The sequence below is a fragment of the Lepidochelys kempii genome, chromosome 1 (genome assembly GCF_965140285.1).
Source record: "Lepidochelys kempii isolate rLepKem1 chromosome 1, rLepKem1.hap1, whole genome shotgun sequence".
Lineage (NCBI taxonomy): Eukaryota > Metazoa > Chordata > Testudines > Cheloniidae > Lepidochelys > Lepidochelys kempii.
In genome coordinates this window covers 288,017,529-288,078,476 of record NC_136380.1, presented here as the reverse complement: position 1 = coordinate 288,078,476, position 60,948 = coordinate 288,017,529, and the positions used below count along the sequence as shown (strand labels likewise).

The 60,948-nt window shown below is 42.6% G+C and overlaps 1 protein-coding gene across 4 annotated transcripts; it reads left to right on the top strand.

Moving 5' to 3' along the window:
* Positions 1-9,669: 9,669 nt before the first annotated feature.
* Positions 9,670-58,458, top strand: NUP107 (nucleoporin 107). 4 transcript variants are annotated; one of them, XM_073327831.2, is made up of 28 exons: positions 9,670-9,887; positions 14,611-14,696; positions 16,454-16,543; positions 16,935-17,050; positions 19,088-19,223; positions 19,906-20,009; positions 23,619-23,746; positions 24,062-24,110; positions 26,347-26,418; positions 26,969-27,057; positions 28,247-28,325; positions 31,674-31,787; positions 35,460-35,550; positions 41,481-41,557; positions 42,130-42,189; positions 45,181-45,326; positions 45,435-45,483; positions 46,704-46,773; positions 47,286-47,404; positions 51,141-51,179; positions 51,877-52,027; positions 53,296-53,402; positions 54,378-54,480; positions 54,739-54,899; positions 55,226-55,351; positions 56,176-56,289; positions 57,026-57,193; positions 58,098-58,458. In XM_073327831.2, exons 1-28 carry the CDS (start codon positions 9,880-9,882, stop codon positions 58,203-58,205), a joined length of 2,760 nt encoding a protein of 919 aa, XP_073183932.1. In that variant the 5' UTR covers positions 9,670-9,879; the 3' UTR covers positions 58,206-58,458. The 4 variants fall into 4 exon arrangements, with proteins under 4 accessions (XP_073183932.1, XP_073183933.1, XP_073183934.1 ...); XM_073327832.2 differs by lacking the exons at positions 9,670-9,887; positions 14,611-14,696; positions 16,454-16,543 and adding an exon at positions 14,771-16,206; XM_073327833.2 differs by lacking the exons at positions 9,670-9,887; positions 14,611-14,696; positions 16,454-16,543 and having other exon boundaries at positions 17,024-17,110; positions 58,098-58,457.
* The last annotated feature ends 2,490 nt before the right edge of the window (positions 58,459-60,948 follow it).

Here is a 60,948-nt window from a genome sequence, read left to right as displayed (position 1 = left end):
TCGCTCCCTCCACTTCTCCCTAAATGGCCCTTTGTTAGGTGTCTTCCCTCTAATAGCTGAATGCAGTTTCCTTCTACAGTCTGCCAAGCAATTACTTGAAGAAGCTCCTCTGTAGGAGGAATGTGCGACACCTCCCTGCTAGCACCGTGGCAAAAGATAAACACCCTGAACACCTTCCTGATCCCCCGCATCTCGTTCATCCTGAGGGGCTCCGCCGTGGCAAAGGTACCCCTCAACAAGGCGGACAAGGTCATCCAGCAGCTGGTAAAGAAGTGGTTATTCCTTCCCCAGAGAGCCAGCAACGAGCTGGTCTATATCACCTACAGGCATGGCGGTGCCAATGTCCCCCGCATGGGTGACCTGGGTGACATCGCAGTGATCACCCACGCCTTCCGCCTGCTGACGTGCCCCGACGCCACGGTAAAGAGCATCGCAGCGAAAGCCCTCCACGACGTAACGCAAAAGCGGATCGGTAGAGCCCCGTCCAGCCAAGACACCGCCAGCTTCCTGAGCGGTTCCCTGGACGGCGAATTCGGCCGAGATGGGGGCGACATCGCTTCGCTGTGGTCCCGCGCCCGCAATGCCACGCGCCGCCTGGGGAAACGCATCGGCTGCCGCTGGGAGTGGTGTGAGGAGCGCCAGGAGCTGGGTGTCCTGGTGCCACAGATCGGGTCCGAGGGCAACACCATAGTCACCCCGAGCGCCAGGGGCCTGCTGGAAAGGACCCTGAAGGCAGCCACCCACTCACTGTACGTAGAAGCCCTGAAGCGCAAGCCGGACCAGGGAAAAGCCTTCGAACTGACCAGCAAGTGGGACGCCAGCAACCACTTCCTCGCCGGGGGCAGCTTCACCCGCTTCGCCGACTGGCGGTTCATCCACCGCGCCCGGCTCAACTGCGTCCCGCTCAACGGAGCCGTCCGCCACGGGAACCGAGACAAGCGTTGCAGGAAGTGCGGCTACTCCAACGAGACCCTGCCCCACGTCCTGTGCAGCTGCAAGCCCCACTCCAGAGCCTGGCAGCTGCGCCACAACGCCATCCAGAACCGCCTGGTGAAAGCCATCTCACCTAGCCTGGGGGAGGTTGCCGTGAACTGCGCCATCTCCGGTACCGACAGCCCGCTACGACCCGACGTGGTTGTCACCAACGAAACCCAGAAAAAGATCATCCTCGTCGACATTACGGTCCCTTTCGAGAACAGGACCCCGGCCTTCCGAGAAGCTCGAGCTCGGAAACTGGAAAAATACGCCCCTCTGGCCGACACCCTGAGAGCAAAGGGCTACGAGGTGCAGCTGGACGCCCTGATTGTCGGAGCCCTGGGCGCTTGGGACCCCTGCAACGAGCGTGTGCTGCGGACCTGCGGGATCGGTAGACGCTACGCACGGCTCATGCGGCGCCTCATGGTCTCGGACACCATCCGATGGTCCAGGGACATCTATATCGAGCACATCACCGGCCACCGACAGTACCAGGAGGAGTGAGCCGGTACGACACTGTGCACACACTGTGGGAAAGAGACTGAGAGGCCTTCCCCATCGGACCGTATGAACTGGAACCGCAAGCCCGCTGAACATTAAACCCCACCAAATGAGGGTAGACCCATCCCCACCCCCGTATTCACTCACTATACCCAGCATACCGAACGTAGCTGTTGTGTGGATAACTTACCCCATATCCCGATGTCTGTACTCTGACCGGTTAAACTTTTCCCCCAGTCGGGGAATTTGCAGATTATTATGTGATCCTTGCTCCACCAGCGCCTAAATCGAATTAGTGAGCTGTAGCTCACGAAAGCTCATGCTCAAATAAATTGGTTAGTCTCTAAGGTGCCACAAGTACTCCTTTTCTTTTTGCGAATACAGACTAACACGGCTGTTCCTCTGAAACCTGTACCTTATCCCCTGACGACCAGAAACTCCTATGCTTGAACTCTGTACCGTTCCTTATTTCAACATTACCTCACCTTCCCAGGCCCAGGACTTAAGCCTATAACATGGCAACTTGTCTACCAGGCCAACACCACGTTACCCATATTTACTGGCAATAAGATCAGCCTCAGAAAGGGATATGAAAGGCATTTTTAAATAAATAAATAAATAACGATCACAACTATTCCTCTTCCACTTTTTTGGGGCAGCCTCCATGCCTTTCTTGAAGCCATAAGTCGTTTCCTTTCCTATCCCAAGGATCCATCTGGGGTGGGGACAGTGGCTATAGTGAATACTGCTGACTGGGTTGGCAAGTGAGGTTTCTAGAGCACAATCAGCTCAGTTCCTTTTTTGGGCATTACCTAGTTACCAGCAAAGACCATCTTAATTCAGCCAATACAGCCCAGGTTTCTCCTTTAAAGCAATTACTAATGCCTAGCTATCAGTGAATCAGCTGGTAAGGATTAATAGACTCCTTTCCCTCCTCAAAACCAATCTGTGTGCTCCTCCTTGCCACATGATTGGAATTGTCAATTTGAAGGTTACTAGAAGCTCCCACAGGGCAATTCCAATAGCAACATTTTAACAATTAAAGTGTGAGTATCATCTCTGAAATAAATTAGCTACTATTGTTTGTGCATTTATCCACACTATATTGAACTCTTAGTGTGTCCTGGTTTGAACTGGAGCAGGCTCATCGCACAGGAATTTTGGTGCAAGGGTGGGGGAGAGAGGAGAAATTTATTTTGTGGCTTTTTTACAATCATAGAATATCCGGGTTGGAAGACACCTCAGGAGGTCATCTAGTCCAACCCTCTGCTCAAAGCAGGACCAACACCAACTAAATCATCTCAGCCAGGGCTTTGTCAAGCCAGACCTTAGAAACCTCTAAGGATGGAGATTCTACCACCTCCCTAGGTAACCCATTCCAGTGCTTCACCATCCCCTTAGTGAAACAGTGTTTCCTAATATCCAACCTAGACCTCCCCAACTGCAACTTGAGACCATTACTCCTTGTTCTGTCATCTGCCACCATTGAGAACAGGTAAGCTCCATCCTCTTTGGAAACCCCCTTCAGGTCATTGAAGGCTGCTATCAAAACCCCCCTCACTCTTCTCTTCTGCAGAATAAATAAGCCCAGTTTCCTCAGCCTCTCCTCGTAAGTCATGTGCCCCAGCCCCCTAATCATTTTCGTTGCCCCTCGCTGGACTCTCTCCAATTCGTCCACATCCCTTCTGTAGTGGGGGGGACCAAAACTGGACACAATACTCCAGGTGTGGCCTCACCAGTGCCAAATAGAGGGGAATAACCACTTCCCTTGATCTGCAGGCAATGCTCCTACTAATACAGCCCAATATGCCGTTGGCCTTCTTGGCAACAAAGGCACACTGCTGACTCATATCCAGCTTCTCATCCACTGTAATCCCCAGGTCCTTTTCTGCAGAACTGCTGCTTAGCCAGTCGGTCCCCAGCCTGTAGCGGTGCATGGGATTCTTCTTTCCTAAGTGCAGGACTCTGCACTTGTCCTTGTTGAACCTCATCAGATTTCTTTTGGCCCAATCCTCCAATTTGTCTAGGTCACTCTGGACCCTATCCCTACCCTACAGCATATCTACCTCTTCCCTGCAGTTTAGTGTCATCTGCGAACTTGCTGAGGGTGCAATTTATCCCATCATCCAGATCATTAATAAAGATGTTGAACAAAACCGGCCCCAGGACCGACCCCTGGGGCACTCCAATTGATAACGGCTGCCAACTGGACATCAAGCCATTGATCACTACCCATTGAGCCTGACAATCTAGCCAGCTTTCTATCCACTTTATAGTCCATTCATCCAATCCATACTTCTTTAACTTGCCGGCAAGAATACTGTGGGAGACCATAGCAAAAGTTTTGCTAAAGTCAAGATATATCACATCCACCACTTTCCCCATATCCACAGAGCCAATTGTCTTGTCATAGAAGGCAATCAGGTTGGTCAGGCATGACTTGCCCTTGGTGAATCCATGTTGACTGTTCCTGATCACCTTCCTCTCCTCCAAGTGCTTCAAAATGTATTCCTTGAGGACCTGCTCCATGATTTTGCCGGGGACTGACGTCTGTAGTTCCCTGAGTTCTCTTTCTTCCCTTTTTTAAATATGGGCACTATATTTGCCCTTTCCCAATCATCCGGGACCTCCCCCGGTCACCATGAGTTTTCAAAGATAATGGCCAATGGCTCTGCACTCACATCAGGCAACTCCCTCAGCACCCTGGGATGCATTAGATCCGGACCCATGGACTTGTGCATGTCCAGCTTTTCTAAATAGTCCTTAACCTGTTATTTCACCACTGAGGGCTGCTCACCTCCTCCCCACACTGTGTTGCCCAGTGCAGCAGACTGGGAGCAGACCTTGTCTGTGAAGACCAAGACAAAAAAAGCATTGAGTACTTCAGCTTTTTTCACATCATCTGTCACTATGTTGCTTCCCCCATTCAGTAAGGTCTATTGAGTTTAATTATAGGTGAAGCTGGAACTGTAGGGCTGCCTATTAAGACTGCCTGACACTTTACATTATAAAACCCTGTTTTCAGTTGCTTATAACTTTGCAAATTGTTTAGTCTGAAATGTTACATGCTGGATCTTTTCTTCTGGCTGAGTTTTTATTTTTGGAAAATTTCAATCAAACTGGGTCAGCAGTTTCTGAGAACTAGGCTAGGGGAAAGGGTTTTGTCCATATTAAAGATCTTTAACAACTTTTTCTTTAAAAAAAAAATTACTGTCCCCATGCTTTGGAGCAGGACCTTAACCAGGGATGGCCTTGTGGTCTGGGATGTGGCTTTTGCCATCCCCATTATAAACCCCAAGAGTTTGACTAAGCAATCCGCCTTAGCCCTGGTCTACACTGGGTGGGGGATCGATTTAAATTACGCAACTTCAGCTACGTGAATAACGTAGCTGAAGTCGACATACTTAGATCTACTCACCGCGGTGCCTTCACTATGGTGAGTCGACTGCTGCCACTCCACCATCAACTCTGCCTGCGCCTCTCGCGGTGGTGGAGTTCAGGAGTCAACGGGAGAGCGCTCGGGGATCAATTTATCGTGTCTAGACTAGACATGATAAATCAACCCCTGCTGGATCGATCGCTGCCCTCCGATCCGGCGGGTAGTGTAGACATACCCTTAGATGCTTATTAGAGGCTTTAACAGACAAAAATCTGTGAAGATTCTATCCTCACTGAGCATGCCTGAGCCTCTCACTACTCACACTGCTGGCCAGAGTGGGCCACAAAGCAAATGGAGCAGGCTCTATCTCCTCACAGCTCTGTCACCAGACTGTGCATATACTATCTCTGAGCAACTGAGAATGCGCCAGTCCTGGGCTACAATGGCAAAACTAGACTTTCCCTGTAGTGGCTGGGAAGGCACTAGAGCTGAAAGCAAGGAGCCTCTTTCCCCTGTGTTCTCAATAACCCCTATGCTGGCAGCTAGGGAGAGTGGAAGAGGACGCTGTTTGTTTTGAATGCAGAGGGGACAGAAGGCAGACCAGGGGAGGGAAAGGAGTAGATTGGGTCAAGAAGTCTGATGAGACTGGGACTGGTTGGGCAAGGAGACTGGGAGACAGAGGTGGATGGGAGAACATTTTCACTGCACAGAATGGACAATTCCCAGGGAATGCATCAGGGTTGTATAATGAAATAGGCTGTTGTCTCTAGAATCCCTGCCTCATTTTGTTGAAGAAGTTGGAGAGTGTGTACTATTTGAAGTGCTAAGGACAGGTGAGTCTAGGCCTGCCCAAAACTAAAGGCCTTTCCCTCAATTAAGGGTGAGGAACCACAGATCCCAGGCAACAAATGATGTCTAGAGACAACAAATGAAAAAAAAAGGAGTGGGAGTGGAGTCAAAAGGTTGAAAATCAGAGATCCAGAGTGGGAACACTGAGCAGAGAACCCCCAACAGCACCCACTGCTCCTCAAAGTGTCTAGGGAGTCAGTAGACACTGCCTAGAGGAACTCTGCCTGGAGGTGTGATTGTATAAAGGATCAGAAATAGATCCTGCACTCACAGAGCATCACTCTGTTCAGCTTCCTCCCCCTGGTGTGATGGATGGCCCATCTTGGCCAGTGCCAGGAGAAGGTTGAGGAAGAGGTCCTGTGCCATGGATGGGAGGTGAAAAGAAAAGTACAGTCAGAACCACAGTAAGAAGTTTTGGAGGAGTCAGAAGGGAGGCTGCAATTTGATGCACCCTAAATAGATGTGTGCCAGGGTCTCCCTCTCACTGCAGAAGGGACATGCGTCCATGGAGTTTGTGAACCATGCCAGGTACATCCCTGTGCTCACAGTTGGGCGGAGGAGCCACCAACTAATACCCCCAGAGGGTAGTGGGACCAGAGTGGAGTACAGGCTGGCCTACTGGGGTGTCTTGCCCTCCTTGGGAGGGAACAGGTCCCACCACTCAATCTCGGGAAAGGACATGAAGGTGAGGAAGTGGATGGGGTGAAGCATGAGCACATACAGATGTTCCCTGGGCACGGTTCAGAAACTGACTCTCTGGATATTGTGCAGCTGGCTCAGGTGACCTGTTGGGGGTAGGTGGGCAGGCCTGCAGGGCAATGGCCCCATAGCAAGTTCCAGAGGGTCAGGGGTGAGTGAGGAGCACCCTCCCATAGGATCCACTTGAAGAAAGCGAGAGAAGCAGGAGGCAAAGCTGCTCTCACCTCCTGGAGCACACAACAGGGGACATGCAGGGGGCACAGCCCCATGCACTGGTAGAGTGCTGTGGGGTCCACCCACTCTCTCTGACTGTAGTCCAAAAGATCTCCAAGGCTTGTTATACCAGCCCAGCCCCCTGCTGCCCCTTCTCTGTGGCCCTGCCCCCTACTCCCTCCAGCTCCCCTCCCTCCAGTGCTGGATGAAATGAAGCAGCGGGCCGAATCCAGGCTGTAGGTTTGCCTTAAACAGTTTGTAAAGCCAACAGTTTCACCTTATTTATTAGTATCATTCCAATTAAATGAAAGTGCAAAGGGTGCGTGGTTTCAGTCAAATTCTTAATGGACGCTTGGCTCTTACGTTCCTCCTCAGCAGTCTGATCAAAAAGGCAAGGGCTGAATACTCCTGAATGTTGACTTGCCTTGGGGTGTTGAGATACATTGGTGGAGCAGTTGGGGGCGGGGGGAGAAGATGGTACGGGTACTACCACTGCCCATACGCTACCTGTAAATTGGATTCCTAGACTGTAAAGCCAGAATGGACCACTGTGATCATCTCATCTGACCTCCTGCATAACACAGCCATACAATTTCCCAAAATAATTCCTGTTTGGGATAGAGCATATATCTTCGAAAAACATCCAATCTTTATAAATCGCCAGTGATGGACAGTCCTGGGTAAATTGTCCCAATGGTTAATTACTCTGTTAAAAATGTATGCCTTATTTTGTCTAGCTTCAATTTCCAGACACTGGATCTTGCTATACCATTATCTGCTAGATTCAAGAGCCCATTATCAAATATTTGTTTCCAATGTAGATACTTATAGATTGTAATTAAGTCACCCCTTAACCTACTCTTCAAGATAAAAAGATTGAGCTTCTTGAAAGCTTATGCTCTAATACATGTGTTAGTCTCTAAGGTGCCACAAATACTCCTGTTCTTCTTGATTCTATTATAAATCATGTTTTCCAATGAGGATGGAGGATTGTCTTAAGGGAATCAACAATTAGGACAATTAAAATAAACAAAGCAAGGTGTTTTCTACTGTTTATGTCTTTTTATAAACAAACTATAAGGAAGGAGATTGATGTCACTGAATTCTGAACAGGTCTGAGAAAATATAATATCTGGTAACTTTCATGAAATGGTCTGTAATGAATAGAGCTCCTCTATAAATATATAGACTGGTAAGTCTTTCTCCTAGCCCTCACTTATGGAATGAGAGGACAGAAATTAACTGCCGTGTGTTCCAGTGAAATGTCTGAAACCACAGTTATAGAATAAATATGAAATGAAAGAATTAAGTTAGCTTAAATTTGGGTAAGGAAATATGTGTGTTGTAAAGAAAGGCCCAGACTAGCAAGAAAAAGGAAGGCCTTGAAAGTAGAGTCATAAGGCCAGAAGGAATGACGTAGAGAAAATGTCTGGTTCAAAAAATAACTAATGAAATCATGGGAAATTTCTAAGAAGAAGGGTTCTGACCAGTAGGGGTGACTGCAGATGGTTTTAAATAAGACTTAGACTTTGTCTACACTGCACTTTCATCAATAAAACTTTTGTCATTCAGGGGTGTGAAAAAACACTTCCCCGAACAAGTTTATACAAGTTTTACGGATGAAAAGCGCGGGTGCGGACTGTGCTTTGTCGGCCCTCACTCTCTCCCACCGACAAAGAGTGGCTATATTGCACACCTTTTAGCGGCACGGCTGTAGCAGCACAGCTAAGGTGTGTAGTGTAGACATAGCCAGAGTATCTTGGAAGGAACCAACATGGCCCTTTCCACCCCACTTATCAGTGTTGCCTCAAAAATTAGGGCCTCTGTGAACCCTGGTGCAATGGAAAAACTGTTGGTCAGCAGGAAGGAGGGCAAAAGATAGGGAGGAATGCCCTTGAGGAGTAAAAGAAAAGGGGTTTTAATCTGGACAAGATTTATAACTGGACCGAAGGGTGAACTGTCTCAAATTGTTTTTTAACTGGTGTTGATAATTGGCAATGACATCACTTGTTTGTTAAAAGGCATTTAAAAGTAAACTCTTAAAGGATTCGTTGCTGATACCTGCCTGACCAAGCTGGAGCTGACCAATATGTGTCTAAGCATCACTGGGGTCAGCCCATTTTTAAGTATCTTGATCAAATGCTTATAACTGTTTTGTTACTGTTTGGATGTAGTAAATTGGTTATTATTAAAGCATGTTTAGCACATTTGGCCTCTGGGTTTAATAAAGGAATTTATGGTTAAATTAGTGTCATAGTAAGACCCCTATATACATTATAATTCCAGCACTAGTTCATGGTTTTTCCACTTCTTTGTCCTAGCTGTGGGCAGAACCTGTCAGCCAGAATTACCAATTAATTTCTCTTCAGCAGGGGAGTATTTTCCTTGAAGCAGCATTAATCTTCCATAAAGTAATCGAGGGCAAAGGCTGCTAACTCCCACTTGTGGGTGATGAGTAAGAGACTTTCCCTAACATAGGCTGGTGATAATTTTCTGAAACTTTTCTTTTTAATAGACGAAGTATTCCATGCCTTTAGGGTTGGAAAGAACCTTCCACCTGTGGAAAGGTAACGCCCTGCCGCCCTCGGCACGGCTCCAGCGCCTCTGCTCGCGCTCCCCCCAGGGTCAGGAAGCAGCAGCTGGGTGACATTAACGAGCCTCCGGTGGCTTTGGCGCCTGAAGCCGCCACTGCTGTCAGTCGCGCTCCGCAGGGAAGCGCCTAGCGGAGGGCAGGCGCCGGACAGCCTGGCGAGCGAGCAGCTTGGATGCTGCGAGGAGCGAAATGCCGGCAGGACGGAGAAGGCGGGCACACGCTTGTGCGCCAGCGGGCGAGCGGAGCTAACACCGGGCAGGGGCTGGGCTGGGCCGGGCGAGCAGGGGGCGCGCAGGCTGCTCCGAGGGGCGGAATCCCGCGGCAGAGCCCGGCGCTGGGCGGCGCCAGCCCCAGCATCGGCCGCGCGCACCCGGGAGGGTCTGTGTGCAGTCCCCGCGACCGCGACGCGGGCGATGGAGGGGGAGGGGCGGACCCCGACCCCACCCCCTCCTCAGCGTGAGCGCGCAAGGCCGGGACGCTCGCGCTGCCTTCCTTGCTTCAGCGCAAAAGCGAGCGCGCAGCCGCTACGCGCGTGCGCAATGCAGCCGCGACCTTTCCCTGACTAAACCCGGTCTGGTTCAACTTCCGGCTCAAAGAACCCACGCGCTTCCGGAAAGCGCCCGGGCCGGCTGGAGACTCCGGAGCGAAGCGGCGGCCGGGGCCCCCCGCCATGGAGAGGTGAGCGCGGCAGCCGAGCGGGGCCCGGGGCAAGGGAAGGCCCCAACCGGGCCGCGCTGCGCCCGCTGTCACGGGGGGCTCCGCGCCCTGGCGCTCGCCCCTCCCGCCTCCCCTGTGGGGTTGCAGCCCGTGAGAGCTGGCGAGCGGCAGGGAGCCCGGGGCGGGCGCGGCCCTTCCCCCTCGGCTGCTGGCTGGGAGCCGTCTGGGGAGCGGGGGGGTCTGTCCCTCGAAACGTTGCGGGAACCGGCTCTCGGGGCCTCTTCACAGTCCCGCCCCCTGCAACGCAGGTTTCCCCGGGAGGCTCTCTGGCGTGATGGCAAACGCTGGGGGAGCAGCAAATAACGGTGGGGGGCAGATCCGTTAAATTGACCCCGGGGTGTCATGTGAACAGAACAGATTATACAGCCGGGAAGGGCTGTTGTGCTCTCTGGTCTGACCTCCTGCGTCACCTGGGCCGGGCCACAGGACTTCTCCCAAATAAAACTTGCTGCCTCAAGTCCAGTGGCTCCGGTTGAACTAGAGCATATCTTTTTGGGAAAATATCCAGTCTTCATTTTTAAATCTTCCAGTGGAGCAGATTCCACTGTAACCCTTGGGAAATTGTTCTAATGGTCAGTTACTGCGCACGTTTTTAACAATGGGGATATTTTTAGTCTGAATTTGTCTAGTTTCAACTTCAAGCCATTGGATCCCGTTTTATGCAACACCATACATTTAGGACCAAGAATTGAGGTCTGTATTGTGCAAATCAGGGACTCTGAAAGGAGCTACTAGAATAATTTGAGGCCTGGAAAATCTGCCTTGCAGTGAGATGCTAAAGAAGTTAAATCTAGTTTATCTAGGAGAGGGTAAAGAGGTGACTTGATCATGGCCTACAAATATCTATATAGGAAAGAATCATCTGATGATAGATGGGTCTTTAATCTGTCAGAAAAAGGTACAGTATATCCAGGGGTTGGAAGTCTGAGTTTGTCTAGCTTCAGCAAAAAATAAGATAACTAATCAAAAGAACAATGTATCCATGGACATGCTGGATTCTGTATCTCTTGAAGTCTTTACATCAAAACTGGATATTTTTCTAAAATATATACCGTAGCTCAAATAGAAGTTATGGGATGAGGTTCTTGGGCCTATGTTGTACGAGACCTCAGACTAAATGAGAGGTGGGCAAACTATGGCCCGTGGGCCACATCCGGTCCACAAGACTGTCCTGCCTGGCCCTTGAGCTCCTGGCTGGGGAGGCTAGCTCCCACCCCCTGCCCTGCTGTCTCCCTTCCCCCCCCCACTCTCAACTCACTATGCCGGCAGCGCTCTGGGTGGCGTGGCCGGCTCTGGCTGGGCCACGCGGCTGTGAGCTCCTGCCACTCTGAGTGGCATGGTAAGAGGGTGGGGAGTGAGGGGGTTGAATATGGGGCAGGAGGTTCCAGGGGGCAGTTGGTTGGGGAGGAGGTTCTGGGGTGGGCGATCAGGGGATGGGGATCAGGGGGGTTGGATAGATGTGGGAATCCTGGGGGGCCTGTCAGGGGGCGGGGCTGTGGATAGGGTTTGGGGCAGTCAGGGGACAGGGAGCAGGGAGGTCAGATAGCGGGTGGGGTCCTGGGGGGGTGGTTAGGAGCGTGGGGTCCTGGGAGGGGGCAGTCAGGGGACAAGGAACAGGGGGTTGGATGGGTTGGGGGGTTTTGAGGGGGCAATTAGGGGGCGGGAAGTGCGAGGGGGCAGATTGGGGAGGCACAACCTTCCCTACCTGGTCCTCCATACAGTTTCACAATCCCGATGTGGCTCTCGGGCCAAAAAGTTTGCCCTCCCCTGGACTAGATGGTAGTCTGTTCTGGATGTAAAATCTGTTAAGCTCCATGCTACACAGTGTATGTAAATTGACTTCTGGGGCTCTGTAGCCTTGGCAGATTTCCACATAGATTAGGAACCCCATGGACATGAGATATTTTGGAGCCTATGTAGAGTTAAAAAGAAAACTTGGATTTAAACTTGGAGAGTGGTCAGTTTGGATGAGCTATTGCCAGCAGGAGAGTGAGTTTGTGTGTGTGTGTCCCGGGGGGGGGGGTGAGAGAGCCTGGATTTGTGCTGGTCATGGCCCACCTTGATTACCATGCACATTGTAGGGAGAGTGGTCAGTTTGGATGAGCTATTGCCAGCAGGAGAGTGAGTTTGTGTGTGTGTGTCCTGGGGGGGGAAGGGGGGGGGTGAGAGAGCCTGGATTTGTGCTAGACATGGCCCACCTTGATTACCATGCACATTGTAGGGAGAGTGGTCACTTTGGATGAGCTATTACCAGCAGGAGAGTGAGTTTGTGTGTGTGGTTTTTGGAGGGGGGTGAGGGGGTGAGAGAACCTGGATTTGTGCAGGAAATGGCCCACCTTGATTATCATGCACATTGTGAAGAGAGTTGTCACTTTGGATGGGCTATTACCAGCAGGAGAGTGAGTTTGTGTGTAGGGGGGTGGAGGGTGAGAAAACCTGGATTTGTGCTGGAAATGGCCCAACTTGATGATCACTTTAGATAAGCTATTACCAGCAGGACAGTGGGGTGGGAGGAGGTATTGTTTCATGATCTCTGTGTGTATATAATATCTGCTGCAGTTTCCACGGTATGCATCCGATGAAGTGAGCTGTAGCTCACGAAAGCTCATGCTCAAATAAATTGGTTAGTCTCTAAGGTTCCACAAGTACTCCTTTTCTTTTTGCGAATACAGACTAACACAGCTGTTACTCTGAAACCTGAAATATGTAGAGTTAAGCACTGTACAAGATTTCTACTGAAAGTGGAATCTAAATCATTCTCTCCCCAAAACACTGGTCAACTTCTTGGACGTATGCTGAACCAAAATATCTAGGAAAACATGCCAGAAGTCAGATCACTTCACTATTTTTTTATTTTAAACTTCCTAGTTCTTGAACACATTTGATTTGCTTAAACTGACCCAGAAAAAACTGCTGTACTGTAAGATCAGCAAGATTTGTAAGCTCAGGCAAATTTGTTCAGTTTTGCTGAGGATAGCCAGTCTAATTTTGACTATAAAAGAGACTAGCATCTGCCTATATTAGTATTAGAGAGAGGGTTCAGTGCAGCTTAGGGCAGGTCTACACTACAAATTTATAGCGACATGGCTGCTGCTCTCCGTTGGCTTAATAATTCCACCTCTTCGAGAGGTGGTAGTTATGTTGGTGTGAGAAGCTGTCCTGCTGACATAGTGCTGTGTACACCGGCCCTTAGGTTGATATAACTATGTTGCACAGCGGTGTAAATAATCCACACAAATAATTTCATAGTGCAGACCAGGTCTTAGTTTCAATTTCTGACTTGTAGAGTTTAAGAAAAAATTATATATTCATTTGAAGAGGAAACAGTCTAAAACAATTAAAGTTACTTTAGTATTCAATCTGTAGCTTCTCTATTATATAGAACATTTGCGTAAGAAATAGATTTTAAAAATTCTTTGCATAAATGTGCCATGTTAAAGCTTTTTGCACAACTTTCTCAAAGTACTCTGGCTAATGGCTTAAACCAGGAGTGGCCAAACTGTGGCTCGCAAGCCCTATGCTGATCTTTTACAGTTAAAGTGTGGCTTGTGGAACGCCCCCATTCTCTGCTTGCCAGACTGTGGGAGGGAGCTTGGGGCTTTTGTCCTACAGTGGAGTGGCAGGGCTAGGTGCTTGCCAGAGATGACTGGTGCCTGCTGAGAGTGGGGTATTGGCGGATTAAATACTGGGCCAATGGGGCCTGTGCTCAGGGGCCCTGGCTAATTGGGGGCCCCGTTTCCTGACCCGCTCCGCCACCTGCGCGGTGCTCCTGCCAGGGAACGGGGTCGGGGCCCAGGGGAGCTTGACCTGCTCTGCCCGCCTGCCTGGTGCTGTTGTTGGGGCATGGGGGCTTCCCCTGTTCCCCAGCAGGAATGCTGGGTGGGGCAAACCCCTGTGCCTTGACCCTATTTCCCTGACAGGAGTACTGGAGGGGAGAGGCGGGTGGACTGCAGGTGGAAGGGGTGGGGAAGGGCCCCCACTTGCTCTGGCCCAGAGCCCTGTGAAAACTTAATCTGCCTCTGAAGTGGAGGGGCACAATTTAAAGGGTCAGCCCCCCCTACAGCTCCAGTCATGCCCCTCCCCAGGCATGCCCACTTCTTATCCTCATTGGCCCCTCCCTTTAGCTCCCAGGTGTTAGCTGTGTATAGAGAGCTCCGGCAGGCACCTCCCAGAGCTCAAGCCCTGAGACCTCTGTCCCCACAGGGCGGAAGCCCCACCACCCCACCGCGGGGCTGAAATGTTGTGCCCAAACAGGCACCTCCCATCTGGCTGAAACCCCAAACCCTGACAAGCACCTCCTATGGGGCTGAAGCCCTGAGATCCCCTTGCCTGCAAGGCTGAACCCCTGAGCCCCAGCAGGTGTGCCTTGGCTCTCAGACTTATGAAGATTGTCCGAGCCGCATATGCCAGTCAGTAAGTTTGACCACCCTGGCTTTAACGCTGCAGCCTCCACAGCATTATGAGAACCAAGTGCTCCACTAGAATTTTTTAAGTAAAGTCTGTTGCTGGATAGATATCAGTATTTGGAATTCCAGTTTTTAAGTTTTTCTTTTTTTGATATTAGTTTTTCTTTTTAATTGGATTTTTGAGTTAGTGCCATACAGTTACTGGCTACTCTTCTCAACCTTTTGGGAAATGTAATCTGAATATGTTTGTTTATAGCAACTATATTCCTGTTTTGTAGGAATGAATTTGGAGAGATGTCATCCCCACAAGATGTAGATGTGATCAGGCCTACTCGGAAACAGAGCTCTAAAAAAAGAGTTTCTAGTATCCTTTTCCTGTCAAGGTTTTTTTCTGCCTGTTTTAAAGGGTATAAAAATTGTGATTGCTGAATGCAGCAGTTAACTTTTCATGGTTTTGACTATAGTAAATGAAGGCTTTCCAAAAATTGAATTCTTGTCAGTTGAAGAGTGCTGTAAAACATATTCCTTTAATTTTATACACATTTGAAGTCACAAGTTACATTGAAGTGTACGTTAAAAATCTGATTTCTGAGATCTTTATACCTACTGTTTTAAAAGTAACTTCTGTCTATAACTGAAAGAGTTTGGGGAAAACTTTTTTACTCTTTCAGTTAATTTGCTTGTGCACCTAACAGCAATTTGTGTTTCATTGTTTCCCCTATGTAGTCCTTCAGTTTTTCCTATTGTTCGCAGGAGGTTTTCATAGAGGAAGAAGGAGATATTTTAAAAAATATAAAAATGTGATTGTTTTACAAGTACCAAGATTGGTTGGGTGGCTTGGGGTGTTTGAAGCTCCTAAAACATCTTGACTCCACGTTTTGTTTTATTTTTAATTTGACTTGGTTCTCAGTTAAGTCTCCCTTTTAAGAATTCTTAGTGAAACTAGAAAATCCAGGTTAGTTTCATTTGGAAAATGAATATTATTGTGTATTTAGCAGCATACTATACCACCTTGCCTGTTTAGCAGAACTTTTCCAAGTGATTCTTTAGGACTAAATTGAAAGACAATTGTATATTTATTGGAGTACAGTTTTGCAATAAGTTGTGTTTTGTCTTGTAGAGTTCCCCTAGCTCCTCTGTTAAGTTTGTTTTAAACTTCAAAATATATTCTAGGTTATTTTCATAATATACTTAGATCAGTGATTGAATAATTAATTTATACATGATAGATGGGAAGCTTATGCAAGAGTGTATATGGGCATAAGATATCATTTTCTGAAGAATGTAAGGGTTTGCTTTCAAAAATAGTTTTTTATGGTTGAGAGCACAATTTTCTGTATGTGAATTAATGCAGTAATATTTTCCTGAAACTGAGAGCAAAGGAGTCCAGCATGTCTGCTGTTGCTGGTAGCTCTCCTAAGCAACTACAGAATAAAACTAACAAGATGCTGGCCCTTCTCAGAATTTTGAAGAACAGGGAAACCAGTAGGGAAATTGACAGGAATCATGTGAGTTTCATGCTGCTTGGCAAATCTAGAAGGAATCACACACTGGAGTTATGTATTGAGTAGGAGGAACCACAAAACAAATTGAGGAAAAGGTAGAGAAGTAGAGAATTCTTCTTCCCCACCCTCTCCAAAGCAACTAGCAGGCTTAGGTGACTAGAGAGCAGATGTAGAAAGCTCCTTTTTTCTTTCTGTGGGGGGTGGAACTTCAGATTAAGCAGATACGTTCTAGCCAAAGGCTGATGTAATACTAATACCCTCCTTGATTCCAGCAGCAGTGGGTCTGGAATACTTCGCAGAGGGTTTCTCCTAGACCCCTCACCATGAGTCTCCCTCCATCCGCACACTCATCTTCAGTATCTACCTCAGGTTAGTAGGCTTAACCGTAGTCCTCTAGTTATTAAGTCTGTGGTAAATATTTCAAGCTTATCTAACAGGGACTATCTCTTAGCCTTGTTAATTGTACTGGACTAGATGTACATTCCTTATGGTATCTTAAGGATTTCTAAAGATGCTATTAGCAGAGATGGTTCATTTATAATATAAATCACTCTCAGTAATTTTGTAGTAGACCTGAGATGAAGTTTAGGGCACATTTTCTTAACGTGTCCACCAGTTCTTGCATCCCTGGATGACAGTCTTGGTAATGGAATATCAAGAGGCCAGATAGTTCCCCGAACTCCAGGGTCATTGCTTCGCCAGTTCTGTAAGTTGTTTTTTGTTTTGTTTCTCCACTTCCATGTATAATAAATTGTAGTTCGTGATTACACAAACACTAAATGTTTTGTTTTCTATATTTTTATTTCTCACTATTCTATTTTACCTCAAACACTTTATTCTGTAATTGTCTTAAAGTTTGTTTGGGCTGAGACAGTGTTTCTTTTTGTGTAGCAGCAGGCATGCTGATAAAGCCCAAATAATAATAGTAAAGATAATGTTACCTAAACTTTGAGAGAGAAACAGTTTAGCTCCTTCCTTAGTTAACTGAATGTAGGACTTCATAAGTATATTTACAATCTCGGTTACTGATTTTTTTTGGTAACAGAGCTCCATAGCCTTAAACTTCCTTTGTAGAAAAATATTGTTTTGCTTTTCAGTTACTCCACAAACACGAGGTTCCACAAAGCAGCTAGATATGTCGACCATCCTGGGAACAGGAGGGAAATCGCCTCAATTTACGCATACTCCTGGATTCTTTGGCCATCTGTCTACGGTATGAAGATTATAGGGCATGTTGTTCTCCCTTCTTCGCTCATATGAATCTTATGAAAAGGTAGAAGTGCTTACTGTGTTCACATACGTTTTGAAGTAAGCAGGGTGGTTTGCTTTTAACCAGAGCTATTTAAATCACCAAGTTGAAAACCTCAATTTAAATCCTCAATTTTAATCAACTTTTCTATTTGTATTTGTTATATTCTAAAGAAAGGTGCTTTCTCAAAATGGTTAATGTAACCATTAAAACTTTTTGCTTTATAACTAAATAGAGCCTTTACACTGGAGTTGGTACATCTTTCTGCTACGTAGGAGCAAAATACCAATATACTGTACACATTTATTAAGCAATTATATTGCTTAATATTTTCAGATTCCTATTAATTGTACATTTTTAATGTTAGAAAATGGTAATATTGCTTATTTATTATCTTTTTGCTCATGATTTGTATCAAGCTGCATTAGGATGATTAGAATTTAATTAAACACACAACATATAAAGTTTTTTTTTTAAACAAAACAACCCTAAATGTTTTGGATACATAAACTTCTCTTGTCAAAACATGTTTCATATTTACAACTAAACTATTAAAGGAAGAGAGGGATTGACTGTAGTCTGAATTAAACTGATTATATCAGATCAGTCTGGGAAAACTTTCAGTACGCCCAACTGAAAGTGACTGAAGCATAAGTTCTCACTTGCCAAAGTCTCTTAAAAATGAGACAACAGTCTTCTAAATTATTTAGTCTGTCCTTCAAACTTAAAACTAGTGAGTCTCATCCCTCCCTCCACATATGGCTAGAAGACAAAAAGGCAAAGATAGAAGAGAAGCAGGAGGAATAATGTGGGAGTGGAATTTGAAAAACAGGTTGGAGAATAGCAAGGACCTATATTCACATTTCAAGAGGTGCTTAACATACTGCCATGAAGATGATGATGTCCGATTCCCTGTCCTCACTGGTTCAGTGAGAATATCCCTCAGGGTCAGGGAAAAAACCAAATGGCAAATCACTGGGACCTAGCATGTAGTGTTGGTGATGGTAGTCATGGTGATGATTATTAGGATGCTTGTCATTGTGGTGATAGCTCCAGTCTCTGTCACTCTCAGCCGGCTTGCTGCTGTGCTCATCTGGGTAAGTTACCACATGTTCCCACAGAAATAACCAAAAGTCCCATCAAACTTAAGTATTTTCCTTAGTCCATGTTTGTACTGGGGCTGTCAAGCGATTAAAAAGATTAATCGTGATTAATTGCAGCCACTGTTGCAAAATATTATTAAACTATTTTTGTTTAACATTTTTACAGTGCAAATATTTGTAATAAAAATAATATAAAGTGAGCAATGTACACTTTGTATTCTGTTATAACTGAAATCAATATATCTGAAAATGTAGAAAAACATCCAACAATATGTAATAAATTTAAATTGGTATTCTATTTAAGTGTGATTAAAATGCAATTAATCATGATTAATTTTTTAATCACGATTAATATTTTTTTTAGTTAGTTGCGTGAATTAACTGATTAATCGGCACCCCTAGTTTGTACACTTTCTTTCATTTTGTTGCTGTTCTATCTTGTAACCTCACCTAAAGCTTTGAAAACTCCAATGAACAGTTTTAATTCAAACTGTTTTTTATGACACTTTTTGGCTCTGTTCTGTGACACACACCCACCCACCCACACAGCTGTCTTAAGTTGCTTGTAGGTTAAAATTATTCTGCTGCTTTTCACCCACTTCGGACAACTTAAAACTTCAGTCCAAGTTAAGGTTTGACATAATAAGGTTTAGGGAGAGAGTAGGATACGTATTTTAAGAGTGAGTGAAATTTTGCATCCTTCTCATTAGATTAGAAAATCATGTACATCCAGACTTCTACCTTTTTAGAGGCAAATCTGTCATATCTAAAAGCTGAGTCGTTTTTAATTTCTAGAGCTACTCTGTTTGTATCCATAAGAAATAATCATCGAATGAAGAAGCTTTAAAGCTCTCCTGACTGTAAAATTGCTTTTATTTTTCTCTGTGTTGTGTTTTAGTTGGATGACAGCAATTGGACAGCTGCACTCACACCTCAGCATACAGGAATGTTCACAAACCTAGACCTGTGCAGTGTGACAGAGGATGTCACCATGAGCGCTGTTCTGTTGCGTGAGGATGATCCTGGAGAAGCTGGTGAGATGACTTTGAGCTTTCACAACAAAATTAAAATGAAACAATAATTATTTTGTGCAATTCTTAGATGTATGTTCCACTTCCCTATTGTAATGTTTTTCCAGAATATCCTTGCCTGACCTCCTCCCCCCCTGCCCCCTTCCTTCTACTTGCTGGCTGGAGACAATACTTTGTGAACTTTCTTGTGATTGAAGTTGCCTTCAGGAAACCTGTTAATCATTACTGAGGGAAAAGAGAGTTCCTTAGAACATGGAGTCACAAATAGTCTGTCAGTTCTAGAGATGTAAGGTGTAAAATAGCTGCATCTTACGGCGCTAGGCTCTTTTGGTGTATCTTTAAAGCTTTCTCGTACGACCAGGTCTATAGCAAAAGTTGTGGTATAATTGCTGTGTGACTTAAGATCTGTAACACTGAGAATCTACCTTTTATGTAGTTCACTTCCTTAGTTGCGATGGTAAATTTGCATGACATTCTGCAGGGTGCACATAGTTCATGTAAGTGTCTGCATTTTATTTTCATCATGACTGCACCAAAGAAGAGCTGCAAGTGAGATTTTATTGAAAAATAGAGCTTTGTGTAGTCCTTGAAAATGTCAAATACACATCAGGAGAATTTCTTTCTGTTTTCAGTTTTTCACAAAGTATGGCATGCTATCATGACATTCTTCTTTAATATGTTCTAGCTACTATGAGTATGTACTCAGATTTTCTGCATTCGTTTTTGAAGCACACTTCAACTACTGTTTTTGAACTTGTAGAAGAGTATGAGAATACTTGTAATAACCAGGTAAATTATTGTAAGAATTTCAAGTTGTATTTCCTTTCGTAAGAGATTGTGTTGCTGAAACTGTTTGTTTCTCGTTTCCGACCAGAACTGCTAATCAAATTTTGGGGCCCGTTGGATGTTACAGTTGGAAGGCGTTGGGCATTTTATTTATTTACAAGTAATGTACAAAGTCCTGCTAAATGAGGGTCAACAGTGTAACACTTACCTCCCCTCCCTCCCCCCCCCCCCAAAAAAAAAAAAAAAGCAAACATTCTGGGATGTATCAGCAGGAGTATTGTGAGCAAGACACCAGAAGTAATTCTTTAGCTCTGCTCCACACTGATTAGGCCTCAACTGGAGTACTGTGTCCAGTTCTGGGCACCACATTTCAGGAAAGATGTGGACAAATTGGAGAAAGTCCAGAGAAGAGCATTCAATATGCCCTTCCAGCTTGACTGTGAATCACTCATAACTTCTCTGGGAATGGTTTTCCAACCAGTTATGTATCCACCTCATAGTAGGTCCATCTAGGTTGTGTTTCCCTGCGTCAGTGTTCATGGCTAGTGCTTGGCTTCCTTGCTTTTTTTGCCTTTGCGCCTCTCTGTTCTTGTCTGTTCTCACTTTCTGTGTTCTCACACACCTGTTCACAACACCCAGTGGAGTGCCCCCACTATCCACCTGGTGCTAGTTTCTGGGCGAATTCTATTAGGCCTTATTTTAGGTATGTCCCCATAAATGTTTCTGAGAGCTATCTTAAGGGAAGGGTGCGTTAACACATCAGTTTGAATGAGGTTTTAACTCCACCTGTAACCAGGTTTCACCCAACTCCACTCCCCCTCCCCCTACTTGCTGAGGGGGGGTTGTCACCCACAGTTTGGGAACCGCTGATACAGCTGTTAAAATGATTTCTACCCCCTAGAGGCAGGACAATTCAGTCACTGCAAAACAATTGCCTTACAAGCCTTTTGTCTGACCTGGGCCATATCGTGAAAGGGAATTTGTAAGACACCTTTCCTGGCATGATGACACAGTTACCGTTACTTGCCCTAATGAAATCCAAGCCAATTATTAGCTCATCCACTGTTTCTGCCACCAAGACTTCTTGTTCAAGTTCCAAAGTCCAGTTTTTGGATGGGTGCCCTTGCCCCCATCACTGTCTCCATTAAGACCAGTTAGGTGGTTCAGTGTTCGATCCCTGATTCCCTAGCCTTTTAAAAACGTCTGGTTTAATAACTTTGTTTTAGCCAGCATCAGTCACCGCTGTGCTTGATTTATGGATCCCATTATGCATGCTAGCCGGACTCCAGTTATTGTTTGTGTAACTGCCCATATCTAACCAAAAACTTGCCCTCCATGAAGGTTTATTCCCGTCAGCTTGGTGTTGACTCCTATTTCCTGAACAATGAGAGGCTTTCACTAGACACTTCAACAGTCTGTCTTGCCCTGTGTTTAAATTTATAGCAAACCTTTTTTTTTTTTTCTTTGTGGCCAGTTTTAACACATTACCAGCATTTAACTGAACTGTTTCCTTTAATTTTTTTGTCATTGCCAGTTTACCTTCTTTTACAAATCAAATTTATCAGTGTTTGTAGTTGTTCACTAAGATCATGAACCAGATTAGAATCCCCTCTTTCACAGAGCCATGATTACAAGACACATGGTGATCAGCTTCTATCTTCCTTGCTAGTGGTTGTTTCCTCTTATCATGCACTGCTGCAAGGAAAGATTCAAGTTCTGTGGCAATTTCACTTGATCTGCAAGTCCAAGTCCAGCTGCATCTATCAACTGGTCCATCCATCAACTGGTCCTGGAAGGCCTCATTGGTGTCTTGGTATGCCAAGATCACAAGTCCCTGCTGGTCCTCTTCTAGGTCAGGTGGGGTTTCTTCTTTCCCTGTCCTAGCTCTTATCTGTGCCCTGGCCTGCTCAGCTTGATGGCGAACTCCAAACTGCGTGTCAAGGGCTTGTACCAGTTCTGGATAACTGTTTTCTGGGATTAAGTTGTGCACAATCAGAGCTTGAGCACTCAAGTTGGCTGCTAGTAATTCTCCTTTCTTTCCCTCTTACCAGCTATTCTTTTGATATATAATGTTGAAGTGAGCCACATAAGCCTCCCATGGAGTCATTACCTCATGCTCCATCTTGGTTCAACAGGAAGACCAGCTCACAATTTCTTTTTGGAAACTGGTAGAACCCTGCATGGATACAAAATTCATATCTACGGATGTATATCAGTATCTGTGAAGCTGCAGGGCTCTACCAGGAACTGCAGCAGCGAAAGCAGCAGCATGTCGGGACGCCACTCCGAGGAGCCAGCACCCTGCGCTGGCAGCTCCTCTGGCATTGCTGTACTGCCCCCACCCCACTCACTGGGACAGGCACCAGGCTCTCCAGCATCTGTCCCTGGTCATTATAATGTGTGTGAGCGGCTCGTAAGCCCCCAGACACAAGTCCCTTCCACGCAGTGGCCAGCGTCTCCTGTCCGGGGGCGTATGAGCTGCTCTCACACACTAGCATGACTAGGGACAGCTGCTAATGGGCAGAGCTGAGTGGTACAGCCGTGCCAGAGTTGCTACCAGCATGGGGCACTAGCTCCTGGGAGCAGCGGCCTGACATGCTGCTGCTTTCACTGTTGCATTCCCAGTAGAGCCCTGAAGCTTTGAGGATACTGATTTTTATATCCTCATCCACGGATATAAATTTTGTATCCATGCAGGGCTTTAGAAACTGGATCCTGCTTTTGACACCAGTATTGCCCCTTTTCTACCCAAATGTGTAGTCAAATGTCAGGGCCCAGTGGTGGTCCAGGTGGAGGTAAAAATTGATGGAATCTGATATTCTCCATGATGCAGTTTTGTTTATTTACAAGGAGTATACAAAGTCTTGCTCCTATAAATACAGGATGAACCAAAAGCAAAAGAAGCAGTTTTTTAGCTTACAGCCCCAAACCTCTTTCTAGCGACCATGAGACCCAAAAATGCTCTTTAGCTTTTCCCGCAGTCACACTGTGCTCACAGGTTAGCACTTGGCTTCCTTGCTTTTTTTTGCCTCTGTTCTTGTCTACACGCACACGTTTCTAGGCAGATTCTATTTGGTCTTATTTTACGTGTGTCCCCATAAGTGTTTTACGCAGCTCATAAGAGGGACTTAATACGTTTCCCTTCAGTTAATGAGTTCTGATGCTTAGAACTGACAATTTTCAATTGTTCAGGCAGTTGGGGGTAGGCTTAGGCCATGTACACCCTACATCTTATCCCGACCCAAGATATGTTGCTCAGGGGTGTGACTAAGCCGCCCCCGAGTGATGTAAATTACACCGACCTTATCTCCAGTGTGGACAGTGCTATGTTGGTGGGAGAGCTTCTCCTGCCGATTATAACTGCTGCTGCTCACGGCGGGAGAGCTCTCTGCTGTCGGCCTAGAGCGTCTGCCCTACTAGTGCTACAGCAGCAAGCTCTACAGTGTAGCCGTAGCCTTAGTGTTTCTGCTCCCAACTAAAGAACTGAAAAGATCCTAGAACAAGCACCTGTCTTAGGTAACAGAGAGTACTCAGGGTAATGCAAACATTACCTTAATGGCTTGAAACGCAATAGAAAATGGATAATGTATTGTATATAATTACTTACATCAGGTGAATATACTGGGAAAAATAGTTTACCGAGCTACTCCTGGACAGCAGAAGTTTTCAAAGACTGCCAGTGTTCTGTGGCTTCTCAAGCAAGAGATGGTAACCTGGAGGCTACTGTCCTCACTTTACAGGTAATTTTTTTGAAAAGTATGTCGGTTTTTTTTTTGCAGTGAGTTAGTAACTTGGATGTATAGACTACCGGATTTATATTCTGCATGGAAAAATAGTTAAGCAGCTTTGTTTAGTGTAAACATGCTGCATAAATGTTCTTAAGAGTCAAAATTGACTTGTCATTGCATAGGTATTAGACATGAATGCTAGACAGATCAGTGAGTGGCTTCTTCATTTCATTTGTATTTGTAGGGAAGACTTACAGTGGGAGACGCATAAAATTTCAATATTTTTTCATATTAACTATTAATAAAACTTTGTACTTTTGTCTCTAGAGATAGAATACAGTCTGCTCTAGAAGATGAAACAATGTTTGAAATTGCGGTAAGCTTCATGCTATAATGAGCCCTTTTATTTTGTTTAAGGGACAACTTTTAAATCTAAATACACTTGTCTTCATTGTTTGCAACCCAAATATTGTACCACTCAGAACTTGAAAGTAAAAATGAATGTAAACAAAAATTAAACTGATTCGATTTTCATTGTCTAAGATGAGATAAATAAGACCGAACTGCATAAATTATTAAAAGTTAATCAGATTAAATGTTCATTTCTGAATATTAGTAACACAGGAATTGGTTTAAAATATGATTAAATTGCATTTCTATAACCACTCCATATAAAGATGGGAAGTTTGTTCTAAGTGGTTATCTGTCCACTTCTCTTAAGCTCCAGGGTGTTTGCAGATAATGGTGTTTCTATTGGATAGTCAAGAGTTGAGAATTTTGTTCCATCTTCAAATAATTGAATGATATAGGAGGCCTTGGGATGTTTAGCATCTTGTCATCTTGATTTCTCTTATGAAGGCAGACTGAAGAGTTTTGAAAAGCTTTCTTGGTCTATGTCTCTCTTTGCTCTTTTTATTACAAAACAATGTTTGCAGCCTGTGCTGGTAAAGACTAAGGGGAGTAACTTTTCTTTTGTAAAATTCAAACTACATAGTCTTTGACATAAAATATCTTCAACTGATACTGCTTTAGTTAAGGAGGAGAGGCCTATCAATATTTCTAAATTTAACTCTACCAAAAATCAATCCCCTTCACCCTGCTCCACCCTCCCCCTTAAAAGTCCTCCAGCTTTTAGCAAGAGCCTCTTCTCCTGCTTTTGGTGAGGGTTTAATGGAAATTAGATCTGTCTGGGAAAGGGGAAATGTTGAGTTGTGCTGACCATTTTTTCATTTTGTAACTTATGGCAAGGGCACTTAAAACCTTGAGTTAGCACCCATTTTTATTTTTGTATAAATCTAAAATAAATACTCGAATAACCTGACTGGGATCCAAAGTATACCAGTATCTTCTACTGTTATCTAATTTGTAACATGTCACCTATGGACTGATTCTGCTATCTCATGTTTAGATGCAGTGGTGAGCTGGAGCCGGTTGGCACCAGTTCTCGTGAATGGGTGGTTAAATTTTGAAGCCGTTTTAGAACTGGTTGTTAGCCCGCTTCCCTGCAGGGGGCGCTGAGGATTTGATGGGCTCTGGCCGGGAAGTGATGTAACTCCTCCTCTGGCCACTGGGGGCGCTGTGCTGCGGGAGCCACGTGTGCTGCTGCCTGGCCCTGGGCACAAGCCCTGGTGCTGCTGCTGCTCCCCCAACCCCTGCCCCTGGGGCTCCCGCTGCTCCCTGGTGGGTCCCTGGCTGCTCTGCTGGGCCTGGGCTGCCTTCTGCTGCTCGGACTGCTCCAAGCCGCTCTCCCCATGAGCACCCTGCCCGCAGCCAGCCCCTGCCTCCAGCCACCCCCGCACCTTCTGCCCGCACCAGCCCCTGCCGCACCCCCTGCCCTGCCCGCAGCCAGCCCCACGCCCCTGTCTGCAGCTGGCCCCATGTCCACTGGTGCCCTGCAGTTCTCAGGGCAGTAACCCTGCATGCCTGCTTCAATGAGGGGGGCATGGAGCAGCTGGGACCCACACATGTGCACACCCTAGGGTGACCAGACAGCAAGTGTGAAAAATCAGGACAGGGGGTGGGGGGTAATAGGAGCCTATATAAGAAAAAGACCCCAAAATTGGGACTGTCCCTATAAAATCGGAACATCTGGTCACCCTAGCACACCCCCAGGGAGTGGCGGGGACCCACACATGTGAAACGGAGCTCATTTCTAGTTCAGGCCCATCTTTTTAAAAAAGAACTTTAGGAAGAGTTAACACACACCTGTATTTTCCCGGACAGGTCAGGCTTTTTGGTTCTTAAATCGCCGTCCAGGAGGAATTTTTAAATTTTAAAAATTCGTCCCGGGAAAATATGGATGTATGGTAACCCTGTTGGTACAAAAAATACATACTGGGGCACATCCCTTAAATCAGAACTTTTTTATAGGGAACCGGTTGTTAAGATTTTGGCAGCTCATCACTGGTTTAGATGTAATTTTATTTTACAGCATATGAAAATATATCTTGATATAATGCATTATTTTTTTCTAAGCTACCAGTATAAAACTTGTAGAAGGTCAGTGGATATGATATTAATTTGTCTTCCCTGAATTCTCTTGTTTTTGCCATTTACATTCTGACACCTAAGTTTATTTTTTAATAAAAAAATAAAAGCTCTTTCTTAAATAGGTTCTAAATGCTAGCGAAAAGACGGCTGTAGGCATCTTGTTTCAGAAAGACTCATTGGTTCGACAAAGCCAGGTATGATTTAAAGATGGAGAAAGATTTGGGAGTAGATAAGCTAACAAGCTTTAAATATTTGTTTATACTCCATTATAAACTATAACAAATGCTATGTAGAGTATTAAACTGCTTCTAGCACTATATATTTCTCTAAAATGGGTTTCCTTGGTTATATAACCTCATTAGGGATTGTATGTATGGGTCTTTTTGTGACGGCAAAAGTTGCTTAGTTTCTGCACTGATGGAGGCCAGATACTTGAAGTTAATATGAAAAGGGCAGAGGATTAGGAATCTTGAGAGCTATCCTCATCTGGCATATCCTTTACTAGCCAATATATGGAGCAGAATAAGCCGCTAATCAGTATTGTAACAGGAATGGCTAACAAAAGCTGGGATTGAACATGCAGTCAGTCATGCTTGGTTACTTAGGAAATGAGGCTGCAGTGATCTGGACATATATGTACATCTTAGGATACACAGATAATGAATAGGCCAGGATTGGGCTGGGAGGCTGGTATTATATTTGTAACAGGCGTGTTTTAAAAAACAGCTTAATTTTATATTCCAGCTGGTGGTAGATTGGTTAGAGAGCATTGCCAAGGATGAAATTGGAGATTTCTCTGACAACATTGAGTTCTATGCAAAATCTGTATATTGGTGAGTAATTGAATCATCATTAAGGGTCATGCAGACGTTTTCTCTTGTATTATGTACACTGCATGCTTCCTACAAGTATTAAAGCAAACTGGTTGATAGAGCTGTTTTAAAAACTTAATGTTAGCTTTTAAAAAGCTGGCAACGCTTTTCATTCTTTTTTAATTCTTAGAGTTTTTTGGTCAACTGTTGACATGGTGACTTTCCAAAAGAAGAGAATTCAGTGCATTTCTTTAGGGAAAACAAAAGTGGTATAATGTGAGTGGTTTTAATTTAACCTAGAGGCAAATCATTAACTTCACTTTTACTTATTTTTGTGAGTAATATATGTAACGGACCAGAATTGATTTGTCTACAGTGGCTAGGTTACTGACACCACTGTGCTTGCTAATTTATGCAAACACACCTGCCTTTATTGCTGCTTTGTTCTACCCCTTTTGTCTATTTATTCAATTGCCAAAATCCCAGATTGTAATTTTTCTCTGCCAAGGGACTGTTTGTGTAGTTTATTCAATGCCTAGAGTAATAGTACTGTAATCACTGTTTGAGGTCATTAGGTACCACCACAATAGAAATAATTAATAGTTAGCCACCTGGTAGTCATTTTATTATTTAAGATGGATGAATTAGATCACATTTGTGTGTGTTAATACAATGATCTGTCCCTTCACTTGCACCTTATTATTTCTTTGCTCAAGTCCTTGTCGCTGTTACTGAGTCTGTAACACCTTGGCAACAATAGTTTTTGTCATATTCATTCTCAGCAATGGGTTCAGGTCAGAAAATACCAAATCCCACCATGGATTTTAAATCAGACTTGAAAGGCTAATGATAAGTTTGGGAATGCTGAAATGAACTGAGTGTGCAAGCCTGACTTTAGAATTTAGAATTTTAAAATACAATCTAGTTTACCACACTGAAACGATTCCCTTATTTGAATGAATGAAACAACTCTCGGTGAATTTGATCATATATCAGTTGGTGGTTTACTTTCATGTTTTTAGCTGAATTATATTTACACAACAGTATTACAGCTGGCAGGCCTCAGGGTAAACTGTAGAAATTGATACACTGAGAACCCATCTTGTGAAAATCAAAGTACCCATCAGTTTGTTTTGATGTGCCATTTTGGGAAAAAAACATTTGATATCTTAAATGTCTCTTTAAAAAGAACATTTCTCATTGCTTTTAGGGAGAACACTCTACATATTTTGAAGCAGCGACAGTTCAGCACATACATTGGAAGTACTCGTCCCCTGGTAACGGAACTAGTAAGTATAATTTAAAATGAGGTTTGGCTTCATAGTAGGTGTACATTGGATTTTTGGGGTAATTAGTATTTTTTTCCTACCCAACACAACTTCCCCAAAAGTTCAGGAGTTTCTGTCTTAAAAATGGAAAAACTCCTGTAGCAGATTTTTTTCATTTTCATGATAGCAGCCCTGAACGTCTGGGGAAATTATGTACACTATCTTTATTGTTCTGGGCATCTGACTTTAGTCCATCATGGATATTGTTTTTCTTTCCACCTTCCCCTTTTTTCAGCAGAAATACTTCTTAGCTATTCATTGAGGTGAGTGTCTTTATTGGTACTTTTTTTTAAAGTGCCCAAAATGTTAGGTGCTTCAGAACAAACACTATCCCTACCCAGAAGAGCAAATAATCTTGATTTAACTTGACCCTACATGTGAAAATCATAAATCAATAGGGATAAAGGAGGATGGGGTGGATTAAGGACAAGTGGCAATAAAATAACATGGTTACTCAAACTATCGTGTTGTGCAAGTGCCTTTCTCGTTCACTTTTTAAAATTCATTTTTTTATTTTAGTTACCTTTGCCCCTTCGCTTAAAACCTCGTTTCCAAAAACCTTACAAGAATAATTTGTGTGACAAAGGTTAGCTTGATTAAACAGATTTGGGGAGGGCATGCCAAATGTAAGGGACAGATGCTCATGGAGCAAGGTAATAAACAGGGTACAGTAACTCCTCACTTAAAGTCGTCCTGGTTAACGTTGTTTCGTTGCTGATCAATTAGAGAACATGCTCGTATAAAGTTGTGCAAAGCTCCTGCTTTGTCCACTGCTTGCAGGAAGAGCAGCCCGTTGGAGCTAGCTGGTGGGGGCTTGGAACCAGAGTGGACTGGCAGCCCCCCTATCAGCTCCCCGCTACCAAAAGTTCCCTGTTCGGCAGCCGTCCAGTAGGCTGTCAAGTGCCAGCAGTTCAGCTCTCTCTCCCCCCACTGCCATGTGCTGCTCCTGCCCTCTGCCTTGGAGCTGCTCCCAGGAGCCTCCCGCTTGCTATGCGTGGGGGGGAGAGAGGGGGGCCTAATGTCAGGGTGTCCCCCCTCCCCCCGCTCCTGCTCCCCACTTATCACTTCTCCATAGAGTGGGGGTGGGACACGACAGGGTTCAGGACGGAGGGAGCTTGCTGGCCGCAGCTGCTGTCTGAACTTCCTGATCTAAACATGCAGTGTACTTAAAGCTTCTCTCACCGCGTGTGTGTGTCTGTCTCTACCATTCCAGTCATGCTGCCTTGTAGAGTGTGAGGCTACATTAACAACAATATGTTTTAACCCTTGAGGGCTCAGCCGAATGCTAGTTCATTTAGCAGTAGGATGTTCCCTGGGAAATATCCTACTCTCTTCCACCCTCTAACTTCACCACCTCAGCCAAGCTTCACAATCATCATTGCTGTGTACAGTATTAAATTTTGTTTAAAACTTATACTTTGTGTGTGTGTGTATATAAATAAATATATATAATAGTTTTTTGTCTGGTGAAAATTTTTTTCCTGGAACCTAACCCCCCCTATTTACATTAATTCTTATGGGGAAATTGGATTCGCTTAACATCATTTCGCTTAAAGTCGCATTTTTCAGGAACATAACTACAATGTTAAGGGAGGAGTTACTGTATCAAGGATGATGTGATTGGAAGTGTCATAAATATAAAGGGAAGGGTAAACACCTTAAAAATCCCTCCTGGCCAGAGGAAAAATCCTTTCACCTGTAAAGGGTTAAGAAGCTAGGATAACCTCGCTGGCACCTGACCAAAATGACCAATGAGGAGACAAGATACTTTCAAAAGCTGGGGGGAGGTAGAAAACAAATCTCTCTCTGTCTCTCTGTGTGATGCTTTTGCCGGGGACAGAAGAGGAATGGAGTCTTAGAACTTAGTAAGTAAGCTAGCTAGATATGCGTTAGATTATGATTTCTTTAAATGGCTGAGAAAATAAGCTGTGCTGAATAGACTGGATATTCCTGTCTGTGTGTCTTTTTGTAACTTAAGGTTTTGCCTAGAGGGAGTCTCTCTGTTTTGAATCTAATTACCCTGTAAAGTATTTACCATCCTGATTTTACAGAGGTGATTCTTCTTATTGTTACTTCTATTAAAATTCTTCTTTTCAAGAACTGAATGTTTTTTTTCATTGTTCTTAAGATCCAAGAGTTTGGGTCTGTGGTCACGTATGCAAATTGGTGAGGATTTTTATCAAACCTTCCCCAGGAAGTGGGATGCAAGGGTTGGGAGGCTTTTGGGGGGGAAAGATGTTTCCAAACGGGCTCTTTCCTCATAAAATAAGCCCGGTCAGATGTTTGGTGGTGGCAGTGGAAGTCCAAGGGCAAAGGGTAAATAGTTTGTACCTTGGGGAAGTTTTCACCTAAGCTGGTAAAAGTAAGCTTAGGAGGTATTCATGCAGGTCCCCACATCTGTACCCTAGAGTTCAGAGTGGGGAAGGAATCTTGACAGGAAGAGTGGAGAAAAACAGTGGGGAATATGAAAGAAGGCCATGTCAAATTTAGATTTGGGCTGTGTGATGTAGAGACCTAAAAGTAAGGACAAAATGTTTGTTTGAATTGGATGTGCAGCACTATTTGTAAGCTCTGTAGGCCAGGGCACACTTTCACAAAAGCTTATGCTCAAATAAATTTGTTAGTTTCTCTAAGGTGCCACAAGTACTCCTTCACTTAGCACAATGAAACCCCAATTCTGTTTGGAGCTCTGGGTTCTACCATCCTCGTCTGGTTTCCTCCTATTATTATTTCTTGTATATTGAAAACCAAGGGAGGACTGTCCAGGAAGGAGGAGTAATCAGCTGTATCAAATGCAGAGGAAATCTCAAGAAAGATGAGCATAGGCTTTGAGAATTGGTCAGGAGGAGGTGGTTAGTGGCATTAAGAGCAGTTTAAATGTTTTGAAGAAAGCCGAAAATAGGCTGGAGTGGATCCACAAGAAAGTGAGAAGAGAGGAAGTCAATGTAACAGTTGTAAACGGCTTTCTCAAAGAACTCACAGGTAAAGGAAGGAAAGGAAAAAGTCTGCTATCCGGAGAGGTAGATTACAAGGGGGAAATGTTTGTGGGGAAAGGAGCGAGAAGACAGGGCTTTTGGGAAGGCAAAAGGATTGAAATTGATGAACAGTAATCTCTCGGGCTCAGTGACTGGGGAGGTGAAGAGGAATGTAATGCCAGTTTTTAGGCAGACTAGTCAGACTGTTGTCAACATGAGAAAGTGAGTACAGATGGATTTACTATCATTGAGAACCTTTGAGACATGCATACAGAGGGAAATGTCTGCAGTGTAGGGGATGGAGGATTCATTTTTCTTTCTTTTTTTCTTGTAGGACCCAGATGCCCCCGTAAGACAGAAAATGCCACTCGATGATTTGGATCGAGAAGATGATGCCAGGTTACTCAAATACCTTTTCACTCTTATCAGAGCTGGGATGACGGATGAGGTAAGCCACAGAAACCTGTAGTGTCCTTCCCTTTCCTTCAGACTTGTTCAAACGTTTTAAAAACTGATTTAGTTCAACCAGTACAAACTTCTGTATGGACACGCTTATATCAGTTTAGTTTTCATCCGATTACAAGTGCTGATGTCACATGTTAGCTAAACTGCTATAAAGCAGGTTTTAACTGATATGAGTGTCCACACACTGAATTTAAAATCATGCCTTTAGTTAAACTAGTGCAACTTTGAGTTGAGAGCAGGCATTATGGTAGATAAATTGGACTTAGGGTTGTCAGGCCAGCACATTAGTAGCACTGCTTGGTGCTAAAATGACTTAGTACTGACTGCTCAGTGCTGTATGATACAGTTAGAACATCTGAAAGAGTTTGTAAACTGGGCCTTTCAAAACCATTAAATTATCACGTGTACCTCCTTTTTCACGTATTAGTGCTGTACAAATTTGAAAAATAGCACAATTGATTCTTTCAGGTTTCTGTCTAGTAGTGAATTGCAAGGGTGCTTTTTCTCTTTGCTGATATAATCCTTTAAGAAAGGAAGCCATTCTTAATGTCTACCACAACCAAAACCATCATTAATGATGACTCTGATTTGAAGCTATGAAAATAGCACCTGGATTTCAGGTTTACTAGGAAAAAGATGACTCTACTTCATTTCCTTTTTTCTTCTTCTTCTGTTGTCCCTGGCAAGCCATAAATGCTTCAATAGTCGAATCTCTCTGAAAAACTCATGGATGGGCATGAATAGGATATTAGGAGTTTGTGCTTTTGAACAGCACAAAAGAGGTTACTCTTCTCTTCCATTAATCCTTTGGCTGAATGTAGCTCTGCCTTTTTTTTTTTTTTTTTTTTTTTTTAAATAATACCTTACGTAATTTGTGGTGTAAATTTACTATTGCCCACAAATTTGAGGGGAATTACAACACTGTCACTGTGAGGTCAGACTGCCATGGGTATGTGCTGTGCTCTCAATTCAACAGCACCCTTGCAGTTCCTATCCTGGGTCTCTCTTGGGGAGAGGCTCCCCATTGTGCCAGTGGTTTTCATGATCAATAATTAAATTAAATATTTGTATTAGGCAGCATATGAAGGCTTCCGTGGTGGGCTAGGGGCTGCCAGGATGCTAGGCACTGTACCCATGCATAATGAGGGGGGAAGAAGTTGCTGCTCCAAAGATCTTACAATCTTAGGAACGTAGGAATATAGTCACTTGTTATAGATGAAAGTATTATCCCACTATCCCTAGCTATCAATTTTTTCAGTTTTCTTCCCTCTTCATCAACATTCCCAAAAGTGATCAGTTACTGCAGACTGCAGCTTGAAAACATGACCATTTAACACAGTCTGCCTCACTATTCTGACAATTCTGTCAGTCATGGAATTGATTCATCTGTTAGATAAGTAATTGGGTGTGAGATGAGTAACCTTCAACAGTGTGTGCTTGCTTACAGTCCACAGAAGCCTATTTTTTTTTCCTCCCTATTGCTTTTACTTCTGCTGTATATTCATATAGCTAGAGTAGGTCCCAAAATTGGCTTTGGGGGAAGCAGACTTCTGGAGTAAGACTATTCATGGCATTATGTAGCCTGATTTATGTTGTCAGCACAAAGGATTGAATTTTCCAAAGTACCTGAGAGTTGGGTACCCTCAATCACCTTGGAAAATTGCACCCAAAAAGATGGATTTTAGGCCTTTGCACCAAGGGGCATATTTTCATAAGCTATAAAAGACTTCATCTAAAGCAACTAGAGCTGTCAAGTGATTAAAAAGATAATAAAATACCATTTATTTAAATATTTTTGGATATTTTCTACATTTTCAAATATATTGATTTCAATTACAACACTGAATACAAAGTGTACAGTGCTCACTTTATATTTTTGATTACAAGTATTTGCACTGTAAAAAAACAAATAGTATTTTTCAATTCACCTAGTACAAGTACTGTAGTGAAATCTCTTTATCATGAAAGTTGAATTTACAAATGTAGAATTATGTACAAAAAACAGCATTAAAAATAAAAAATGTAAAATTTTAGCACCTTGAAGTCCACTCAGTCCTACTTCTTGTTCAATCAATCCCTCAGACAAACAAGTTTGTTTACATTTTCAGGAGATAATGCTGCCCGCTTCTTGTTCTCAATGTCACAAGAAAGTGAGAACAGGCATTCTCATGGCACTGTTGTAGCTGGCGTCGCAAGATATTTACATGCCAAATGCGCTAAAGATTCATATGTCCCTTCATGCTTCAACCACCATTCCAGGGGACATGCATCCATGCTGATGACTGGTTCTGCTCGATAACAGTCCAAAGCAATCCAGTCCAACGCATGTTCATTTTCATTATCTGAGTCAGATGCCGCCAGCAGATGGTTGGTTTTCTTTTTGACGTTCGTGTTCTGTAGTTTCCGTGTCGGAGTGTTGCTCTTCTAGGACTTTTCAAAGTATGCTCCACACCTCATCCCTCTCAGATTTTGGAAGGCACTTCAGATTCTTAAACCTTGGGTTGAATGCTGTAGCTCTCTTTAGAAATCTCACATTGGTACCTTCTTTGTGTTTTGTCAAATCTGCAGTGAAAGTGTTCTTAAAATGAACAACATATATGCTGGGTCATCATCCAAGACTGCTATAACATGAAATATATAGCAGAATGCAGGTAAAACAGAGCAGGGGACATACAGTTTTCCTGCAAGGAGCTCAGTCACAAATTTAATTAACATATTTTTTTAACAAGCGTCATCAGCATGGAAATATGTTCTCTGGAATGGTGGCCGAAGCATGATGGGGCATACGAATGTTTTGTATATCTGGCACATAACTACCTTGCAATGTCTGTGACTTTGTAAATAAGAAGCGGGCAGCATTATCTCCTGTAAATTAAACAAACTTGTTTATCTTGGCAATTGGCTGAACAGGAAGGAGGACTGAGTGGACTTGTAGGCTCTGAAATTTTACATTGTTTTGTTTTTGAGTGCAGTTATGTAGCAAAACAAATCTACGTTTGTAAGTTGCACTTTCACGACAGAGATTGCACTACGGTACTTCTATGAGGTGAATTGAAAAAATACTATGTTTTGTTTATCATTTTTAAGGTGCAAATATTTGTAATAAAAATATTATACACTTTGATTTCAGTTACAACACAGAATATAGTATATATGAAAATGTAGAAAAACATCCAAAATATTTAATAAATTTCAATTGGTATTTTATTGTTTAACAGTGCGATTAAAACTGAGATGAATCGCGATTAATTTTTTTGAGTTAATCGCATGAGTTAACTGCGATTAATCGACAGCCCTAAAAACAAGTAGTTAGAAGTGAAGAATATACGACAATGGGTTAAGCCAGCATAGCTCTTGATGAAAAAAATAGGTGGTTGTACTATGGTACTTCTCTTGCGCTGTTGAAAATACCTACTGAAAAGTCCTATATACATTCCCTGGAAAATAAAACCAATGAAAAAAAATAACCTGGAATTTTTATTTTAAGATCCTTTTAGTTTGAGTTTAGACTTGCCAAAACATAAGCACATTAGTTTGTGCAAAGAAACACTTTTGTTGATTAACCATGTTCTAACATCTGTGCATCACTAGAGGAGAATATGTGCTTTTGCTGCCTTGAAAACTGTTGCTCAGAATGTCCTTTGTTGTTTTACAGGCACAACGCTTGTGCAAACGATGTGGTCAGGCCTGGAGAGCTGCAACTCTTGAAGGGTGGAAACTATATCATGATCCGAATGTAAATGGAGGTACCTAGATCAAAATTTATCTGAAGCAGACCCAGAAAGAAGGCATAGGATTTTCTTGTTGTCTGGATCTGTCTAAAGGAAGCACAGCTCTTTGCTGTCATTTTAAGGCCCTTTTGTGTTTTGAAAACACTTTCACAGGTGTATGGTGAGGAGGAACCTTTTTTGTCTTTATACCTGACACCTTATGAATACTTTAACATTATCTGATTGGATTTCTTGAGGCATTGGGAAATGCTGTTAAGCAGTTTAGTCCCATAACTGTGGACAACCCTGTTGCCAATCGGGTTGGATATGCAAAACCAATCCCTGAAACAATTTCTACCCCAGTCAAGATGTATTTCCACCTCTGCCTTGTAGTGGGCAGTGGTCCAACATAGTCGACCTGCCAGGTTGCCCATAGTGTTTTTCCATCTCTTAGCCTGGCAAACCTTTGTCCTTCTGCTATATGTTTTCTAGTCTCAGCACAAATAGTGCAGGCTTGCACCAGGTCTCTAGCCTGTCTGTGGGTGATAGGCCACCCCCTGATATGTGCTTGCCGCACTAACTCATCACTTCCTGTGTGTCCTAGATTATCATGTAACCATGAATATAAGCGTTCCCATTCTACTTGTGTGGTAAAGAGCTGGGCAGCTGCATCGGCTAAATCGTTTAACTGTGCAGCTGGGGTATTATTCCTCTGATGAGCTGAGACATGTCCTATAGACAGGGGTTGTTGCAGGGCATGCTGATATAACCACTTCCAGTATTCCAGTCCCCAGACTGGTTTACCTCCTATTTCCCAGTGGTTATTTTTCCAGTTAGTGATCCACTGAGTGGCACCTGCCCATACTGCATAGGAGTCCGTATATACTGCGGTGGCTCCTGCTTCACAGGCCAGTTTAATTGCAGCTAATTCTGCAAGTTGTGCTGACCCATCAATTTCAGCAGTTAGGGGTGCTGCAGAGGTGTCTGCAGGCACTGCTGCAGCTTTTCCCTTCCATTTTCCTTTGACCAGCCTGGCACTGCCATCAGTGAACCATACTCCCTCAGGCTTAGAAGGATCAAATGGGGCAGCATCCTTAATGGGAGACTGCTGTGGAGGTAGGCGGTATTCATCAGGCATTCCTACTTTCCATAGGGATTCCTGAATCATAGTGGGGTTTTGTGCAGTGTCTGCACTCCCTACCCTGTGGTGTATGTAAAGTGCCCATCTTTGGATAGTCATCTTTTGTGCTACACCAGGTGGTAACTCTTTCCCTTCCAATATACGTTTAATGATTGGAAGAGGAGTGTGAATTGTGATGTCCTTATCCTGAGTTAATGCCTCAGTTTCTCTCAAGGCTGTGTAAGCTGCCAGAAGCACCTTCTCATAAGGTGTGTAGTTAGCCTGTGACCCTTGCCATGACTTGGAACCAAACTGAATTGGTCATCTGGGAGCAGTGTCACTTTCTTGCCAGAGAGCATAAGACATTCCAGTGGCTCCCAGAGTTAGGTACAAATGGAATGGGGCTTCAGGATGTATGGGACCCAGAGCCTGATAGGTGTGTATCTCCCCTATCAGTTGCCTGAGGGCTTCCTCATGGGCAGGAGCCCATTCCCAGGCAGCACTTTTCTTTAACAAATTGTACAATGGTCTGGCTATAATGGCAAAGCCAGGTACATGTTTTCTCCAAAACCCCAGGGTTCCCAAAATCTGTCTCAATTGATCTTTACTTTCAGGGGAGGGTGCCTGATTTAGCTCTTGCACAGTGTCATTAGGCACAGACCTCCTACCTCCCATCCATACAGTACCTAAGAATTTTATCTCTTGGGAGGGACCTTGGCATTTCTCAGCTGGTAACTCTAAATTAAGGACTTCTAGTGCTCCTTTGATTTGATTCATAGCCTCCTGTACCTCTTCTGAGGTTTTCCCACCTATTAAGATGTCATCAATGTATTGCACAGTTTGTACATTGGGTGGCAGTATAAGGTCATCTAGGACCTTTGCCAGTGCCCCATGGCAAATAGTGGGTGAGTGTTTAAACCCTTGTGGCATTCGGGTAAAAGTGTATTGTACACCTCTCCAAGTAAAAGCAAATCTTTCCTGGTCAGCTGGTTGCAAAGGGACCATGAAGAACATGTCCTTTACATCTAATACTGCTAGCCAGGGTTTATCCCAGGTTTGTATGGTGTTTACAATATCTGTTATGCTAGGGACTGCTGCAGTTAATGGTCCAGTGTTACTGTTTAGCTTCCTATAGTCTATAGTGAGTCTCCATTTGCCATTTGGTTTCTTGATGGGCCACACAGGAGAATTAAAGCGAGAGTGGGTACGAATTAAAATTCCTCGCTGTTCCAAATCTTTGATCAGGTCAGTAACAGGGCTTATGGCCTCAGCTAGGACATTATACTGCTTTGTGTTTGTTACTGTTGAGGGCGGGAGAGCAGGCGCGCTGCTAAGTTTACAGAATAGTGGGGAGGGCTTTCCTCTTTCAGGTGGGTGGCATGAGGAACAGAACTGACTCCAAAAGCCCATCTTTCCCCATTAATCCTTCCCTTCTTTCCTCTTAAAACGTCCATGCCCAGTATGTTGGCATTGCCCAAAATCACCTCATATTTTCGGGGCTGATGGTGGGGTTGCAATGGGATATCCAGTTTTATCTTAACTAATGGGTAAGTTATGGTACTGCCATTTACTCCTGTAACAAGTACCTGCTTTCCGCCAGTAGGTGGCGAGCCCTGAAAACTTTCTCGCTTAATCATGGACATTTGAGCCCCTGTATCCATTAAGAAAGGAATAATGTGTTTGTCATTTACAGTTACATGTATCCGGGGGTCTTTTGCTGTTGTTTTCTCCTCTTTGGATTTAAGCTGGTTTATTAGGAGAGGAGATTGACCCCCGCAAGCTAGTTTCCCTGCTCTGGTAACTCTTGCAGTTGCTGCAGCAATGGAGTATACCGGGTGTCTGCAGGTGGGGAAAGCGGAGAGAGCTGCAGAGGTGCACTGGGAGTAGCATTAGTTGTCTCCCAGTCAGCTCTTCTAAAGGTGATGAATAATTTTAGCCGCTCTGTGGGCAGTCCATTTATCACATCTCTGGGATAACCTAAAGCCAGACATTGTCTCCACAACTTGGCTCTAAGCTCCTTTTCCTCCTGGGTTGGCTCTCGCTTGTTTTTATGTCCTTTAGATGGTGCCCCCTTGTTTCCCTGAAGGGAACGCATCTTAGCTTTGCCTGTCAGTGCTCTGATGTCTCCGAATTCTCTAAAGTATGACACCAGAAGGTTTAGCAGTGCCCGAAAGGTACTGTTATGTGCTGCAGCTTCTGATCTAAGGGACAGTGCCATAGCCCTGTGGTTACTCGGAACTCCCTTAAGCAGGGGTCTGAGATCATCTACATCTACCTGACCCTCCCATGGGCTTTCATAGGCTAACTCTTGAGGGTTTTGGCCAAGCATGCTAATGACAGCCACAGTTAATAGAGCTGTTTTTACCTCATCTATGTTGGTCCAGTGCATTACTGTGGGTTCATCTCGGTCTGCTGGGTAAATTCCTCTTGCCCATCGACAAGCCAGAGACCAAAGTGTTTTAGGGGTGTTCCCCTCTGAGTGTTCCAGGAATATTCCTGCACCTAAGTTAAGGCGCTCAGTTTCTTGGGCTGTCAGGCATATATATCCACCCCCAGTGTCCCAGAGGCGGACCAGCCACTCTGTTATACCTTCCTCAGGCTTTTTAGCAAAATCTCCCTGGATTGTTTTTAACTCCATGGGAGTATATTGGCGGGTGGTAATTTTGGTAAAGTGTGTTGGAGCTTTACTCCCTTTTCCCTTTTTACCTCCCTTCTTTGTTTTTGAAGAGGTGGATGGATAATTGTCATCCCCTTCTTCATCCAGCTCTGCCCCACTCAAATTTTCCTCATGTTCTTCTGATTTGTGATGTGTGATAGCTGGTCTTAATTTTACAGAGGGACCTTCCTCCTCAGAGGAGGGGGACTCATTTGCTGAATCCCAAATGTCTCCATTCCATTCCTCAGGGTCTAGCCAGAGAGCAGTCTCAACTTTAGCCCGGTTGATACTGCGTGTTTTAGTCTCCAGCTTTTCCCTTCGTTCTATCCCTTCTTTCTCAATTAAGGGAAGTAATCTTTTCTGAAGATGTACCATATCCCTATTCAGTGTTCTTACTCTGGTATCTAAATTCTGGCATTCCTTTAACATTGAAATTTCTTTAATAATGATTAAAGTTGAAAGTGTTTCAACCAAATCCTGCTAACGCACCAAAAATTACTTTGAGACACTCGCATACTCTCGCTCACCTACATTTCTTTAAAGCTTCAAATCTTAATGACTGGGAAACAAATATTTAAGGTTTCCAGACAGCCCCTCACCACTGCTTTTTAATCTTTCATCACACACTTCTGTGCTATCTAACTTATCCCAGCAATCCAAGCATTGTGCTCTCCTGAGCTCACCAAAGCAGGACTCCATTCCTGCAGCTGTTAACAAGTCAATAAAAGGTTTTGATAGTCAGAATTTCCCCTTTTTGGTATAATGAGGATGGTGTACAACAGAGGGGAATGGAGGAAAGGGGATGTCTTTGAGCCACATGGAAAGCTTTAAGTTCCCTGCCTCCTCTTCTGTATGCTTAGTACCTTGCAGAATCGAGCCCTGTCTGGACCCAGTCCAGTTGAAGGAAAAAAAAAAAAAAAAAAGCATATGCTACAGGTGCTTTGCTGAATCAGAGCTAGAGTGCCCAATATCTCACAGGATCAAGTCCTCTGTATCTGGATTGCCTATACCTCCTTATTTCTCCTCCATGTCCCACCAGTGTACTGCCCCTATATCTATATCTATCTATCTATTTCTTACCCCAGAGTCTCCCTCTCCTATATCACCTTTCCAAGATGAATGAGCACAGATCCATATGCCAGTTGGCGCCTTGCCATGTTTCCTTTTAGTTGGGTATCCCTCTGTTCATGTCCCTACCTCTGGCTCAGCCCAGCAGTGGGAGTGTAAAGGTCTGTTTATTGTTAATTAAGTTTTTGTTTAAGGACAAAACTGCAGCTAAACTTTTGAAGTACTGTAATTTTAAAACATGCTTACCACACTTTGCAGAAAAACAACCTGGACTGAGAAGTAGTATGCAGAATTTCATGAGGATCTGAATTTTGGGGGAAGTTCCAAAGGGGTTGAAAATTGGGTTTATAAGGTGGAGTGGTCTTCAGCCTCAGTTAGTGATTACAACCACATATTTATGAGTGCAACTGGATCATGAGGTTGCTTGTGATGGTAGGGGGAAGGGCTCAACAGCCCCGGGGCTCACTTGTGGTTGATGTCGTATGTTCCTAAAAGCTTACGCTTCTGGGTTTCAGCTGGCCACCTGCAGAGGTCAGGAAGGGATTTCACCCCAAATATATTCTGGGAGCGTTTTTTAATCTCCTTCTGGATCATCAAGGATGGCCACAGCTGGAGATGGGGCATATGGGCCAGGGCTTTTAGATGGCACCAAGCATTCTCTCAGTCAGGTGCTTGTCTAGCTGGCCCTGGCTCACATGCTCAGGGTCTAACTGATTATCATAAATGGGATTGGGAAGGAATCCACCACCACCCCTCCCCCGCCCCCATCAGATTGGCAGCGATCTTGGGCAGGAGGATTTCACCTTCCTCTGCTGCATGGAGTGAGAGTCACTTGCCAGGATTATCTGGGTATATCTCACTTAATAATTTCCTTGCCACTGCAGGGAGCTTGGACATTGGTGCACCTCAGTCCCTCCTATTCAGCCTGTGGCACATAGTCTAGTCCCCTGTGGGCTGGTCCAATTTCAGTTGTGTTTTAGTGTATGGCAACTGAGTGGTGTTTATGGCCTGTGATGTATACTGGAAGTCAGACTAATGATCTGGTAGTCCCTTCTGGTGTTGAACTCTGATTCTGTGAAACTGCAAATACCCACTGCTTTTTGAATTATTCTTTACATATAGGAACAGAGCTGGAACCAGTGGAAGGGAATCCATATAGATGCATTTGGAAAATCAGTTGTTGGCGAATGGCAGAAGATGTAAGATAAATATTAAGTTGCTTGATATTGTTAATGGGTAAACTTTTTTCCCTGTAATCGAGGCTGACACTTATTCCCACACAGTTGAATCTACCCTTTGTGCTTGCATCTCAGGGGGATTTGTTTTTCAGTGTTTCTAAGAGGATTCCTCAAGTGTGTAGTATATTTGTGTATCCTAATTAATCTGTGAAACTGGCATCACGACTGAGGCAAATGGCTTAGGAAATGTCTAAAAAGGATTAGGTTTTTTTTAGGCATAAGAGTGAAACTGTAGATATTAGCTAAGATATAATTACAGGGACTGCTGATCTTCATTCTTTTTGGCATAAGAAGATGCACCGGGGTCAGGAAAAAATCTCACCTTTCTCCCAACTCAATATAGTATTGTCTAATAAGGTATCTTGGGGGTTGGAGGTATATTTAGCCCTTCATTGAAACGGCAGTCATTAACTATTCTTGAAAGCTGCTGAATTGATCCTGTTATAATGGATTGGTGTCTGGTAAAACTTCAAGTGATTATGAGGTTAAACAAGAACTCTAATAGAGATTTTTTTTTTAAATATATGTTTTAGGAGCAGTTTAATAGATATGAGAGAGCAATCTACGCAGCACTCAGTGGGAACCTCAAACAGGTATGTGATGCTTCATGTAAGATAAGTACTACTTCTGTGGTAAAAATGCATTTCTCTTTCTCATAGCTGAGAGCAGAATTTTAGATAGCTAGCACAGTCACTTGTGTAATGTTTGTAAAACCTTGTAAACAAGAAGATAGTAAACATGATAGACACCTTTACATCATTATCATATCTGAATTAAGCTAGCACAATCAAACTTTATAGGCTGTTTTGTTTGTTTTGCTGGCTATCAATAGAACCAATTCAGATTTTCCTGTTTTGGTCAGTCCAGATTTCTAGTATTTTTTGATAGCTACATTAAACTAGCTTTCTTATGAGCTGGAAGAGGACCTAATGTGTTATTTAGACCACCTCCCTGCCGATGCAAGAGTATTTCCCATTTATCTTCAGTGTTTTGTGTGGTCTAGTTTTAAGTCTTAACCAATAAACCCCTCACCGCCTGATGAGATTATTCTACAATCTAATCTTGCTGTCAGGCTTTTCCTGTATTCAGCCAAATTGTGTCTTTTTCAGTTGTTTCCCATTACTCCTTTTAACACCTTAAATTATCCTCCTTTTTTAACCTTGGTTTTAGACCTTTCACATATTTTTGGTGTGTCTTTCCCACTCCCATCTTTTTCATTTCCTCAGAATGTAATCCTTCCAATTCCTTAAGGTGGGCACTAAGTATGTTGGCTGAGTCATCTGGACCTGGGAAAAGACAGCTTTGTTCTAAATTTAACTGTAGCAACTCAAAGATCTGAGCATCATTGTTGACACATCAGCGAAAATCTCTGCTCAATGTGTAGCTGTAATAAAAACAAACAAGATGTTAGGATCCTCAAGGAAACAAATGGACAGTAGTACTGATAATATTTCTATTTATTCACATAATGGAATTATACGACCGTATCTGGGATATCCTGTTCAGTTCTGGTCACTGTCTCAAAAAGATATAGTAGAACACTTTTTCTGATCTTGCATGTGGGATTAGACTGGGCACATTCACCATCTGGGAGGGGAATGAGTGCTTGTTTTGAGGATTTTTGCATGTGGTATAACAGTTGAGATTGCAAGGGCATTTTGGAAGGGTGATTGAACTCCAGTTCAGCAACTAGGAAGGAAGAGCTGGGTCTGTGCACTTCTCAGTGGGGTTGTGGGCAGGCTCAGCAGCTGGGAAAGGGTGGATATCTTGTCGAGGGCTTGCTAGTAATATTGGTGCACCCATGACGACTGTTGTTCACATTTTTCTCATCAGCAATTTAAATAAAAATCCATGACTTAAATAGCAGCATGTCCATGATTGCTGCATGTCCCACGCACTCTTCCCTTTGATTCCTACAGTCCATCCTTTCCTTGGAGCCCAGAGGAAGCAAATGGGAGGCTGCCTTGGAGGTGGCTGAGCCCCTTTCCATGTAGGCATGAGATCCATGCAGGGAGTGTCCCCTGTGGCAGCCATGAGCACAGTCAAGCCCCAAGTCCAGGCCCCATTAACTAGTCTTGATTGTCCACTTCTGAATAATCTTTAGGTTGTTCTTTGCATCTGTTCCTACCTTTTGCTCTGAAACTTCGTAAGCTTTTGGTGGTTGAATATCAGGGATTCATTCTCTACTCAAGGGAGAGGAGTTAAGGGCCAATGTTGGCACAAGAATAAATGGATATAAACTGGCCATCAGTAAGTTTAGCCTTGAAATTAGATGAAGGTTTCTAACCATCAAAGGAGTTAAGTTCTGAAACAGCCTTCCACGGGGAATAGTGCAGGCAAAAAACCCAAAGTTTTAAGACTGAGTTTGCTAAGTTTATGAAGTTGATGCTATTGCAGGCAATCTCATAGGGCCTACCTGTGACTACTATTAGCACATATCTCCAGTGGCTGGTGATAGGCCACTGGATGGAGGCAGAGGGGAGCCCTCTGAGTTACTACAGAGGAATTTTTTCCCAGGTGTCTAGCTCAGGGGGTCTTCCCCACATTCTCAGGGTCTAGCTGATCGCCATATTTGGGGTCAGGAAGAAATTTCCCCCAGCTCAGATTGGCAGAGACCCTCAGGAGGAGTTTCACCTTCCTCTGCAGCATGGGGTATGAATCACTTGCTGGTCTAAACTAGAGTAAGTGGTGGATTCTCTATAACTTGAAGTCTTTAAATTAATATGTGAGGACTTCAGTAACTCTATTAGAGATTATGGCCCTGTTGCAGGAGTGGGTTGGTGAGGTTCTGTGGCCTGCAATGTGCAGGAGGTCAGACTAGATCATGATGGTCCCTTCCGGCTTTATAGTTTGAGTCTAAATAGAGGACATTCAGAAAGTGGAAAAGAAGAATGAATAGAGGTATGGACTGGCAGTTGTTTATGTTAGAGAGGAGATGAAGAAAAGGGGATGTGATAAAAGTATTCAAAATAATGATGGCATAGAGGAGGTAGACTGGGCCCTGGTCTTCACTCTTTGTATAATAGAACAGGGGGATGTTCAATAAAATTGAAAAGCATCAAATTTAAAACTGATAAAAGGCAAAACTTTTTAACACAATGTAGTAGTTGCTTGTGGAATTCATTGCCACAACATGTTGCTGATGCCAAGAGCTTAGCATGATTCAGGAAAGGATTAGGCATAAAGGCTGGAATTTTCAAATGAGCCTAAGGAATTTAGTGTACAAATCCCATTGACTCTGATTTGGATACCTTGCTCCTTTAGGTCCTTTTGAAAATCTGTGTAATATAGGTAGGAAGAACTTCCAGAAGTACAATACTAAGGATTAAAAATCTAAAAGAAACGAAGTGTTTTGGAACATACAGAAACCCTCATGATTCTGGGCATAATAAAACCAGCATCTAACTAATGGGGTTGGGTTACAGCAGGATTTCTTGTGCCTTTCTTTGAAGCATCAGAGGCCATTATTTGAGAAAGGATACTGGACTATATGGACCTTAGATGGGATCCCATATGGCCATTACATCTTCTGACATTTCTCTAGATCTGTTAATGCAGACTTTTTATTTTATTTTAACATGAAGCTTCTTCCAGTTTGTGATACCTGGGAAGATACAGTCTGGGCATATTTCCGGGTCATGGTGGATTCGCTGGTGGAGCAGGAAATCCGTACATCAGTAATGACCACAGAGGAACTGGAAGAGCTCCCTAGAGAGTATTTAGAAACAAAGTAAGTCTTTAGTACTATTGTGCCCTTTAACTTCAATAAAGGTCATATGTGATCTGTAGTCATTCGAGTTAACTGTTGCTGTACCTTCATTTTTCTCTTCTTTTGAAGCTGGACTTTAGAAAAGGTTTTTGAAGAACTCCAGGCTACAGACAAAAAGGTAAATACTTAATACAGAACTTCCAGTCAACATTTTTGTGTGTTTATATTGTCCCAGGGAACTGCTTTTAATCCAGTATTTAACAGAACGATCTCAAATATGCACTGGACTGAAGAAATCAATGGCAAGCTCTTTTTTAAAAAAAGAAAGTCATTTGGTTTTAATCTCCTTCTGAAAGGGTCTATTATAGATTTCCAAGCATTTTCTTGCCTCCACAGTAGATATTTTTTGAATGCAAATGAATTAAGTTGCAAAATTATTTCCTCCCCATCCCACCCCCCAGCCAGCCCCTTTGACAATGAAAGGAATACGGGCAACTTAAAAACCTGACCAATTCAAAAAATGAGGTACACTTGACCCCAACTTCCTCTGGCAAACTGGCTGACTATCAAGTGCTCTCAAATGTACGAAGTAGGAAACATGAAAAAAGAGAATTTTTTCTCAGATCTTGTTTCTTGTACCAATGTTAGATACAATTTTCATGTGTGATTTGGTTCAGTGTCCCTTTAAGAGGTTTCAGCTTTTGCATACTATTCATAGTATGAATCTGAACAATGTAAGTTTTTATTCACTTAAGTAGGTCACACATCCATAGTACCTTTAACATTCAGGGTATTAATTACCTTTTTTGCACAAGATTGGACTGAAGACCTATTTATTTATCCCCTGTTAAATATTCACTTGATAGCATGCATAGAAATATGATTTAACAAGCATACGCGTATATACACCCCTGCCTAGTTATCCCCACAATGTCACATTTGTGTTTTAAGACCTTTACAGTTGCTTCTCTAGTATGTTCCATGCATTAGTTCCTCAAGGCACACAGGCTTTTCTTTGTGTGTATATATGTCTGGGCTTCATTTTCTTGTCTGTCACTCTAGTAGTTTTGTGGAATCCGTTTTCTCTTACCTTTAGAATTGTATACATCTCCATCATGCTCTTTTATTCTCATTAAGAACACAAACATAGATTTTTTTTTTTCGAACAGCATTAATTTCTTAAACATCCTTTTCTTCCCCTTCCCCAATTCTTCCATTCTTTTCTTATGTGGCACCCATAGTATCTGACCGTACTCCAGGTGTATACTCTCCTGCACTTTGCACAGTACGCTATTCTCAGCATAGTTCTTTGATTCAGGTTAGCCTTCACCCTATTCATTTATGGGTAATATTGTATGGTGTATATGATTTTCACAGGAAATGTGAACTGTTTTTCAGAGAGTTTTAGAGGAAAACCAAGAACACTATCATGTGATTCAAAAGTTCATTATTTTGGGAGATGTGGATGGTAAGCTTTGTTTTGTGACTTTTTTTCAAAGGTCAATTCCTTTTATTATTTATAGTTACTTTTATGGGAACTTACAAGTGAAAATGTTTCCTAACTTCTAACTATGCGAACTCAGTTTGAAAGTCAAGCTGATTTCTAATCTGGCTTACATGATGCGAACAATAAAGATTCTACAATCAGAACTTTAGCTCTGCCTCCTCGACTAGTATTGACCTCAGCCAGTCCAAGCAGTAAAAAGTAGTAAAATATAATTTAGTCAGAAAAGTATGTAGATTCATATGAATACATCTGGGAAGAAGACTGGTGGAATAAAAATGTTGTCATTGTTCAGACTAGAACAGCATGTTGAGAGCTATGCTTTAATAAGACTGATATAGTCCTGTTGGAACATTCTAGCTCTCACGCTTTTTTTATTTGCTATATTTTACAAATACATTGTTTTGAAATATTTCTCAGCTGTTGTCTTCTCCCCCACTGTAAAGCTAATGTAGACATGAACTTTGTGGCTACAGGTTTGATGGATGAATTTAACAAATGGCTTTCCAAAGACAGAAGTGTGCTCCCAGGGCACCTCCTTCGGTTCATGACGCATCTTATTCTGTTTTTCCGCACTCTGGGACTGCAGACAAAGGTACATTCCATTTGTTTTATTTAATTATATCCTGCCTCTTGTCATGGAACCTAGGCTCACTGAATTTAAAATCTATCTCTCACACACACTGTACACAAATTATGGCAAATTGCTAATAAACTGCCCTGAACAGACCAGTTGTTAATCCTAGAATCCCAAAGTAACAATCAAAATCAGACAAAAAGTAAAGCAGTACAAAAAGACAGCCAAATACTAAATAAAATTAAATCTTACAGTGCTTGCCAAATTTTTGTCCAAGGAGAACAAATGCCGATCATAGGAGCCATTTACTGATCAAGACCCTACTGCCAAACTCCCTGTTTAGGCATTGGCATTAAGAGCATCTCCGCTACTATGACTATGAGGCAAGAAGAGGTCTCTCGGATAACTGGGTATAAGACCATTCAGGGTTTTGAAGACAGTGAGTAACAGCTGGAATTGCACCTGGCGCTATGGGTTCATAAGCGCCTCTACTTAAATAGAAAGCTGCTTCATTCTGCACCAGCTGAAGCTTTCAGGTATTCTTCAAGCGTAGTCCTAAGTATAGCACATTTGTCACCTAGCCTCTAGTTGACAGATATGGACTGACTAAGAAAGGAGTAGTTGTAGCCTCATAGAATCATAGAAATAAGGGCTGGGAGGGATTCAAAAGTCATCAAGTCCAACCCCCTGTTTTGAAGAAGGGCCAAGTAAACCTAGACCATTCCTGACGGGTGTTGGGCCATCCTTTTCTTAAAATCCTCTAGTAATGGGGATTCCACAATGTCCCTTAGAAGCCTATTCCACAATTGAACTACCCTTCTAGTTAGAAAGTTTTTCCTAATACGTAACCTAAATCTCCCTTGCTGCAGATTAAGCCCATGACTTCTTGTCCTAACTTCAGTGAACACAGACATCTGTCGTTCTCTGACAGCCATATGCAGTCACAGATAATAAAAAGCACTGTGAACTGCTGCCTGCAAATGTAGAAACCCCAGACTACAAACCATTTTGGCAAAAGACAGTCATGTATCCTTATTAACTGACGTTGATGCCATTTCATCCCATTCTTCTAGATGTTTTCTCATAACTACAATCATCCCTTTAATCTTGTCAGGATTTCAGTCAAAGCCAGTTTGCATTCAGCTAAGTCTTTCTCAGCCAGACACTGGGAAAGTAGTAAAAACAGATCTAAAGCTGCACTAAACTAGGTATCAACCTACTATAGTTACTGCAGGGGCAACTTCACAGTAGTAAGTTAGGAGGAAAAATGAGTAGTTGAATACTACACTCTGAGGGGAAAGAGTGAACTTGATTAAGGGCCACTCCAACAACCCTCACTGAATCCCACAAAGAAGATGCAGTTTTGCAAACTCTTGTGATTTTTTTTTTTTAAAGCTGCAGGTCCTGGAGGCATGTTTTTAGCACGAGATTCTCATTTTATGGTTTAGAGACAAGTTTGCAAATGTGATTTGAGTGTGTATCCCAAAAGGTCAAAATCCATAAAAACTCAATTTTTTAAATTTTTAAAAAAAAATCTTAAGACGTGTGGGGGGGCATGACTCATAACTAGGCCCTACCAAATTCATGGTCCATTTTGGTCAATTTCACAGTTGTGGGATTTTAAAAATCGTAAATTTAATGATTCTAGCCGTTTGAATCTGAAATGTCAGGGTGTTGTGCTGTAGGGGTCCTGACCCAAAAAGGAGTTGAGGGGGTCACAAGGTTATTGTATGGTAAGGTTGCGGTGCCACTACCCTTACTTCTGCGCTGCTGTTGGTGGCGGCGCTGCCTTCAGAGCTGTGCAGCTGGAGAGTGGTGGCTGCTGGCCGGGAGCCCAGCTCTAAAGGCAGAGCCGCCGCCAGCAGCAGAGCAGAAGTAAGGATGGCCTGGTACGGTATTGCCACCCTTACTTCTGTGCCGCTTTCAGAGCGGGGCACCCGGCCAACAGCCGCCACTCTCCAGCTGCCCAGCTCTGAAGGCAGTGCAGAAGTAAGGGTGGCAATACCATGACACCCCCCCCAAGTAACCTTGCAACCCCCTCCCCCCTTGCAACTTTCTTATGGGTCAGGACCCCCAATTTGAGAAATGCTGATCTCCCCTGTGGTATCTCTCTAGTATAGGTTAAAGCACACACAAGACCAGATTTCATGGTCTGTGACGTGTTTTTCATGGCTGTGAATTTGGCAGGGCCCTTCTGAACTTGTTTGGGTTGGGAATACTGGAGATGTCAAAACCTCAATCAGCAGTATCCAAAGCTACTGATATTGAATAAAATCCACATGTACAGCTTTAGCTTTAGTCTTTAAGGTACCACCGGACTCCTCGTTGTTTTTGTGGATACAGACTAACATAGCTACTGCTCCGAGCTTTAGCCTAGTCAGTCAGCAGGATGAGATCAGCCATCATCAATAGCAGTACAGTCAATCCAAGGTCAGAAACCAGACTGGTATCAAGTATCCGGGGGTAGCTGTGTTAATCTGTATCCACATAAACAACAAGGAGTCCTGTGGCACCTTAAAGACTAACAGATTTATTTGAGCATAAGCTTTCGTGGGTAAAAACCCCACTTCTTCAGATGCATGGAGTGAAAGTTACAGATGCAGACATAAATATTCTGACCCATGAAGAGAAGGGAGTACCTCACAAGTGGAGAACCAGTGTTGACAGGGCCAATTCAATCAGGGTGGATGTAGTCCACTCCCAATAATAGATGAGGCGGTGTCAATTCTAGGAGAGGCAAGGCTGCTTTTGTAATGAGCCAGCCACTCCCGGTCCCTATTCAAGCCCAAATGAATGGTGTTAAATTTGCTAATGAATTTTAGTTCTGCTGTTTCTCTTTGAAGTCTGTTTCTGAAGGTTTTTTTTGTTGTTGTTGTTCAAGTATAGCTACTTTCAAATCTATTCTAGACTATACAGGAAGATTGAAGTGTTCTGCCACTGGTTTTTGTGTGTTACCATTCCTGATGTCCAATTTGTATCCATTTATTCTTTTATGTAGGGACTGTCTGGTTTGGCCAATGTACATGGCAGAGGGGCATTGCTGGCACAGGATGGCATATATCACATTAGTAGACATGCAGGTGAATGAGCCTCTGATGGTGTGGCTGATGTGGTTGGGTCCTATGATGGTTATGGGGAGTAGATATGGGGACAGAGAAGGCAACGAGGTTTGCTACAGGGATTGGTTCCTGGGTTAGTGTTTCTGTGGTATGGTGTGTAGTTGCTGGTGAGTATTTACTTCAGGTTTGGGGGCTGTCTGGCCTGTCTCCCAAGGTCTGTGAGAGGTGAGGGATCATTTTCCAGGATAGGTTGTAGATCGTTGATGATGTGCTGGAGAGGTTTTAGCTGGGGGCTGTATGTGATGGCCAGTGGTATTCTGTTGTTTTCCTTGTGGGGCCTGTCCTGTAGGAGGTAAATGGACATAAATCATTCCTGATGTGTGGGAACACACTCAAGCCAGTGGGAGAACACTTCAATCTTCCTGGACTGTGTGTGTCTAATGGCTGAGCACTAAAATCCCCAGAGCATTTTCAAAACCTCATTGGGACCAGGGGACCACCAGCCTCCAAGAGCAGACCATAGAAAGAGCTTGCTTGCAGTGAGTAAATTACTGAAGCAGTGATATTCAGCTAGCTCTGTGTCTGCATCTAACTGTGGCAATCTTATGAGTGCAATGGGAAAAATGGCAAAAAGAGATGCATAGTTGCTTTTGCTGCTATTTTACTTAAAATTAAAATCTCTTTTTCTCATTAAGGAGGAAGTCTCTGTTGAAATCTTAAAGACCTACATTCAGGTAAGCTTTCAAAAGGATAGGGGCTTTTTCTGCCCTGTTCAGCTATGGTTAGGGGTGAGGGAATAAAAGGAAACTTTAAAGTTACTGTAGCATATTTTAATGCAACAAATGAAAATGCTTAAGGAAGAGCTAAGAAAAGTATTTGATGCATCCTACTAGATGCACAGGAACTCACTTGCACATACCAGAGCTTGTGTTAGCAATGCGTAGGGGCATGTCTATGCTTACCAGTGATTGATGCTGCAGCAATCGAGCCACCTGCTAAATCGACTGCAGATCATTCTCCTGTCAACTCCGGTATTCCACCGGAACGAGAAGCGTAAGGTAAGTGAACAGGAGAGTGTTTCCTGTCAACCCAATGCAGTGCAGACACTGCAGTAAGTCAACCTAAGCTACGTCGACTCCAGCTACCTTATTCACATAGCTGGAGTTGCGTAACTTAGGCTGACTTACCCCCATAGTGTAGACAAGGCGTAAGTGAGAACCAGTTTGACAGACCCCTGCTTGTAAATGAAGATCCAATAGAATCTTTTTGTCAAATCTTGTTTTTTAGAAATTTGGTGTTCAGCATTCTGATACTCATCATGATGGGGGGGCAGGGTATATATGTAAAAAATATAAACAGGGAATATAGAATGTGTTCTGTACAGAAGCATATTCATTACCATTATATTTAATACTTATTTTTATTCTGCAGCGGTTGATAAGTGAGAAGCACACAGATCTAATAGCATTTTATGTCAGCCACTTACCTCAGGAGCTAGCTGTTGCTCAATATGCTGTATTTTTGGAAGATGTCACTGAAACTGAGCAACGGCACCACTGCCTTGAACTAGCAAAGGAAGCAGGTAAGAAATGCTGATGTTAGCCTTATAAGCTTTTTCTGCCTGACGATGTTACCTTTCAGAAACATTAGTTCCATTATTACTGATCCCAGTTACACAAATGTTGGTCAGTTTTTACTATTTTCAGTTACACAAAATTTACATCATTTTTGTGAACAGTTACATTTTTCGGACTGGCCTGTGTTTCAGGAGGATCAGTCTATCTTTATAGCTGTTTCCTGGAATTGAATTTTTCTTTCTAAATTAACTTGTTACATTTTTTTTAATATGCAGTCACTTCCGAACCAGACAGGAAACAAAAATGCCAAGTTAACTGCCTGACTGATCCATGATATCCTTATTTTTGCAATGAGTTGGCCAAGGCTTTTGTGATTCCTACACAGGCCTGAATTAAGGAGCACGCAGCGAAGGCTCTTGTCAGACCCATATGACGACTCAGGCTTTGGCAGAGCTGTGAAGCTCGCTGTCCCTCTCTCATCCTGCTTACAGTGCGGCTTTCTGATCATCCATTGTGGTTGTAAAATTAACATACAACCTTTCCTTTCCTCTCCTCCCTACTGAACAAAGAACTCCAGCTAACTGGCCAGCTGTCACGTTCTAACTGGAATCTCTTGCGCAGAAGTATCTTTACTGTGGTGCTGTCTAATGTGTTGGTCAATGCAGCTTTTATGTATGTCCTCTGCTCATAAATATACTTTCATCCAGGAAATATTCTGCCTCCTTTTTGGTTTTTTTTTCTGAAACAGTGCATCTTATTTAGAAAACAAGACAATATAGCAATATAAGTATACTTCCTTTTATATTCATAATTGGAAGGGTGTCTGTTTTTTTTCTTTAGCATTTTTATTCCAGAGACAACTTAGCAAAGATAACCTCTCTTCCCAAACAAGTTACTAATACGAAAGCACTGCTGTGAGGTTCCCTTAGTCTAGACTATTATAGCAGTTGTGTTGCCTCGTTTAGTCCAGGGTTCTGGGAACAGCTGGATCTTAAAAAATGTGCCTATATATCAGTCCTACTACACAGACTGAGAAGCATACTTAAACTTTAATTGTTTTACTGTCCCTTCCCACTGTTCTTGATTTTTTTCTTTAAAAACTCAATTGTCATTCTCTTTAATGCTGATGGTCAGTTTTGCATTTCAAGATCATACAGGTCAGCCTTGCAGTGAGCACAGTCATATAAGAATGACAATCACTAAAATAAAATGATCAATACACTTCCTATAAAAATTGATTAAATATTGGTATATAATTTTATCTTAAACTTAGGTCTGGATGTTGCAACCATAACAAAAACTGTTGTTGAAAACATTCGCAAGAAAGATACTGGCGAGTTCACTCACCATGACCTTGCACTAGATGCTGGAACAACAGAGGTAAATATCTATGTACAGATTTCAGCCAGCAATACAAAAATTCCAGTGTGCAGTATTCATGAACAAGACTCTCTTTACCTACAGTGTGCATATTTTTGTTTTCAAGCAAATGCAGAAAGCATGTGCAAGAGAGAGTGACACTTACTTTGCGGGGGGGAGGGGGGAGGTAGGCAAAGAGTTGAAACAAGTGAATTCATATTGTGGGTTTGGTTTTTGCATATCTTGATCTTTCATGGCTGCAGTATGTGTTGAGTATATCCACTCTTCAGAGAGTAAATAGTAAATGGAGATTAAGTCAATAACACGCCTCTGGGAAAGATGTGAAAGTGGTGAAGAGCTTTTTATAAATTTTGGAAAACTAAATCTTCATCCTGATGTAAGAGTGTGCATTTGTTCAGTCTGTCTTCTCCATCTCAAGAACAAGTCTTTGATCTGACCTTCACTTTAGCACATGACTGACTGGCATATCTAAATTAAAGTGGAAAATGAAAACTTGCCTCCTGCCTTAGGTTCCTCGTCAACACCACTCAACAGCAGCTATGCAGTACTTTGGTGATCAATTCTGTAATTAGCCATGAACTCACTTCCCACAGTATGGTATGCGAGCAACTGGCCAAGTGGAGCTAGAGGAACCATTTGGCAAATATGTACTATTTCAGTCTGTCCAAGAAACTCTTAACTTTTAAAGAAAGAGAGAGCAAGATTTTGAAGTGCAAATCAGCAGCTTGTCCGGTGGATAGTAATTAACTGAAACTTTGACTGGAATAGATTTTGGGTGGAATTAGGATACCAGAGAGAGTTTTTCCAAATGTTTTTGGTAGTAAAACTGTGGTTAAACCAGTCTACCATAAGCGTCCCGTAATGCTGTCTGGAGACTTCTTCATAGGACGCTATTTAATATCCAGAACCAAGTGTATTTAACAATTTGCTTTATCCTTGAAAAAGATCTTAAGTCTAATAAGTGTGCTTTTACAGGAAGATCGCTTGAAGATTGATGTGATTGACTGGCTGGTATTTGATCCTGGACAGAGGGCTGAAGCACTTAAGCAAAGCAATGCTATAATGAGGAAGTTCTTGGGTATTATCACTTTACAGATTTTATTTGGGTAGTAGATTTTAACATAGTCTCATTGACGGTTAGTCTCAGCAATCTAAGAACGTTAGATTTGGGCTAAAATCATATAGCTCATTAAAGAGCATGACTAGGACAGTGAAGAGGGCAAGTATCCTCCATCGTGAAATTATAGCAAAATTGTATCATAAGTTTGTCACCAGCATTAACCAATTTTGTAACAACATTATAAAAGTACTGAAATTCTAAATCGCATTGTCACAGCATCCAAGAAACATGAAGCAGCAAAAGATGTGTTTGTGAAGATTCCACAAGATTCCATAGCAGAAATATACAATCAGTGGGAGGAACAAGGAATGGATAGTCCGCTGCCAGCTGAAGATGACAATGCTATAAGAGAGCATTTATGTATCAGAGCATACCTGGTAAGAATCAAATACACTAAATGTTGGGTACTTGAAATCACTTACGGGTAACTATAATTTTCGCCTCTTATTTTAGGATTGGAAATGGCTCTAGAGAAGCATGTACATATTTGAGCAAATGTGCACTGTAGTTGAAATGTTACAAAGTGGTGCTGTTTTTCTGCACTGTTGACAAATGTTGACTCTTGAGTAACTTGGGAGAAGCAAGATGTGCTAAATTCTTCTATTGTAAAAACTTAACAAGGCGATCAGTGTAACTTGAGCAATTCACAGATCAAAATCTGAGTAGCAATCTTTAGCAAATGTTTTTTTCCAATGCAATTTAGGAAGCCCATGAAACGTTCAATGAGTGGTTTAAACACATGAACTCAGCTCCACAGAAGCCTACTTTGCTGACACAAGCAAGCTTCACTGAGAGAGTGGCCCATGAACATAAAGAGAAGAAGTATGAGGTATACAGAATGCGTAGATGTTAGTCTCAAAGTTTGTCGACAAAGTATTTTGAAATGTAAAAATAATCACATAAATACTCTACATTCCAATAGTCCCTGTTTCAGAGGGACAGTCCACTTTTAATACAGTAGAAATGTACTAATTCACATTGATTGGGAGATCCATTTTATGAATTACTGAATTTTGAATACTGAAAATGAATTTAAAAAATCAAACCTAGTAAAGCACTCCTATATTTATATAAAGCGCGCCTATATTTTACAACTGTATTTAATCTTTCTTATAGTACATCATAATATACTAGAAAATATTCTATTGTATAATTTTGTAAAAATATTCAGTCTTAGTAATACGAGACCTCACTACTACATTCTGCTAATAAATCTTCACTGGAAAGTGAGGGAGAATGCTGTTTTGTGTGATGATCTATTGTATTTTACTACCCTCTTATAAAAGATGTTGCAGGTTTTTCTCACCAAAAGACCCTCTTTATAGACTTCACCTGTTGACAAGTACAAAATATACTGTAGGTTGTTTAATTGAAACCTGCAATCTTGTTCTGGAGATATGGTAAAATAAGTTGTCAAAATATTATCATCTTCCTCTTATGGCTGTGCCTGCTTCAAAACTCTCTGTTTAACTCTCTTTATGTAGGTAATTAAGCATGCATGATGATGTCTATTAGCAGCTGGCATTTCAGCCAACAGCTAAAATTTAAGATTTGTATTTAGAATTAGATCTGTCAATGTCTATACGTCATTAAAATATCTGTTCTGTTAAAATAGGCCTTGGATATTCTGTTTACTCTGTTTTTCTCCTTCAGATGGATTATGGTATTTGGAAAGGTCTCTTGGATGCTGTAACAGCTGATGTGAAAGAGAAAATGTACAATGTCTTGCTATTTGTTGATGGAGGATGGATGGTTGATGTCAGAGAGGTAAAATGCACTCTTGTACCCCAGAACAGGCCTCCAAAAAGCTGTTTCTACCCAACAATAGGAGATATTAGTGCTTCCCAGTCTCACTTGCTGTTGCTGCTCAGTTACAGTTCACTCTGGTGACTTGACTATCACCATGAATGGATTTTTTTCCCCATGGTTGGGAATATGAGAATTGCCCCCATCAAGTCCAGATTCCTGTCTCTGACAGTGTTTAGTACCAGATTCATCAGAGGAGGTATAAGAAACCGTGTAGTGAACATCTAAAGAATAGCATGCTCACAGGAGTAGTTTCTTCCAAACTCCTTCAACTAGAAGCTGGCTTCCGCATTGCTTGCGATCAGAATGTGAATTTGCAGGACAAATCTACCTGAAAGAAGTTTACACAATACATTAAATATGGTTGGAAAACATGGACTGCTTTAACTGGACACAGGCAAAATGTGGAGATGGCAACCAGTCTACACTTAGGGAAATACCCTATTATGAAACTTAATTTTCTTTTTTGTGTTAAATTTTTAGGGAAAATCATTTTCTTTGCAATACAATAACCATTTGTAAACTGATTTTAAGTCTTCAAAACTTGTAAATATGTGTTATTTCCACTATATTTTGCTGCATTACTTTTCCCCCCTGACCGTTAGAATTGGGCAGAAGTACTGTTGTTTTGAGGACAATATAATAAAACCTAGTAAAGGAATGTACTTGTAACTAACACATGCTTTTCTATGGTAAGGATGCTGAAGATGACCCTGAACGAACACATCAGATGATCTTGCTGCGAAAACTGTGCCTGCCTATGATTTGCTTTCTACTTCATACAGTTTTACACAGCACCAGACAGTACCAGGAATGCCTGAGACTAGCTGATGTGGTCGCTTCAGAGCGACACAAGCTCTATGTGGTGAGACAAAGCTCAAAATCACTTATTTATTTGCATTTTAAATCTAATTTAAAGAAATCCACAATTGTTTAGTAAATTTAAAACTACAGAATGTGTGTTTGTAAATGAAGTCATGAAGCTACAGTTAGAAAAACAAACACTAGGTCATACTGTTTAATCCTGTTACTTGCAGCAGTAAAGGATTTCCTGACACAGTTAACATTTTATGTGAGTTTTTTGCTATGCTTTCTTTCAGAGTTGATAAGGGCCATGAGAATTACACAGAAAATATTAAGATAACCAATATATCATTCTTCTGCATGGTGCCATTTGTATGGTTTTGGTGTGGTTTTTTTTGTTTTTTTTTTTTAATTGTAATCAAGATTTATTACCCTGCCATTACATTTCATCGGTGGTAGAGATCTTATTGACCCAGTACTCACTGATACAGTGTGTCAGGGCTTTTGTAAATTTAATGCCTTTATGTTTCTAGTCCTTATGGCTGTGAAAAAATCTTTTTCCATTGTGAATCAGTAACGGATTGCCTTGCAGAGTTTGCAGGTAAACCATCAGCTGTAAGAGCTATGACCTGCTCAATTCAGTTGGTATGGACTCTGAAGCCTAGTGACAACAAACATATATGTTAATATTGCCTATTTCCCTGCTGATCTTTCTAGTGGAAACATCAAGCTGTTTTGAGTTAGTGAGTGGGTTTTGAGGTTGGTTGTTTGACTTTGCATACTCTGTCACTCTCTTCCAATCCTGACACCTGATCATGGAGTTCTTTTTTCTAACCTATTTGTCAGACCAAGTGTTGAGAGTGCCTAGACATAAGTTAAGCAGCATACTTAAACCACTGTTTACTTGCAGATCTGTCTCCTCTGTAAAGAAGATATGATCTCATGTATATATCTTTTATTTTTAGGTGTTTTCTAAGGAAGAACTCAGAAAGCTGCTACAGAAGCTGAGGGAGTCTTCTCTAATGCTTTTGGACCAGGGTCTTGATCCTCTGGGATATGAAATACAATCATAGTTCTACCATTCTAGTTATTGACAGGAACTTTTGAATGGCAAGTCCCCATTTATAAATGGGAAGTCTGGACATCCTGTTCTGTTTGAAAAATACATACATTTTTGGGGTAGTAGTGTCTTTTGTAAAATTAAACTCAGATTTGAATATCTGTGTTTGGAAAAATGCCGACTAAATACTTGATGCAAGTTGATATACAGTCTTTTTCTTAAATGTTTTTCCAATAAAATTGCTTCATAAGCAGAAACCCTATTGTTTGTTGATTCTAACATAAAAATGTACATTAGGGCCCCAATGCTGCAAGTGACTCCAAATATGTGAACAGACCCCTTCACTTAATCAGGCAATTCCAAAGGAGCCACTTGTGGACTGGAACTGTCAGCCACCAGCAGAAGAATGTCCAGAAGCCATGATCCCTCAGTTGAGGAAGAAGACTGTGCTGGTTAACAAACTGACCTGGTTTAGAAACTAAGTGAAGGCAGCTATAAACATAATATATATTAAAATAAATGGAATAATGGAGAAGTTGATAGTAAGAAATCAGAAGTTAGGAATTCTAGAAAACTGATAGAGAAGCAAAGGAACACAAGGAGAAATCTATGGCCAGCAGAGTTAAGGACAATAAAAAGGAGTTTCTTAAATATATTGGGAACAAAAATAATCCTGACAATTGGTATTGTACCATTACTAGACAGAAATGGTAGAATTATCATAATGATGCAGAAAAGGCAGAAGTGTTCAATAAATATTTCTGTTCTGTTTTTGGGGGGAAAAAAAAAAATCTCATCATATGGTCCTAACTCTTTCCATTCCGCTAGCCTCTTGAGAGGATGTTAAACAGAAGCTGTGAAGTTAGACATTTTTAAATCAGATCCAGATAACTTGCCTCCAAGAGTTTGCGGCACTGCTCATGTTGATTTTCAGTAAGTCCTGGAGCACTAGGGAAGCTCCCAAAGACTGGAAGAAAGCTAATGACGTGCCATTTTTTAAAAAGGGGAAATGGGATGACCCAGGTAACTATAGGCATGTCAGCCTGACATCAATTCTGGGCAAGATAGTGGAGTGGCTGATACAAAGCTCAACAAAGGATATAAGAAGGTTCATGTAATTAATGCATATTAACATGGGTTTATGGAAAATAGATCCTGCCAACTAACTTGATATCTTTGAAGAGATTACAAGTTTGGATGATAAAGGTAATACCACTGATGTAATATACTTTGGCCTGGTCTACACTGGGGTGGGGGGATCGATCTAACTTACGCAATGACGTGAATAACGTAGCTGAAGTTGATGGACTTAGACCTACTCACTGTGATGTCTTCACTATGGTGAGTCGACTGCTGCCACTTCCCTGTCAACTCTGCCTGCGCCTCTCGTGGTGCTGGAGTATAAGAGTCGAGGGGAGAGTGCTTGGGAGTTGATTTATTGCATCTAGATTAGACATAATAAATCGACCCCCGCTGGATCGATTACTGCCCGCCGCTCCGGCGGGTAGTATAGACATACCCTTAGACTTCTGTAAGGCATTTGACTTGGTACCACATGAGATTTTCATTTAAAAAAACAGCAACCTAGAACAATATAAAATTTAAATGGATTAAAAACTGATTGTAATGTAATTGTAAATGGGGAATAGTCATCAAGCAGATGTATTTCCAGTTGGATCCCTCCAGGATTTGTCCTCGGCCCTATGCTATTTAATGTTTTCAATGAATGACCTAGAAGAAAACAAAATCATCAATGAAAATTTGCAAGTGACACACGCAGTGGGGGAGTGGTAAATAATGATCACTTAATAAACTGGGCGCAAGCAAACAATATGCAGTTTAATATGGCTAAATGAATACATCTAGGAACAAAGAACTCAGGTCATACTTACAGGATGGGGGACTCTATGCTGGGAAGCAGTGACTGAAAAAATATTTGGGGGTCGAGGTGGATAATCAGCAGAATGTGAGCTATGTGTGATACTGTGACTAAAACAGCTAATGCAATCCTTGGATGCATAAATGGGAATCTTGTGTGAGTAGAGAGATTATTTTACCTCTCTTTGTCAATGGTGCAATCACAGCTGGACTACTGCATCAATTCTGGTGCCCACAGTTCAAGAGGAATGTTGATAAATTGGAGAGGGTTCAGAGAAGAGCTGTGACAATGATTAAAGGATTAGATCATATACCTTATAGGAACAGGCTCAAATTGCTCAATCTATTGAGCATAACAAAGAGAAGGGTAAGGAGTAACTTGATCATAGTCTATAAGTATCTCCATGGGGAGCAAATATTTAATAACGGGCTCTTCAATCTAATAGAACGGTATAACATAACCCAATGGCTGAAAGTTGAAGCTAGACATTCAGATTCGAAATAAGGCACACATTTTTAACACTGAGGGTAATTAACCAATGGAACAATTTAGCAAGGGTGGTGATGGATTCTCCACTGCCAATTTTTACATCAAGACTGGATGTCTTTCTAAAAGATATGCTATGCATATGGAATTATTTTGGGAAAGTCCTATGGCCTGTATTATACAGGATGTCAGATTACATGATCACAGTGGTCTATTCTGGCCTTGGAATCTGAAGGGAATGAGGCTGCAGGGAAATGTGTGTAGGGAAGTGGGGAAAGAAGACAACAGTTGGGAGGAAGGGACGTTAAATTAAGTACACACAAAGATGGAGTTACTAAGCCTTTTAAAAAAAGACTACCTATTGCTTTAAAGGCAGTTAAAATATCTGCAT

What these genes read in the sequence shown, in the direction of transcription:
- NUP107 (XM_073327831.2), top strand. An exon ending in CTCTGGGACTGCAGACAAAG is followed by an intron (nt 47,405 to 51,140) that starts GTACATTCCATT and finishes TTTCTCATTAAG; the next exon opens with GAGGAAGTCTCTGTTGAAAT. An exon ending in TGAACTAGCAAAGGAAGCAG is followed by an intron (nt 52,028 to 53,295) that starts GTAAGAAATGCT and finishes TCTTAAACTTAG; the next exon opens with GTCTGGATGTTGCAACCATA.